Here is a 70,928-nt window from a genome sequence, read left to right as displayed (position 1 = left end):
GAGGACAAAGCAGCTTGGTGCGAGCAAGAAAAGGGGAACACGTTTCCTCCCTATCTAAAAATCTCTCACCCTACCCAAGCGGCTATTGCTTTAAAAATACAGCTGTTGGGGCTTCAGTGTCAGCATTTGTGTGTAATGTGTAGCTAGCCCCTTTCCTTTCCACAGGCAAAACGGCTTCCAAAAATCCAGGCCAAAAATTCTCCCATCACAGTTAACATCAGGTCGGTCTCGTAAAGGGGTGGACGTAATGGTAGCCCCTTTTTCCCTTTGTTTTAGGCTACACAGGATTATGAGTGAGATGATCACAGGAACACATGAAGCTGCCTTACACTGAATCAGACCCTCAGTCCATCAAGGTCAGTATTGTCTACTGACTGGCAGTATTGTCTACTGACTGGCAGCAGCTGTCTAGAGTCTCAAGTGGAGGTCTTTCACACCAGCTACAACCTGATCTTTTCAACAGGAGATGCCAGGGATTGAACCTGGGACCTTCTGCATGCAAAGCAGATGATCTGCCACTGAGCTCTGTGTCCTCCCCAATGATAAAAATGATTATTAAAAAGTCAAGCACATGACCCTTGTTTAAACCCATTTTTCTGCAGAGGTATTAGCGTTGCCAACCTCCTGGTGGTGGCAGGAGATCTCCTGCTATTACAACAGATCTCCAGCTGATAGAGATCAGTTCACCTGGAGAAAAATGGCCGCTTTGGCAATTGAAGTCCCTCCCCTCTCCAAACCCCGCCCTCCTCAGGCCCCACCCCAAAAACCTCCCGTTGGTGGCGAAGAGGGACTTGGCAACCCTAAGAGGTATCCAAGTCCAAAAGGGATCTAAGGTAATTCACTTCAGCCTAAATTAGGTTGAAGACAGATGTACTGTTTCAAGGGTGATGCAAGCATCTGGAATACATATTCGGTACCCTGAAAAGAAATCTTCACCCTAAGAAAGCAATATCAGGTGCTTCATCAAGTTTGTTTGTATACCGAGTAAGAACACAGAGCTGGTTTCTCCGCTCAGGAAGGGTGAGTCCTCTTCAAGAAGGCTACGTGTGGAGATACCCCACTGGTTCCCTGTGGCGGGCCATGCTGCTGGAGCATTCTCATGAGCACACTGTTCGCCCCTTAATCCGGACAACCACAAGTACCCGAGGCATTCATCCTTCCCCACTTTAACTCTTCTCTCCAAGCCAAGCAAGCAAGAGAATTGTGTAATGCAGGGATGTGTCACTGCAAAGAAGCCGCAGGCTGCAAATTCTGGGGCATGGTGAAGGTTAGAGCGTCAGACTAGGACCGTGTTGGCGAACCTATGGCACGGGTGCCACTTCTGGCACGCGTAGCCCTTTCTGCCGGCACGCACGGTTCCTCCAAGCCACTGGTCTTTCCGGCTCTGCCCCACCTCGGATGGGGGAGGCTGTAGCCCAGGGGTGGGGAACCTCCGACATGATTGGCGGTGGCCCCCGGACTCTCCCACAGAAGCTGCCGCCATTGCCGCCGCTGGAGCGTGCGCGGCCAGCCAGGCGGGTGGGAGAGCGGGGAACAGAAGCCGAGCGCTCACACTCGGCATGGCCGGAGGCTTCTCCGGCGCCCTCTGGGCCTGTGCGGGCGAAGGGGCATGGCTGGTCGGTGGGTGCGAAGGAGGCGCCCTCTGCCCCACCCTGCTCGCCCCTCACAAGCCTGCTGCCGCGCCCCACTGAGTGGCAAATCCAAGGCAAAACCTCCCATGCATAAATGGCCTCTTTCTTTTTCTGTCTCCCTCTGTCCTTTTCTTTCTCTCCCTTGCTCCATTTCTTTCTCTCTCTTTTTCTTTCTTTCTCTCCCTCCCTTCCTTCCCTTTTCCCCTCCCTTCCCTTCTTTCCTTCCTTCCTTCCTTCTTTCCCTCCAGCGGCTTCTCCGGCACCCTCTGGGTCTGTGCGGGCGGAGGGGCGTGTAGTCCTATTCCACCTTTGAAGTGCCCACAAGCTATCCTCCAAACACCTTTCCATTTGTCTTGATATGTAGAGAGAAAACACTAAGGAACTAGTTGCCAATCTCCAGGTACTAGCTGGAGATCTGCTATTACAGGTGATCTCCAACCAATAGAGATCAGTTCCCCTGGAAAAAATTGCCACTTTGGCAATTGGACTCTATGGCACTGAAGTCCTTCCCCAAACCCCGCCCTCCTCAGGCGCAAAAACCTCCCACTCATGGCGAAGAGGAACTTGGCAACCCTAGCCTCTCCCTCTGGGCCCCCTCTGGGGGTGGTATTCAGGTTAAATTGCCGCATTGGCACTCGGCGATAAATAAGTGGGTTTTTGGTTGCAGTTTTGGGCACTCGGTCTCTAAAAGGTTCGCCATCACTGGACTAGGATGTGGGAGTCTCCCTCACTCTGCCATGGAAGCTTGCTGGGTGATGGTGGGCCAGTCACCCGCCCTCAGTCTAACGTACCTTGTAGGGTTGTCGTGAAGATTAAATGAAAGAGAGAAGAATGATCTAAGAGCTGCCTCGGGTCTCCACCGGGGAGAAAGGCGAGAGTGCGTGTAAAAATGAAGTCAATAAAAGGAACAAATCAATTAAACTGGAGTAAGCAACCAAAGGCTGTGTGAACACAGATTTCAGGGTCTGGAGCAGAGATTTCCAAACGGAGCTATGACAAATCAGCACCGCAACAAGTCCAGAGGTGATTGAGATGGTGGGGGTGACTGGTTTCGTTAGCAAACAGAACCCAAGCTGAGGACTTGGGTTCCCTGCTTGAATAAGCATCAGACTACCAAGAAGGGAAAGGATCGTGCTGAACGACTAACTGCAAAATACTCTCCTTCCACGGGGTGTGTGTGTGTGTGTGTGTAGATCGGCCCAACCACCTCCCCAGCCCGTTGGCCAGGGTGGCCAGCTCGGAGGTGGAAATTCCTGTAGATTTGGGGGTGAAGCCTGAGGAGGGTAGGGTTTGGGGAGGGGAGTGACTATAATGGGGTCTAATTAGGTTTGCCAGGTCCTCCCTCTCAATCGGCAGGAGGTTTTAGGGGGCAGGGCTGGGGCGGCTGCACACACGTAATGATGGTCACTTCCAGAAGCGCCACATCGCCGGGGCCAATTTATCCCTCAGACCCCCAAATTTGGGGGGTTTGAGTGCTAAAGCAGCTGCGGCGATGCTGCACTTCCGGGGGTAAACCCGGAAGTGATGTCATTGCGCAGCCGCGGCTCCGGAGTGGCTGGGTGGATTGGCGGGCAATTGCCACCCACCCGGCAACCCTAGGTATACCATGGAATCCACCTTCCCAAGCAGCTATTTTCTCCAGGTGAATTAATCTCTGCTGTTTGGAGATCAGTTGCAATTGTGGAAGCCACCATCTGGAGGTTGGCAACCCTAACCTTTGGCTCCCCTTTCCTCAGCATATCTGGGTCCCAAAACGCTCTGTTGCAAAAAGCAACCTCAGGTAGGATTGCCAACCTCCAGGTACTAGCTGGAGATCTCCTGCTATTACAACTGATCTCCAGCTGATAGAGATCAGTTCACCTGGAGAAAATGGCTGCTTTGGCAATTGGACTCTATGGCATTGAAGTCCCTCCCCTCCATAAACCCCACATTCCTCAGGCTCTGCCCCAAAACCTTCCCGCCGGTGGCGAAGATGGACCTGGCAACCCTAACCTCAGGACAGAGGTCAGCTGTGGCCCCCAAAACGGCCAGAGACACTGGCTGCAGTAGGGTTGCCAGGTCCCTCTTTGCCACTGGCGGGAGGTTTTGGGGGAAGAGCCTGAGGAGGGCAGGGTTTGGGGAGGGGAGGGACTTCAATGCCATAGAGTCCAATTGCTAATGCAGCCATTTTCTCCAGGTGAGCTGATCTCTATCGGCACAAGATCTATTGTAATAGTGGGAGACCTCCAGCCACCATCTGGAGGTTGGCAACCCTAGGCTGCTGCCCACCCCCAGGCCTTTGCTGTTTGGCCGCACGTGTCTGTGTCCGCGTGCAACCAAGGTCACCAGGAGGATGGCGGGAAGAGGACTGGCCAACAAGCCGGCGCTTTCTGGAAGGTGGGCGAGATGGCGGCAGACCCTGCGGAGAGGGCAGGAAGGGACAGAACAGTTAATCCAAGCCCTCGGGCCGGTTTCACTCTGCCAAGGCAGGACCCAGGCCGCTGGCTCCGGTGTAAGGCACCGAGGGCCAGGAGAGCGTTATGTCATGCAAAACAGCGCAGCTGCCAGATCATTCCCCTTCGCTGCACCTGGGAACAGACAGGCTCAGAGCGGGGCTATTAATAAGGTCGAGGCTGCAGAGTCAGAGCAAGCCGACCTCTTCGCTCAGGCCCTGGCGGGTTCTGCCCCCGGCTTGAACAGGAGCAAAGCCGGAGGCTGCCCTCTCCTGAAGGGAGTCAGGCATCTCAGGTCAGGCAAGCACCGTCTCTGGTTTGGGGCATCTGAGGGGAGCAGGCACAGTCTGCTCAGAGGTGCACTGCTCTCTGCCCCCGTGCAGACCGAAGTCCCTTGGGCAATAGGAGGATCAGTAGGGTTGCCAGCTCTGGGTTGGGAGATACCTGGAGATTTTTTTTGGTGGGGGGGAGCCTGAAGAGGGCAGGGGTTTGGGGAGGGGACTTCAATGCCATAGAGTCCAATTGCTGAAGCGGCCATTTTCTCCAGGGGAACTGATCTCTGTCGCCAATCGCCTGGAGATCAGTTGTAATAGTGGGAGATCTCCAGCCACCACCTGGAGGTTGGCTACCCTAGGGATCGGAGCCAGCCTTTTTTGCTTCACATCAGGTCTCTGCAGAGGCAGCGTATTTCTCTATACAAAGAATGTCTGTCTGTTGAAGTGAGGCTTTCTCAGGAGAATTTACCAGTGGATTGGGGTCCAGGGTAGGGATGCCATGTCCCCCCTGGCCACTGGCAGGGGATAGGGGTAGGGTTGCCAGATTAGAAAACTCCTGGAGATTTGGGGGTGGAGCCTGCAGGGGGAAGGGACCTCAGTGGGGTGCAATGCCCCATAGAGCCCACCCTCCAGAGCAGCCCTTTTCTCCAGGGGAGCTGATCTCTGTAGTCTGGAGATGAACTGTAATTTCGGGGGATCTCCGGGTCCCACCTGATGGCTGACATCCCTAGTCCGGGGTAATGAGTGGAAGTGAAGTTGTCACTTGAGGTTTTCTCACCTCAGGCACCGAAGCATCTTCCGGTCGCCCTGAGGAGCCGCTGTATTTTTGCTCAGGGCAAAATGCAAAGTGAATCTTGATGTGCGGCAAATGTTATGAGAATCCAGCACTGGAGGGACGGTAGGTTTCTTTAAAACATCCTCAGGAGGAATCACCTACAGATGGTTAACACAGCAGGGATGTTTTCTTTCCAGCTTTGGGAACCAGGGGTTAGTGCCAGCAGTCATCCCTGTGACCCAGGTCCTTTATGCCTGGCTGTTTCACTCGCCGTCACCCCTCCAACGACTTTGGGTCTTTGCTTTGATTATGCATCCCATTTCCGACTGTCAGAGGTTGCCTCGCTCTCCCCCTGCCTTTCCCCGCATTTTGCCCACGTTTGCCTGAGTTTGCCTCTCTCCTTTCTCTGTCAGTGGTAGGGTTACCAGGTCCCCCCTGGCCACCAGTGGGGGTGGGGGGGTTAGGGTTGCCAGATCCAGGTTGGGAAACTCCCAGAGATTTGGGGATGGAGCCTGGGGCGGAGGACAGGGACCTCGGTGGGGTACAATGCCAAAGAGTCCACCCTGTAAAGTCCACCCATTTTCTCCAGAGGAACTGATCTCTGTACTCTGGAGATAAGCTGTAATTCTGGGGGATACCCAGGTCCCACCTGGAGGATGGCAGCCACAGTCAGCGGCTCTTGCTTCAATTAGGGAAATAGCACAGAATTAAGCCCCCTCCCTTGCCGTTGCTGCTGCCCCAATCTGAATCGCTTCCTTACGATCTAGACATTGCAGACTGCAAGCAGGAGCTTTAGATGAGTAAGCGCTCCTCCACCCCAAGTATGCCTTGCACCAAGAAAACTAGCATATCAGGAAGAAGTGTTTTTGCCTAATCTTTTCCCTAACAGATTTTGGTTTGTGCCTAGGAACATTGCATCATACAAGTCTGACATTTGTCACCTGAAGTGGTGCAGCCTAGACCCAAATTTACCAAATAGGTAACACCTAGGGTTGCCAGCTGTGGGTTGGAAAATACCTAGAGATTTTTTTTTTGGGGGGGGGGAGGTTGGAGCCTGAGGAGGAGGGCAAGGATTGGGGAAGGAAGGGACCATAGCAGGGCATAATGCCACAGTCCACCCTCCCGGGCAGCCATTTTCTCCAGGGGAACTGAGGGAGGGGTAGAGCATCTGCTCGGCATGCAGAAGGTCCTAGGTTCAGTCCCCGGCATCTCCAGTGAAAGGAACCAGGCAAGTAGATGATGTGAAGACCATCTGAGACCCTGTAGAGCCTAGGGTTGTCAGGTCCCTCTTGGCCTCTTCGCCACCAGCAGGAGGTTTTGGGGGCGGGAGGAGGGTGGGGTTTGGGGAGGGGAGGGACTTCACTGCCATAGAGTCCAATGGCCAAAGTGGCCATCTTCTTCAGGTGAACTGATCTCTATTGGCTGGAGATCAGTTGTAATAGCAGGATATCTTCAGCTAGTACCTGGAGGTTGGCAACCCTAGTAGAGCCACTGCTGGTCTTAGACAATACTGACTTTGATGGACCAAGGGTATGATCCAGTATAAGGCAGCTTCATGTGTTCATGGGATCTTCGTCGTCTGGAGATCAATTGTAATAGTGGGCGATCTTCAAGTGCTAACAAGGGGCATTTTGCTCATTTCTCGCTTTCAGGTCACCACCTCTCAGATACTCACTGCTGCTTTCTGTTGACAGTGCAAGCTTGCCAGGCCCTCTCCTCCCCCTGCTTCTGAATGCTTATGGCAGATAACTGGAGTGCCTTTCCAAGCACATACTGATACCAGCTTCCCCCTCTGCAAGGCAATAGGATGCTACTGTTTAATCTCTCTTTAAATGGGACTCAGTTTTAAAAATAGAAGGAGAGTTTGGCATAGGCATTTTAAAGTTCAGGAGAGACAAGCGGGGTGTGTTTGTGTTTGGGCATGTGATGGTTTCCAAAGGCCAAGGGATGCTCTATAAAAGGATAATGCAGACAGAGGACACCACACACACATGTACACACACACCCCACTCAAGTTGGCTGGCCCAGTCCTTGATTTATTTGCTGTTATTTTTAAAAGGAGACATCCATTCCCCCCAACGCCCTCACCTCCCCATGGGACCATTTGGAGCATAACACCACGATCCCTCCAACGTGACCAAAGGTCAGAGCTGCCGACAAGTGGGAAAGCTGCGAGAATAGCTGAGGGAGCCGAGCTGGCAGGAGGAGAAGGCAGTGGGGACTGGAGGCTTCTGCTCCAAGCAGTCTTGCTGATCCATAGAGTTGCCAGCCTCCAGGTACTAGCTGGAGATCTCCTGCTATTACAACTGATCTGCAGCCGATAGAGATCAGTTCCCCTGGAGAAAATGGGCGCTTTGGCAATTGGACTCTATGGCATTGATGTCCCTCCCCAAACCCCACCCTCCTCAGGCTCCACTCCAAAAACCTCCTGCTGGTGGCAAAGAGAGACTTAGCAACCCTACTGATCCACAGGGTTGCCAGCCTCCAGGTACTAGCTGGAGATCTTCTGCTATTACAACTGAGCTCCAGCCGATAGAGATCAGTTCCCCTGGAGAAAATGGCCACTTTGGCAATTGGACTCTATGGCATGGAAGTCCCTCTCCTCCCCAAACCCCGCCCTCCTCAGGCTCTGCCCCCAAAACCTCCTGCTGGTGGCGAAGAGGGACTTGACAGCCCTGATCCACCTTGTGGTTGCCAGCTCCAGGTTGGGAAATACCTGGAGATTTTGAGGGTGGACCCTGGGGAGGGCAGGGTTTGGGCAGGGGAGGGAGGGTAAAATGCCATAGAGTCTACCCTCTAAAGCAGCCATTTTCTCCAGGGGAACTGATCTTGGTCGTCTGGAGCTCAATTGTAATAGCCGGGGATCTCCAGGTGCCTCCTGGATGTTGGCAACCCTAATCCAGCTCCTCCTCAAACTCCAAACCCACATCTCTCTCCCCCGCATCCGTCCAAGAGGAAAGAGCAACAATCTGTAGCTGCCTCTGCCTCATGGTGTTGGAGGGCAGGAGGCAGAGTCACATCTACAGCCTCAAGCTGTGGTCCAGGTGGAGATGGATGCGGAGGGTACAGGTCCCTCACATCTGTCAACTCTGGGATGGGAAATACCTGGAGATTTGGGAGGTGGCGCCTGAAAAAGGTGGGGTTTGGTGAGGGGAAGGGCTTCAGCGGGGTATAATGCCATAGAGTCCACCTTCCAAAGCGGCCATTTCCTCCGGGTGAACTGATCTCTGTCTCCTGGAGATCCGTTGCAATAGCGGGAGATCTCCAGCCCCCACCTGGAGGCTGGCAACCCTACTCTCACGTGCCATTTGCAGGCAGCCTGGAGGGTCCTGAGACCAGAATGCTTGAGGAAGTACAATAAATGGGGAAATACTGTTGCCAAGTTATCCAGTCTGCTCAGCAGATGTCCCTTTTATAGAAGGTCCCTGTCCCTCCTGCAAGACCTGAACTCAGAGCTCCATCCCAGGGTAGAGAGAACGGGATTACCGATGCATTGCAAAGCAACGGATGATGGAAATTTGACTCATGGCCGCGCAGGAAGGCAGCTACTTAAAACACTTTTTTACATGGTGGAAAACTGACACATTTAGAATGGTCCTTCAGTTTTTCTTACACACACTCTAAGGGCAGGAGAATAAAAGCAAAAGGGAGGGATCCAGGCCAGGTTTGTTTTGTGTTTTCCTAAAAAAGGAAGACCCAACAAGAGACGGATTGACTCTATAAAGGTGTCAGGCCTTTGCTGGTCAAGGCCTTAGCATGGGTAGGACAGCCTTTGGCTTTGTCCTTGGTTCACATGCCAGCCTTTGGCTTCACGTCAAGTCCTTAGTTCACATGCTTGTAAGATCTGTGTAAAGTTTCGTTTGTCCTGTTTGCTGCAGTTGTAATTGTGTTTAGTCTACATTTCCTGGGAGCCCTTATCTCGGGATTGCTCTGCCCAGTTTTGCCTTCACAGGCTCAAATGCTTTTAAACATGAATCCTACCTCAATATCGCCATGAACGGCCTTCTTCGTTTTGTAGACAGTCAGTTCTTTAATTTACCTTTTTGCTCCTAATAAAGTAATACTGCTTCAAGACTACCTGCCTGGATGAGTTTGCTTTTGGGGATGCTAGGGGTAAACTGATCCTGACAAAAGTTTGCAAGACCTGAGCAAGGCTGTGGATGACAGGACGTTTTGGAGGGTCACCATGAGTCAGAAGTGACTTGACGATACTGAACACACACATACCCAATGATTTGGCAACTATAACATTTTTAGGGTTGCCAACCTCCAGGTAGTAAGAAATCAAAACACGAGCTAGTGCCAAATTTAGGGAATAGCTATAAAGAAGAACCAGCACTTATGACAAAAACTGAAACATATTCAGAAAGTGAACAGCATTGGTGTATTCCACATCAAGTGTGTAAACAACTTGTTACTACATCAAGTGTATGAACAACTTGTTATCTAATACATTGAAATAATTCTAATAGAACAAAGTAAAGTCCACGGATGCCAAGAGTAAAGTCAATAGGTTTCCGGTAGTTGGTCCTATTTCACGCCAGCTTTTTCAATGCCGGCAGTCCCACGAAGTTCTATGCAAGTAGTTCAGAACATTTGTTCAAGGAACATCGCAGGCATATAGCCCCATTGTACAAGCGGATGGCGATGCTGCGTGTCTGGCCACCCTAAACAGTTTCCTGCTGCTCTGCTTTTTGGAGTGGCTTCTTGGGATGCCTTTTAACAAGATTGATAAGCAGAAGCTGCTAAAATTGCCCGTCTTCTATTTTCAGCCAGATTGAACCTCTGGGTGGGGTGTTGATGCTTCCTTACATATGTGTAAATGCACATATGTGAACACTATTTGTTCTGAGGCAAGCACACTGTTGGAAGCCCACCTTTGCCTAACGCAGCAAAAGGGAGGCGTGTGCGAGGAAGAACCGGCAAGCAGGCTGATTCTCCCGCAAAAGCTCTTTGTTGGCGGTTTTTAGCTCATTTTTCCTCCCAGATGATCTCCGAATCTTGAAATAAAGCCACACGGGAAGCAAATAGCCAGGGGGAAGGGAGAATTAGCTGCCCTGGAATAAACACAGAATCCAAATTCTCCCCAGTTGATTCCCCTCCCCCCAGTTTGCATGACATCTGAAAATGCAAGGGTAGGAAAAAAACATTTTGCTAGTTTGAGAAAATATTTGCCAAAGTAAACAAGTTGCCCTTTCTGCAGGGACCCAGCCTGCTGGAGCACATGCCGGGGCTACTGCAGTTCATTTTTGAAGCTGTGTAGGATGATACTATTCTGGAATCATTATTTTTCTAATGCATCTTTCACTGAAAGCAGAGGCGCTGTTTTTAAACCAGTATAGGACAGCCTGCTCTAGAGTACATAAATGCAGCATTGTGCAGACACAGAATTATCTTCAGCAGTGTGAAATGACAGAGCAGCCGCTAGGGTTGCCAGCCTCCAGGTACTAGCTGGAGATCTCCTGCTATTACAAGTCATCTCCAGCTGACAGAGATCAGTTCTAGTGCAAGGGCGGAGGGTACCCCCCCAACATCCTGCGCAAAACTGCTGCGGTGGTTGGCTCTAGCCAGTCTCTGAAGTTTTTCGGCCCCCTGTTGCAACAAGAGCAAAAGTTCCCCGCGGTTAGCGAGCAGCGGCAACGCCTGTTGCGCAAGCTCCACGGGAACGGAGCAGCCGAAATCCTCCTCCAACTTCTGCAGGATGATGGCTTCAGTAGCCGTGTCCGCTGGCACGTCGAGCAGACGCAAGAGCGCTTTGGCGGCGGCATTCTCTGCCTCCTGGCGAAAGCGGTGTCGATCAGGACTCGCCCCCCCCCCCAACTGTTCTGCCACGAGGGAACGGGGTGCGGGATCCTGAACGTGCGGAGCTGCTGAGACAGGACTGTTCCCCTCCAGTAGTTTCTCGCTCCCACCGAACGCACAGTCTCTGGAGACCAGTTGGGTAAGCAGAGTAGCGTCCTGCTGGGCTAGGTGCGCCTCTTCGAGGAGAACGGCGAGCCAATGGGTTTCCTCCCGGGCACAGTGCGCGGCCTCCCGCGACTCCACGGTCGCCGCTTTCTCAAGGGCGACCCATTGCGAGGCAACCAACCCCGCCAGTCGGTGTGACTCTTGATGAGCACGGCGCGCTTCCTCCAGGAGCGACTGCTGGAGGTCCTCCCCTGCGGCCAGGACTCAGGCGTTCGCAGGAGGTACAGCGGATTGTTGAAAAGTTTGGATTAGTATCCTAATGTCAGCTCTGGGCTCACCAGATAAATCCCACAAACAGACTTCCAGGCAGGTCTTCCTACCAAAGCTGGCTTATTAGGAAATATACAGCGAGTTACAGAAATTGACTTGGAACTTAGCAAGGATACTAATGGGAGGAAAACTACAGGTATGGGTGATATAAAGGTGAAAGTAAACTTTCAGGATGACTATTGGTTGCCAGGGCAAACCCCTAGATAACATCCTTTCCCAGTAGCGATCAAAGACTAAGCAGAGTTAGGGCTGAACAACAGTGAGACCTTGAAACGCCACCTGGCCTGACCACTGGGCGCCTTTCCCAGGCCGGTGCCTGACCACTAGCTGGAAATCTCTTGCTACTACAACTGATCTCCAGCTGATAGAAATCAATTCACCTGGAGAAATGGCTGCTTTGGCAATTGGACTCTATGGCATTGAAGTCCTTCCAATCCCCAAACCCTGCCCACCTCAGGCTCCACCCCAAAAACCTCCTGCCGGTGGCGAAGAGGGACCTGGCAACCCTAGCAGCCACCCAGGTAATGAAAGCCAGCGTGGTGTAGTGGTTAAGAGCGGTGGTTTGGAGCAATGGACTCTGATCTGGAGAACCGGGTTTGATTCCCCACTCCTCCACATGAGTGGTGCAGGCCTTTGGAATCGTTTGTTGTGCGTGTGTGTAAAGTGCCATCGAGTCGCAGCCGACTTACAGCAACACCTGGTGGGGTTTTCAAGGCAAGTGATTAAGCAGAGGTGGTCGGCCATTGCCTTCCTCTGCAGAGTCTTCCTTGGAGGCCTCCCTTCCAAGTACCGACCCTGCTTAGCTTCCGAGAGCTGATGAGATCGGGCTATACTCTACCATTCCATATTCCGAAATCACCTGTTACCAGGTTCTTTTTATTGGCGATGCCAGGGATTGAACTGGAGGCTTACCACATACAAAGCAGATTTTGGAGACAAAGTCTTGCACACGGTCAGTCAGGCTATGTGATATAGGTCTTTTATGCATGCCTATTTCCCTTGTGGTCACCCCTCCAATGAGTTTGGACCTTTGTTTCTGACCGTCAGACGTCACCTCGCTCTCCCTTTGAGTTTCCTCGCATTTTGCCTGCATTTTCAAAGACTGTTTTATCTCGAATTTGAAAACACGGGCGCAGGGAAATACAGGGGGAGAGCAAGGCAACCTCTGGCGGTCATAAACAGCATGCATAATCCAAACAAAGACCTGGGGAAGGGCTGTGGCTCAGTGGCAGAGCGTCTGCTTGGCATGCAGAAGGTCCCAGGTTCAATCCCTGGCATCTCCAGTTACAGGGACTAGGCAAGTAGGTGATGTGAAAGAACTCTGCATGAGACCCTGGAGAGCCGCTGCCAGTCTGAGTAGGTAATACTGCCTTTGATGGACCGAAGGTCTGATTCAGTATAAAGAAGCTTCAGGTGTTCATGTGAAGTCATCGGAGGGGTGACCGAGAGGGAAACAGCCATGCATAAAAGGCCATAGGCTCCAGGTAACAAAGGTGACACTGGCCGACATGGCAGAGCTGTGGTAAAGGTTGCAAAGCAAGCACTCCGGATGAACGCTCATGTGGCTCGCTGGCTTTCACAAGAGACAGAGAATTCACCGCGTCTCACTGGCATGCGCAAGCTGCATCGGCTTGTCCCCGCCCACCCATTTTGGGAAAGGATCGCCTTGTGCCAAGGCCATGCAGAGCCACTCACACTGAACAGCTCAACGTGTGCCTGGTAGGTGGAGGCGCCCTGAGATAGGGATAAAAGAACATCAGTCAACCAACGCATGTGTTGCCACCTCTCCGCTGACCGGGGGGGGGGGGGTATCGCTTAGTTTGCTGTCCCACTGAAGGCCGCCAGCCAAGATCAGCAGATTAGCTATTTCTATCCCACCTCGTAAAAGATCACAATATGCTTTCTGTCACATTAAGGAACAGCTGACCTTTGCTCAAGCCCAGAAGAAGGGAACGAGACAGTTGAAAGCATAGCCAGTTGAGAAGCGGTGCCTGACAAAACCAGTCGGAGAAGCTCTTGCTGTGTTTTCTTCCAATTATGTTTGTGCTGGATCAGAAATAAAAGGCTCATCTAGTAAACTTCCATTATTAGGGGCCAGGTTAGAGTTGCCAGCCTCCAGGTGCTGCCTGGAGATCTCCCGCTATTACGACTGATCTCCGGGCGATAGAAATAAGTTCCCCTGGAGAAAGTGGCCGCTTTGGCAATTGGACTCCATGGCATTAAAGTCCCTCCCCTCTCCAAACTCTGCCCTTCTCAGACTCCACCCCCAAAATCTCCAGGTATTTCCCAACCTGGAGTTGGCAACACTAGGCCAGGTAGAGCCATTTGGAAGCTCAAAGTCAGGTCACGAAGATAATAATCCCAATAGCACATAAGGAGAGAGTTGAATTAAACCTCTAAGTCCAGATGCAGTCTATCATAGCCATTCGTTTTAACCCCTCCATGGCCATTGTGATCATATGGGGCAGCAGTGAAGTTCAGAAATTATGTCTTATGTTGAAGTCATACTTTGTTTTGGCAATACTGCAGACCTCATCTTTCCCCCCACCGTTTGAACTCAACTGCCAGTCAATTAAATGCCAGTTACCCTGAATTCAAGAAGGCAAAACTCCCCTCACCATATACAAGTTTATGAACCTTCATCATGTCCCCTCCCCCCAGTCATCTTTCCCCCTAAACTAAGAAGCTCCCAACCCTTTACCCTTTCCTTACAGGGAGAATGCTCCAATACCGTTGATGGTTGGAAGTGCTTCTTTCTAGCTCTATACGCATATTTTCTTGGGAGTAGGGGAACAGAACTGTACACCCAATATTCGAGCAACCCATTGGAGAGGCGTCACAGAACTTTCTACGGATGCCAGCCCCCAGGTGGGACCTGGGGATCCCCTGGAATTACAGCTCATGTCCAGACTATGGAGATCAGCTCCCCTGGAGAAAATGGATGCTTTGGATGGTGGACTCTGTGGCCTTGTACCCCACTGAGGTCCCTGTCCTCCTGCCCAGGCTCCAGCCCCAAATCTCCAGGAGTTTCCCAGCCTGGATCTGGCAAACCAAGAACTTTCCCAAATAAACCTGCCTGTTGCCTAGAGGTATACAAAGCCACGGTCTCGTTTTTAATACTTGTGGAGTTTAATGCCAGGTACAGCACATCGTATCCCTCTCTAGTTAGGCATGCCTGCAGAGCATCCCTCGCAACAGCAACAAGATTCTTCCATTTGTGCAGAACCCGTAGCCGAGGCAGACAAATGTTACCAAGGGGTAAGCTGAAATAACAGGCAAGACCGATTTAAAGGGCCTAGCAGGCCCTAGCAGCCAGGAGGAATGGGAACAGGTGGGGCAACCACAGAAATCTGTGATGTGTCTACGGTTGCCAGCTCTGGGTTGGGAAATACCTGGAGATTTGGGGGATGGAGCCTGAGAAGGGTGGGGTTTGGGGAGGGGAGGGACGTCAATGCTATAGAGTCCAATTGCTAACGTGGCCATTTTCTCCAGGTGAACTGATCTCTATTGGCTGGAGATCAGTTGTAATAGCGGGAGATCTCTAGCCACCACCTGGAGGCTGGCAACCTTAGATGTGTCACACACCAATTTCTGGGGCAATGCTTGAATTCTAGAGTCTTGCTGGATGCATTTCTTTCTTGACTTTGTTTTTCTGGTGTGGGGAAGAGAAAGGAAGAAATTTTCCTCTCCTGGGTCTTTGTTCTGGGCCATGCTATTTAGAAATAGGAGCCAGAGGGATTAGAGAAAGGACAAGGCATCACGGCTCCCCTGATGCATGTGTGTAGCAGAGACAGTTGATACATGGGAGCCAGGGTGGTGACGGGAGAACAGGTGGCAGGAAGCACAAAAAAATGGAGGAGAGGAGAACCCTGAGCCCTTCTTGAATAAGATGCAGGGAAGGCTCTAATAGATATTGTTTCATACCCAAATCTGGTAATTCAGCAGAGCACACAAAGGCTATTGTGTGCAGCGAAAGCCCGTCCAATTTCTGTGTGGGCCAGGAACAAAATTACTCAGAGCCTCTAGTCTATTCAAACTAATAAACTTGATTTATTATAGGAACTCCATTTCTGGATAGGATAGAGTACATATCGTTTCCTAATCTAGTCTAACTAACTAGGAAGGAGGGAGATACAGGACCTACATCCGTCCCTCATGGGGGTGAGATAGAGAAGTAGTTGCGTGCATGGGATTGGAGGTGCAAAGAAGCAGGAAGGAAAGAAGGAAGGGTTTCCCTGGGAGTAACAATCTACACATCAAAGGGATAGAGTCAGAGCAGTAGAGAAAGGATGCCCAGCATCTTGACCCCTCTATCTCTCTGACTCTCTAGTCTAGTCCCTCTCTGAAGTCTGAGGTTAAGAGACAGCACAAAGTCCTTCATTTCCAACAGGCTCTTCCCAGCCAGCTGTGACCACGATATGCAAGGCTCAGGTACACCGCACACTTCTAAAAATGTGGGTGTTGGGGTACAGACATGCCCCATTGTCAGAGACCACTGTGTCCGGAAGGCCGTGGGTCGTGAAGAGCTGGTGCAACACCCAGATGACTACTTGTGAGGTCATAGAGGTGACAGTCGCCACCTCCAGCCACTTCGAGTAGGAGTCCACGACCACCACAAAGGTCTTGCCCTGGAAAGGACCCGCAAAGTCGATGTGGAGGGGAGACCGGGGGGCGTGTGTGGACTCCTAGCATTGTGCCGGGGCACGCAGCATTTCGGGGCGGGATTCCTGGCAGGGTTGGCATTGCCTGACCCATTCTTCTACAGCGGTGTTGATGCCCGGCCACCAGTCGTAGCTTCGTGCTAGCACCTTCATGTGGATGATTCCCTGGTGACAGGCGTGCAGTGCCTCCAGGACCCTCGTGCAGAGTTTGGGTGGGACTACGACACAGCTCCCCCAGAGCAGGCACCCCTTGTGCACGGACAGCTCGTGCTGGTGGTTGGTGAACAGTCTGAATTCTTCCTCCAGCCGGGATGCTGGCCACCCCTTCCCCACCCAGTTGAGGACACCGGCGAGGGTGCGATCCTTCATGGTATGGGCGGCGATGTCCAACGCTTGTAGGGGGGCTCCAGCAGGGATTCCACATTGTATGCCAGGGACGGGTCGGGGTCGGACCCCTCAACAGGCAAAGGGCGTCCGCGTTGCTGATGCTCTTCCCGGGCCGATGCAGGAGGCGGAAGTCGTTTGCATTTAAGAAGATTGACCAGCGGAGCATGTGGGGAGACAGGATCTGTGGCGTCTGGCGATCTGGAATGAACAAGCCCAGGAGCGGCTTGTGGTCTGTCACGATGGCGAACGGCTGGCCATAGACGTAATCGTGGAACTTTTTGACGCCGGCCACGACGGCGAGTGCCTCCCGGTCGATCTGGGCGTAGTTGCGCTCCGCCAGAGAGAGAGTCTGGGAGTAAAATGCGATCGGGGCCTCCCGACCATCCGGCAGCTGGTGATTGAGGACCACGCTGATGCCGTAAGGCGAGGCATCGCAGGTCAGCACAACTGGTAGCCATTCGTCGAAATGCATGAGCAGGCTGGAGGAGGACAACAGGCCTTTGGTGGCCTCGAAAGTGCGCTGCTGCAGCTTGCCCCAAGAACACAGGGTGGCCTTGTTGAGGAGGAGGCGGAGGGGCTCCACAACCGACGCCTTGTTGGGCAGGAAGGCGTGATAGAACTTCAAGAGTCCTAAGAATGCCTGGAGCTCCTGCTTGCACTGGGGTGGGGGTGTGTGACCTTGGCGGGCATCGGGTGGATGCCGTCGGGGTCAATCAAGTAGCCCAGGAATTCCACTTGTGGCAGGCCCAGCTGGCACTTCTCGCGCTTCATCGTGAGGTTGGCGTCCCGGAATCGGCTGAGAACCCGGCGGAAGCGCTCCAGGAGCTCCCTCTCAGAACCACCGGTGACCAGGACGTCATCAAAGTAGGGGACAACGCCCAGCAAGCCCTTGAGAAGGTCTTCCATCAAGTTTTGGAAGATGCCAGGGGCCGTGCTGACCCCGAACTGTAGGCGCGTCACCCGGAAAGCACCCCGGTGTGTGTTACAATCATCTGCGCCTCCGTGGAATCGGTGTCCACCGGCAGCTGCTGGTACGCCTGGGCAAGGTCCAGCTTCTCAAACACCCGGCCCCCGGCGACGACGTTGGTAGTCAGTGATGAGGATGCTCATCAGCTGAAGCTTGGGAAGAGTCGTGTGCGCCCAAGGCATGAAAGGTGTCCACCGACACAATGGAGAGTGCGGACCCGGAATCAACTTCCATCACGCATGGGGCGCCCTCGATCTGGACAGTGATGGAAACCTTCTCTATGCCGTGGACCTTATGCAGCTCCACACTCCGGACGTTGTGGCGGCAGCGGCAGGGCGGGGAGTGATCTCCATCGGACAACTCATGGAAGGGCTGGGAGGTGCCATCTTTATTTCCCGGGCTAGGCGGACGTCCCTTTTTGGCGGAGTGGCAAACCTTGGCAATGTGGCCCACCCAGCCGCAAGCCCGGCAATCGGCGACACTGAAACGGCACGTGTGGTGGTTGTGTAGGTCGCCGCAGCTGGTGCAGGGCTTGCCCACTGGGCCCCACGACCTGGGCGCCCAGGTGGACATTTTGTGTGCCTCGTCCTCGGAGCCTCTGTCGCTGGCATCCTCGTAATGGATGGGGGTCGCGATGTGCGGACTCTCCGGCCTTCTGGTCCCACAGGTGGAAGTCCAGGTGCTGGGCAAGCTGTGTGGGCTGGGGGGGAAGTGATTCCCCAGCGCCGCCATGATTGCATCGAATGGCGTCTCGCTCAGCTTCGCAGGGGCCAACAGCGTTTGGGCCAGCTGGAATGTGCGAGGGCCGCACACGCTGAAGAACAGGGAGCGTTTCTTGCCCGCGTCAGTAACATCGTTCGCATCCAGGAAAAATGCGAGTCGGTTGGCGTAGCTTTCCCACTCGTTAGGGTGGGCAGTATTGAAAGCTTCCATGGATCCCTTGGTGGCCATGGTGCGGTGTGTTGAGTCTCCCACGTGTGTCGAAGTGATTTCGCAAGGCAAGCTGGGCTGCCTACTAGCACCGATGAATCAGTAGAGGCGAGAGTGATTTCAGCAAGGATTCAGCAGGACAGCTGGACTGCCTACCAGCCTTTATCACCACTGTTAAGTCCGCGTGGGGAGGACACACGAGGTCGGAGACGGAGTTCCAACAACAACCGCTTTATTGAGAACGAGAACAGAACTGCTTACAGTGGTCAGACCCCCCGCTTATATGCCCCCCGGCCGCCTGCGGCCACTCCCCCCCAGTCCATGATTGGGGGGGAATACACCTCTAGTGGCCAATGGGCACATGCAGTCTTAGGAGCCCCGGAGAACCCCAAGCTCAGCGAGGTTCCCCCTGCTTACTGTAATATACAAACATACATACATAACAATGACCAGCTTGAAGATTAGGGTTGCCAACCTCCAGGTACTAGCTGGAGATCTCCTGCTATTACAACTGATCTCCAGCTAATAGAGATCAGTTCACCTGGAGCAAAAGACCACTTTGGCAACTGGACTCTATGGCATTGAAGTCCCTCCCCAAACCCCGCCCTCCTCAGGCTCCACCCCAAAAACCTCCCACCAGTGGTGAAGAGAGTCCTGGCAACCCTATTGAAGATGTGTAGTCTTAGAAATCCAGAGACAGGCCCACCTCCTTGTCGGGACAGGCCCTGCCAATCAAGGCTGAGCTAGAGTAGCAAGGTCAAAAGTTTGACGTGCTTCTGGAATTGTCTTTGTGGGACACAGCTGGAGGTTTTGGCCCTAACACCCACAGCTAGCCTTCTTCAACGTAAGTTTGCTTGTTTCTTCTCTTTAGACATCCCTAGGATGCAACTCTTCCATCAACATTTAGCCAGATAGACCCTTTAGCCTTTTATGCTTGGCTGTTTCCATCATGGTCACCCCTCTGATGACTTCGGGTCTTTCTGGTGATGATGCATTCCATTTCTGACCGTCAGAGGTGTACTCACTCTCCCCTTGCATTTCCTTGTGTTTTGCCCGCGTTTTCAAATTCAAGATAAAACAGGTCTCGCAAAACACGGGGAAATGCAGGGGGAGAGCGAGGCGACCTCTGACGGTCAGAAACGGCATGCATAATCAAAACAAAGCCCCAAAGTCATTGGAGGGGTGACCCTCCAAGGGAAACAGCCACGAATAACAGGACTTTTGCAATACAACAGCTTTGTGTGTGTGTGTGTGTGTGTGTGAGTTACTGCAGCCACAAAACCTAAAACAGCAGTCCCCAAACAAGAATTAACTAAAGGTTCCTGTGAGGCCAAAGCTCCTGCCCCCAGAAGAGGCTGCCTGCTGTGCCTCTGAATGATTTACTGCTCTGATACTGCTTCCTACTGATCAGCTTCTGCTGGAGGCAGGTCATTTACAGCAGGTGGGGCTGAAGGCTTCAGTAGTTCTCAATAGACATATAGCAGAATTAGCCACGCCTCTGCATGAGTTCCTGCGCTGGGCTTCCTTCTTTCCAATTAGGAGAACAGTTGCCCACACAGAAACACAGTGGAGTGAGCTCCTGAGGGGGGTGGATAATTAAATACTCTGATACACCAAAATGCTCCTTAAGAATGAAATGTGCCTCCTGGTTTTAATTCAGTAAGAAACATAGCTTAGCATGAAACTAAGACAGTAGGAACTCCACTACTTTTCATAGACTACTTAGTAATCCCTTGTGGCTGCTTTGACGATTGCGGAGGGGGGATTGGGCAAGGGGTGTCGCCCTCCTGTTCCTTTGCCCCCAATGTAAACACCCCTCTGAAGCAGCAAAGAGCTCAGCAGGGTAAAATCAAAACAAAGAATTCATTCTCTTTCCCATTCTCCTGGGGAGAGCTGATGGAGGCTTAGGAAGGGCCCTTAAATCAGGCACAAACTAGGAACATTCCCTTTCCCACGTTTACAAGCCACCACAGAAGGCTGCTCACTAGATTTTATTTTTTTTAAAGCTGCATGGATTTCCCATCTCCCATCTTAGTGACTGGAAGCCTGAGACACGTGGACTTTAGAGAGCCCATTCGGAGCCCACAGAAGACTGTGCAGTGTGAGAAATTTGTGCTGCTTCCTCTTAACCTAATGCATCATTTTATTAAAAGATACAATATGAAAAAGCAGCGCGCAGGAAAAGGAGCGGGGCATGTTTCCATGAGGTCCATAATTTGTTGTGGTGCCGTTAGACCATCCGCCAGTCTTTTGGAGCGCCCAAGACATCAACGTCCGGGGCTGTTCCCTTCAGACTTCAACTCTGTGCGGCTTTTTCTTCAGGCTCCTCCTCCAGCCCATTCCTAATCTGCTTCATCCACCTCATACTCATCATCTTCCTCTTCCTCCTCCTCTTCCTGAGCGTCATTATTCAGTTTGACCAGGACAGGATCTGGGCTAGAAAACCCTTCATTGCCAGATGATCCACCCTCACCTTCCTCTTCCACTGGGTAGAAGTGTCGAGCAGCTGACAGGAAGTCTTCACCCACATCTAGGAGAAGGAGACGGTCCTGGGATGGGAGGAGGGTGGTGGTGAGGGGAATGGAAGTAAATACAGAAGGAGACATTTGGTGGAGACACTTTGGTACCACACATACAGAAGCCAAACAGGATCCTTCCCAATCCCACCGGCAATAAATATGTGATGCCCCAGCCGTTGCGCCTCAGAGGGTCCTGTGGAAGGCTTGTGTGGAAATAATGGAGGAAGCAGGGAGGTCACCTTAAATGGGTTGGATCACGATGGGTAGCTGCGTTAGTCTATCTGTAGCAGTAGAAAAGAGCAAGAGTCCAGTAGCACCTTAAAGACTTAACAACATTTCTGGCAAAATATGAGCTTTTGTGAGCCACAGCTCACTTCTTCAGATATTTCAGATTCTTCAGAAAGCTCATACCCTGCCAGAAATGTTATTAGTCTTTAAGGTGCTACTGGACTCTTGCTATTTTAAATGCTAACTTGTACTGTTCATTTATTTGGTGGTGATGGGATGGTGCAGCAGTGACTCGAACGTTTCCCAACACACGTCTACATTATGACCCACAGCCTTAGGGCCATAGGTTCAAAGATTTCCCAGGGATTAAAGAGTTAATAAGGCCCACTGATAGGCTGATGAGGTCAACTAGCAGAAGACTGACCACACTGGAGATACATGGACCACACATGAAGCTGCCTTATACGGAGTCAGACCCTTGGTCCATCAAGGTCAATATTGTCTAGAGACTTCCGCTAGGGTAGCGGAGTGGAGCAGCCGCCTCCCCCGGAGCTCCAGGAAGAGGAACCAAGAACGTCGTAAATAAGGGAGCTATCGTGCCCCCCCCCCCCCGATTCCTAAACAGTGGAATGGGTAACAGGAAATCTCCTGCAGCCTCATTGTGCGGTAACTCCTGGAATCTCTGAGATTTACGACTTGGAGACCCAGTAGCAGTTCCGCCCGCTAAGGAGTACTACATCGCCGAAGACGCTTCTTTGGAATTTTAATTGGCTTCACTCCCCCCTATCTATCTACATCTGGCAACTATATAAGTAACTATACCTGCTCTTCTGACATCTGAGTAAGTTTGAAAGACCTCTTTTGTTTTACCTGGATCTGGAAGTCCCAGGAAATTCTTATGCTTATCTGTTGAATCTGTCTCTCCCCACTCAACCTTTAAATGACTTTTTAAAACCAAGAAAGCATCAATAACTTGCCAGGAGCCTTATCAACTTGATCAGTGGGAAAACATAACAGCTAAGATTTTTGAAAGACGCTTTAATTGCCAATCAGGAACTATTACGTATTAAGGGGAGGGAGGGGTGGAGATCCCTCCCCCAACTCAAGGGCAGTCTTTTTAATTAAATAAAAACTTCCTGCTACGTCCTTCCTGGCAACAGCTAGCATCGCGAGAAAGTCAGAGAACTTGGAATCGGAAGCCTGATATCAGTGTGTAACCAGTAAATGATTCCTAAACCTCTGACTACAAAGAAGGTTTATGACTTTAATTCCTGTAGTACCTCCCTGTTACTCATCTTGAATCTGCCTGGATTTCACTAACTGAACTTTAACAGGAAGGTTTGGAGGTGCAATCATGGCATTCATGGCAAATATGACTCAACAGATGGAACAATTCATGGATTTGATGAACACTTCATTTCAAGGTCTTATTCAGAAACTGGACATTATTTTAGAAGAAACCAAAGAAATAAAAGCCTCATTCACCTCAATGAGATCAGAGGCAGTACCAAAAGACTTTCTGGCTGACAAGAGTGCAGCAACTCACTGGATAATAATGGACTGGAAAGAGTCTGAGTTTCATTTTCACCATCTGGATTTGTTTGATGATCTTCTTAAAGTGACCTATTTTGACATGTGTTACCTGGATATATCTGATGGATTTTACAACAGCGGCTTGGAGGATTTGAGGAACAGAAAAAACTGGGTCGGTCAGGATTCCCCTCTTTAAATTTGGGATGGAAGACAATGCAACATGGATCTACTATGCTCCATCTGTAGAAAAGAATTTACCAACAATCTCCAAAGATGCCTTGCGTCAACTACTTCAAATGTGGAAAAGACAGAAACGCTGGAAATTCAGGATAAAGAGACTAATTTAAAAGAGTCTGGTTTTTTCCTGCTGGTTAATATTGACAAGTAACTGACTAAATGGATTGGTTATAATGGAAATGGAATTACATAAAATATTAATTTACTAGAAATGTCATGCAATAAATGAGTGTTAGGGAGAAATGAAGGATTTAAAATTAACTAATTTTCACTAGAAATAATTATACGCTTCTTACCATACTAATCCATCTTTTACTAGGAAGATTTAATATTTTTCTTCCTTTTTTAATTTTTTTTTATTCTTTTTTCTCCTTATGTGATGTTATTAATTAAACTCTTTTCTTTCTTCTCTTTTTGGTTTTGTTATAGAAAATATAATAATTAAGTTATTAATGATTAATGATTATTAACAATGGTATTAGGGTTAGAAATTTATGCAAAAGAGATTACAAGTCTATTACAGGATGGAGGAAGAAGCAGGGGAAGTCAATTTTTCTTTTTTATTCAATATATGTTACTGTTAAACCTTTTATTAATAATTTTGGAAAATAATAAAAATATATTTTTTAAAAAGGTCAATATTGTCTAGTCAGACTGGCAGCAGCTCTCCAGGGTCTCAGGTTGAGGTCTTTCACATCACCTACTGCCTGGTCCTTTTAACTGGAGATGCCAGGGATTGAACCTGGGACCTTTTGCATGCTCTACCACTGAGCCCCTCCCTCAAATCCCCATTTACACATTACCTGGAGAAGAAGAGTTGGTTTTTATATGCCAACTTTCTCTACCTTTTAAGGAGAATCAAACCGGTTAACAATCTCCTTCCTTTCCTCTCCCCACAACAGACATTTTGTGAGGTAGGTGGGGCTGAGAGAGTTTGGAGAGAACTGTGACTAGCGAAGGTCACCCAGCTGGCTTCATGTGTAGGAGTGGGGAAACCAACCCAGTTCACCAGATTAGAGTACGCCGCTCATGTGGAGGAGTGGGGAAACCAACCTGGTTCACCAGATTAGAGTCCACCGCTCTTAACCACTCCACCGCTCTTAACCACTACACCACGCTGGCTCTCAGAAACTCAGTTGCTGCTATAAACCTCTACAGCTGCTTCTAAGCCATGGCCATGTCCACAGTGTTATGTATGCACTGGGGACACTACCCCCACCCACAGGAGTGTTTCTCCCACAGCCCATTCCCACTCACCAGGACAAAGAGGTATCTCTCAGGTGGGCCCCCTCGGTGACGATCAAAAATCGTAGTCTGCTCAGCCAAGGCGTTGTGGAGCCTGCGGGCTTCCTGGGGGTTACGAAGGGATTCGTAGGAGGTGCTGGAGGTGATGGCCAGAAGCCCATCTGCTTCAGCTTTGAATCCTGAATGAGGAAGGTCATGTTTCATACCAATGCAAGAATCAATTTATCACATGAGTGGGTAACTGTGTAGCCTGGTGCCCTGGTACTGTTTCAAGGTGCGAACCACCTGCCAATTACAACCTCCATTAGGTCTTGCCCCTTTCCTGAAACCTGGAGTAGGTGTCACATTGGTGAACAGTTCTCAGAGGAGGCATGTGGCTCCCAAGCCACTGAGGGAGTATCACTGCTCTACTGAACCTGTGTTGGACATTCTGGATCCACAACACAAGAACATCATACCTAAAGCTTCCAGGACTTGCTTCCACCGGTCCTTCACCTTCCGACGGATCTGTCGATGGGCACTGATATCAAAACTCAATCGTCGGTAGCCCTGTTGTGAGAATGAGAGATTGTTTTTTAAAAACCCTTGAACCATCCAGATTTGATGACCAGCAAAACATCTTCATCATAATGCAGAGAGTATGGAGAGTGTCTACCATACAAATTAAACACATGATGATTACTCCAGCTGTAGGCCTGACCAAAGGGTTAATGAGAAAATGAACTAAAGAAATGAAAATGCTTTTGCTAGACTGAGCTAAAAGGCAGCCACAAAACCGTGAGCTAATGGATGAAAGACTTTTTGGTATATAGTAGCTGGCTGCAAAGTAACCGCAAAAAGAAACAGGAGATAAGAAAGAATGATGAATACCCATCTCCCACAGAACTCCTCTGGGCATTCATTGTCTCAGTAAATGTAGATTAGGTTGCTAACTTGGCCAAGGCCAAAGTATAGAGACATTGCTTCGTTAGCATTGCCCGCCCAAAAGGCAAAATCACATCCATTTTCTAATCATGGGTCATATGGAAAGATGTGATGTGGGTTTAACATGACTTTGTATGTCTAAGGTGGAGAAAGAATGCTGTAAAGAGGAGGCGAACATGACATTTGTAATGATTGACATCTTGGCAAGTATATAATCTTATGCTGGACTAAAAGTGGTTGCTTCTGCTTTGGACTGAAGCCTGTTATTCAGATGAATAATAAATCATAGAATCATAGAGTTGGAAGGGACCACCAGGGTCATCTAGTCCAACCCCCTGCACAATGCAGGAAATTCACAACTACCTCCCCCCCACACACACCCAGTGACTCCTACTCCATGCCCAGAAGATGGCCAAGATGCCCTCCCTCTCATGATCTCCCTAAGGTCACAGAATCAACATTGCTGACAGAGGAAGCCTGTTCCACTGAGGAACCACTCTAACTGTTAGAAAATTCTTCCTAATGTCTAGGCAGAAACGCTTGTGATTTAATTTCAACCCGTTGGTTCTGGTCCAACCTTCTCGGGCAACAGAAGACGACTCAGCACCCTCCTCTATATGACAGCCCTTCAAGTACTTGAAGATGGTTATCATATCACCTCTCCGTCTTCTCTGTCTTCTCCTCTTCAGGCTAAACATACCCAGCTCCTTCAACCTTTTCTCATAGGACTTATACAGAGTCAGACCCTTGGTCCATCAAGGTCAATATTGTCTAGTCAGACTGGCAGCAGCTCTCCAGGGTCTCAATTTGAGGTCTTTCACATCACCTGCTGCCTGGTCCTTTTAACTGGAGAATATTTAAGGGTGCCACCACTCTTGAGACCCTGCAAAGGGTACTCATGGACACAACCTCTCCCACCCCTTAATTCTCGCTGAGAGGCAATAACTCTGGATGGGTGCATACTCCACCATAAAAACCAATTCCTTGCACGTACAAACTACCATTCCAGGGAAATACTAGGCTAGAACCCTTTCAGGGATCCAGCTAGTTTTCTGCCTGGAATGAACTCTTCATGCGACATAGGCCTACAGCTTTGTGGCCGACAGCAAGCACCAGCCTCAAAATCCGGGATGCTTGGGAGAAGCATGTTCCAAATGAGATCTTGCTAGCATGGAGCAAAAGCGGTTACCAACCTCTGATCCCCGGTGCATTTTGGACCTCTTCTGCAGCAGCGTGTAGAGCTCGTGGTCATCATCCCGTTCCATGTGGGTGCTGTCGGCAGGCTCACTCCACAGGTTGACTGCCTCTGAGCGCCGCCTTTTCTGCAGCTTGTTGATATACTGAAGGGTGTCCCTAGAGCAAAACATCGAAAGGATGTCAAATCAGCTTAGCAGTGATTCCTCTAAACTGGGGGACTCCAGACTCAGGCCTAGTTCTAATTTATTTATTTATTTATTTACTTCATTAATACACCGTCTTTCTCCCCAGTAGCAACCTGAAGCAGCTTATGTACTTGCCCTCTCATCCATGTTATTCTCTCAACAACCCTGTGAGGAAGGTTAGACTGAGTGTGTGTGAATGGCCCAGGGTCACCCAGCCAGCCTCCATGGCAGGGTGGGGATTCCAACCTGGCTCTCCCAGATCCTAGTCTGACACATAAATCACTATACCATGCTGGCTCTCATGGAGGTGTAGGATTGCCAGGTTCCTCTTTGCCACTGGCGGGAGGTTTTTGGGGCGGAGTCTGAGGAGGGAGGGGTTTGGGGAGGGTTAGGGACTTCAATGCCATAGAGTCCAATTGCCAAAGTGGCCATGTTTCTCCAGATGAACTGATCTCTGTCGCCTGGAGATCAGTTGTAATAGCAGGAGATCTTCAGCTAGTACCTGGAGGTTGACCTGAAAACAAGAAGTGGACTAAGTGGTTTACACAGAGGTCGGTGTATGGGTCTATTATGTCCTTAAAAAATTCTTATGCATCATTATATAGGTAAGTAAATTTAACTATAGATATGGTGGCTAGTATTCTGACATGTTTTTAAATCTAATCTAATGTAACTAAATTGTTATCTTGCATGTTTTTTGTATACTAATTGTATATTGATTTAATATGCACTATTGATTATTTGTATTTGCACACCACAATTTTTAGGCTGATGAAGCCAGAACGCGAAACGTGTTGATATAAATCTAGAGAACACGTTCCTTCCTGGATTCCCCTGATCCTCCATCTACCCCATGGACTTTTTGTCATGTTGTCTCGGCTGAGAAACACGATAGGCAATACGTCTTCCCTGCCTGATTGATTCCATCAGTGCCTTACTTGTCCGTTGGTTTACATCTGTGCCATTGCGCAACGCTTCTGCGCAGGACTGCGGCGTTCACCCTGACTGCCCCAAGTTGGTGCTTCCATCCGCGCAGGTCTGCCTTGCGCTACGCCTTTGTGCAGGACTGCAGCGTTTTTCCTGACTGCCCCAAGTTGGAGACTTCGTCTGCGCAAGACTGCCGAAAGACTACGTTGGCGGTTTTTTTGGACACTGCTGTTTACAGTATTATTTTGAGTCCTCGACAATCTAGGGGTTAGATGGTTTATTGTTATTGCATTTTCTTTCTTTCTTAGGGTGTCCTTTGATGTGCGTCGGTTATATGCACAGTGATTTGATAACTTCCAATAAAATTTGCTTGAGCCCTTTGCTGTTGTTATTTTGGGTTGCCCAGTACCTGGAGGTTGGCCACCCTATGGAGGTGGTAAACCTGTATCAGGGTTATACCCATTCAGACTGCAGAAGGCTCACGTGCTCTCTATGCGCACGGGGAGGAAAATAGCCTGCCACGGAGAAGCCTGTTCTAACCTAGCCTTCTCCCTGACATGCAAGTTTTCTCTGTGCGGGGAACTGATTTTTTTAAAATGAAAGAGCCTTTAGTTTCGTAAGCCCCTACCCACAGACTCAGATAGCTCAAATATCGTTTAGCTTGTCTGTAACAACTCAGCTTTTAGATGGTCCCGCAGATAATGAGTTGGGGCTGGAAGATAGTGGGGTTTTTTAATCCTGCTCCACCCCTGCCAGTATTTTAATCACCCCTGTGATATTTAACTCACCATGACAATAGAGATGGCTCAGGAAGCAGCAATCCTTCCAGGAGTACCCCAGCCTCAAGTGAGAACCGTTGGCTTGTCCGACACAGTATTTTCTATTCTGACTCCCAGGTTTCAATCAGAGATTCATCCCTATCTTTTCACTCAAGATGCCCAACATTTATCCTGGAGCCTTGGGCATGCAAGCCATGTTCCACCTCTGAAGTATTACTCTACACGTTCAGAGGAAAGTCTGCTTTTAATATTTCTTTTTTCAATTCCTGTTGTGGGAACATACCACAACCCAAACTGCCTCAGCAATCTTCCAAGAGTGGTGGGATTCACTTGAAAATGAAGAGCTGGTTTTTATATGCCGACTTTCTGTTCCTTTTAAGGAGAATCAAACCAACTTACAATCTCCTTCCTTTCCTCTCCCCACAACAGGCACCTTGTGAGGTAGTTGGGGTTGAGAGAGTTCAGAGAGAACTGTGACTAGCCCCAGGCCACCCAGCAGGCTTCATGTGGAGGAGTGGGGAATCAAACCCAGTTCTCCAGATTAAAGTCCACTGCTCCTAGCCACTACACCACATTGGCTCTCTACCACACTGGCTCTCACCATGTTGACTTGCAACTCAACCGGCTCCCAGACCAATGAGCTGCAATTTCTGTTGACTGATCTATCAATCAAACCAACTAAAAGTTAAAGAAAGCTCTACAACAGGGGCAGCCCTGCTTTCAACAGGACTCTGAAGGCAAGCAGAAAGGGCGTGAAGCAATTTTGAAAGTGCTGCGCAAGGAAACAGGATTTTACAAAGCCAAAATCTCTTGCAAATCTCATCCAAAATCTCTTGAAAAATCTCCCCACCCCAGTTCTCTCCACCTCCCAAGTCTCAAACGTACGTCCTCCACCTTCCCCACACTTTCAAGGAGGGGGAAATGACATCTTGTTACAGGTCCCACATATTCCATTAGCAGGTTTTAACATTTTCAAATCCAGACGGTTGCTAGTTTGTAATAAATACCCAATGATCAATGGATTCTTCTCCAGTTCTTCTTCTCTATGGCAACAGCAACAGCAAACTTTGTACCAGAAATCCATCTTGCTCGCTTCCTCTCTTGCAAGAGTTAAGACAGAATTAAGGCCAACATGTTTTTTTTTTAAAGTAATCAAAATAAAAGCAACAGAAGAGGAGGGCACACAATGGGGCAGATGTTATCCTGTGTGGCAGACTGAGTACTCTTGAAGAAAGTCCCAGGAGGTTAACATTCTTTGCAAATATATCAACAAGTCATAAGCAGCAGTCATGTGAGGTCCTGCCTTGCCGTCATAGCTCAAGGCCTTGACCAAGAACCAAGAGGATGACTTTTGGCGTTCCTATGGAATGAAAACCGGGTTTGTTTCCCATCTCTTCCACAAGAAATAGGCCTCAAAATGAAGCAGTCATGAATTACTGCCAGGGTCAACTGGGGGAACAAAACGATTAAGGACAGAATGATTATGCATACTGAGAACTGAGCCCTACTGGGGAAGCATTAGCATGGCTTAGTCAAAGGGACTTCACAAGCGCCCAAGCCGGGGCAATCCTGTATTCTTGGACTTTCAAAAAGCTTTTGGCAAACTGCCCCACCAAAGACTCCAGAGGAAACGTAGCAGCCACGGGGTGGATTCTGATGTGGATTAGAGCCAGTTGCTGGCAGGAAGGCGAGAGTAGGTGCAGGTGGGCAGTTTTTGCAACTGAGAGGAATAAGCAGCAGGGATCTGAAGTGTGCCTGTGTTATTGTGTCCATCCCCAATGCCAAGAACCCAGCAGGAGGTTGATAGTTTAAAGCAGTTTGTTTATTAGGCCCAATGTACATACCGGGTGAGAGTTGCCCCAATGCGCAGGACAACTCACACGCCGAACAAAGGATTGCAACAATGTTTACAACCTCTGGTTAGGGGTGTTACATCGTGCGTAGAGACACAAGGATCCAGTAACGGATACATTTGGATTAGCATATCCAATTAGAGAACCAACCGTAGGCGTTACAACCTGAGCCTCCAGTAGGATTGAAACTACGCCCTTGGTAGCTTCAATCACTAGTGGGTCCCTTCCTGGGGGCAATCTGTACCAGGCACGACTAGAATCTGCTGTTCTGGCAGCTCATCATGGTGTCTGCCAGACTCATGCTAACTTAGTGATCACACAGGAATGAATAGGAACCAAAGAACAATACTTGACCCCTTATACATGGGGTATTGCCATTATGTATGTGTGCAGAATAGGGTATTGTGCTAGATGCTAACCCTTATACCCTGGGCTTAGCATCTTTATAAGTGTGAGTATGCGGACTAAATATAAAAGCATACATTTCCAATAATAATGACGATTATAGGCATTACTGATCCCACAGGGATCACACAGGGATTAAATTTTGGAAGAAGTGCTGTTTAATTTTTCCACAGTGACTTGGAATTGGAGCTGATCAGTGAAATGGGCAAGCTTGTAAATTATTAGTATTCAAGAGAATTCAAGATGGATTACAAGATGGCGTAAACCAAAGCAGACTGCAAGGGGAACTTTTTAAACTGGCGAGTGGGTGGCAATATGACAAATGAAATTCAGTTTAAATGTAAGGGGATGCACACGGAGGCAAAAATCTTAACTTTACAATATGCTGATGGGGTCAGCGTTGGCAGTCACATTCAGAATAGTGTACAGTTCTGGTTGTGTTAAACGTCATGTGTAGGAGTGGGGTAACCAACGCAGTTCACCAGATTAGCCTCCGCCGCTCATGTGGAGTGGGGAATCAAACCCGGTTCTCCAGATCAGAATCCACCACTCCAAACCACCGCTCTTAACCACTACACCACATCATGAGAAAAGAACATGAAGAATTTACTGCCACAGAATGTAGTGATGGCCACAAATTTAGACATCTTTGAAAGGGCATTAGACAAATTCATGGAGGATCATCAATGACTGCAGAGGATCTTCACATTCACAAGCAGTTATTATCCCCAGCAAGATTTGAAGGTTTGGCATGTCAAACTTACTCCATTTATTTATTTAATTTCCTTCATTTATAGCCCCCCCTCCAGCAGCCCAGAATGGCACAAATGTACCCATTTAATTTATCCTTTTACCCCCCCCCATGAAGATAGTTCCACTCAGGGACATGACCCCACGCCACCTAGTGAGCAGCACCACTGCTAGGGTTGCCAGCCTCTAGGTAGTGGCTGGAGATCTCCTGGGAGTACAACTGAGCTCCAGGTGACAGATCAGTTCATCTGGTGAAAATGGCCATTTTAGAAGGTGGACTCTGTGGCATTACATCTCATTGAAGTCCATCCACTTCCCAAATCCTGCCTTCCTTGGGCTCCCCCCTCCCCCAAAAAATCTCCCAGTATTTCCTAACCTGGAGCTGGCAACCCTAACCACTGCTGAACAGTTGGTTTGATCTAGGCACCAGCATACTCAAACCTAGGGCTGCTGACTTTTACTGGGGTCATCTGCTCCATGGGTTACACAGACATCTTCTTTGGAAGGCTGGATAGGATTCTCCTCCCTTCCAGGATCAGAGGAACATGCCTATTATATTAGGTGCTGTAAAACACAGGCAGGTTAATGCTGCTGCAGTCGTCATGCTTGTGGGCTTCCTAGAAGCACCTGGTTGGTCACCATGTGAACAGACTGCTGGACTTGATGGGCCTTGGTCTCATCCATCATGGCTTTTCTTATGTTCTTAATCTAGTGGCAAGACAACATGCCTAGTAAAAAGATGCCTAGCTTCAGCAGAAGGGGAGCATTAATAGAACAGTATCATAATCTCCACTTGTTTTGTTTCAGCCTGTACCTCTGCTGTGTAACTAGTGTGATGCTAGGCAATTCTCTCTCTCCGCGAAAACAGGTCACTGTCCTACTTGTGCTTATGGGAACAATCAAGCCACAGGAGGCGAGAGGTGCTGAATTTGCAGCAACAACCAAGCTCCGGAAAAACTCTGTTCATGCAAGTAAACCACTCCTGCAAGCAGTTGGCAGCTGGCTATTAGAGAGGAGATGGTTTTTTATATGCTGACTTTCTCTACCACTTAAGGCAGAATCAAGCCGGCTTACAATCACCTTCCCTTCCCCTCCCCACACAGACACCTTGTGAGATAGGTGGGGCTAAGAGAGCTAATAGAATAGCGAATAGCCCAAGGTCACCCAGCTGTCTTCATGCATCGGCGTGGGAAACCAACCCAGTTCACCAGATTAACATCCGCTGCTCATGTGGAGGAGTGGGAAATTGAACTCAGTTCTCCGAATCAATCCACCTCGTTGGAAAGTTCAATCTGTAAGATGGGAACAGCGGCCTACCTTGCAGGGCTGCTATATGGGGAGGCGGTACAATAGAGAGAATGAAGCACTTTGAAAACCTCTAAAGAGCTGGAAGTCTGATGGACTGAATGTGAGGGGGAGAAAAGGCACTCCAAATTGTGCTGTGAAGAGCGCCATCAAACTGTATAAACAGTAGCAGAACTGGAACTCTTCTGGAAAGACCGTGTCTGGAGTGAGGGTCAACCAGCATTCCTCAGCATGGAGCCTCCGGTTGGAGTCGGTATGATGGATCTTTCCTTGCTGGGGGGCAACTCAACAACCCTGAAAGAAAAGGAGCAACTGCAGCACCAGATTCATACAGAGACCAGAGTGTTGGGTTTGTTTCTGATTAGTTTTTATTGGTTCATGTTACAAAGATTCAAGGCAGAAGGCAAATGTGTTATTCAAGTGGATTGATTTTGCTGCTGTTGTTAAAGAAGAGGGTGCAAGTCCACCCCCTACTTCACAGGTCAACAAAATAGTTCTTAGAATCACCAAGTTTGCAAGCCCCTTTTCATAGTCCATGGGGGGAAGCTTACAAAATCTCCAAGGCGCTTTAAATGAGAGCAACAGCAGGTTTTTTAAAAAACGCTACTTTCTCACAGAAAAGGGGTGACTTCCTGTCAATCTCCCCAGCCAAAAGTACAAACATCACCAGGCAGCTTCTCAAGAAGGTGAGCCCATTTCCCCTCATCCTCAACTCTGGAGGTCCACCATCATGTCTGAATGCACTGTAGCCCTGCCCTCTGCACCAAAAATATGGGGGGGAGGGGCTTGTTTAACACTCCACCCCAATGCACAAGATGCAATAAATAAGATTCATTCAAAGGGAAACTAGCGGGCAGAGCCCAAGACGAGAGCCCTTGAAAACGAGGCTGGGTCTTGACATTTGGCAGACGCGCAACAAGCCCAGCTCTGGAGGAAGTCATGCATCCAAAGTGGCTCAAACCCATGGCTGAATATTTGTTCCATCTGCCCCCCCCCCCCAAACTGGTGTTGAAATGCCTCCAGTAAACAATAGTTGCAGGTCCCTGGTCCACTGTGAGACTCCAAATCCAATTCAACCCAACACAACTCCCTACCACTTCTTCTAAAACATTCTCACTTACCCACTGGAGGATCACAGGAGCGATCTGAATTTAAAGAGGAATGCTTTGGGAGCCTAGGTCAACAAGAATCAGAGACAGTTTTCTATGAAGCTCCATTCCCAAAGGCCAAGCTAAATAAAATGGCTCCTGCCCAGGTGCCGGCGGGGGGGGCTCGCATACCTCTTGGCAGATTAAAAGGAAGAATGCCCTTGTTGTGGTTTCCCCCATCCACGTCATGGGAAAAGCCCTGCACCTGGTAAGGGTCTCCATAGCAAGCAGCTCCAGTGCTAGAGGAGCTCTCTCCAGCTGGGAGCCCAAGTCAGCCTTCGGCACTCACCTTTCCTGCCACCCGAATACTGCCTTTGCCCACACGTCGATCTAGGAAATCAGGTCTTTAGGTCACGTCTCCAGAATATTGCACTTACCTTAAAGTACTCATGTTTCATGTCGGTCTTCATTTCTCTAGCCCCCCCACCCAATACCTAGCCTTATACACCAAACAGGATCCCTTGACAGTATTTGAAATGTTAATTCCATTCCAACCAACAGCAAGCAAGTGGGTTGCAACCATTTGTTCTACTATCTTTACATTAAACTCAGCTCCCTGGGTTTGCAAAGTCATTATGTTCACAGCTTGAGGGGGGATTATCATTTTAAAAAAATCAGCAGATGCATTAACACAGAAAGGCAACTTTAGTTTTTTGGTGGGGGCTCCTTTTCCTGAACTCCTGGCAATAGGCCTCGGCAATCTCCGTCCACTGCTCCAGTAAATGCATCTTGTGCTAGATGGAACAAAGGACAGAACTAAGATATGAGACAGGACAGCAGCAACTGGACGATAGCAGTCCAAGGCCACACGCACACATGGAGACCCTGCTGGGACACTGCAGAGAAAGGTGTCAGGTTCCTCTACCACGACCCAAAGCTTTTTTGGGGGGATGTAAACAGACTGTGGGACTCCAGGATCAGAAAAGAACAGAAGAACAAATCCAAGAATACAAGCTTGTGGAACGGATCCGTTTCGACTGGGAGAGGCGGGCTTTGCCACGGGCAGCTAAAGGGAGAAGCTGGAAGCCAGGCAAGAGGGAACCAGGACAGAGACATGATCAGTAGACCTCTGAAGGTACGTGTACTCCAGAGACGGCAGGATAACCAGCTCCTTCTCATCACAAGGATGAGATGCTTGTTCGACAGTCGTCTCTCCAGATGCACACAGCATTCAAGGAGGGAAGGCAATGCTAGGCTCCTGACTTAGGAGTAGGCTAGAAAAGTGTCTGGCTTTAACCACTACCTCTCTCCCCCCGCCCCCCTACACTGGACCTGCCAGGATGCCCAACTCCCCTATGGAAGGCATCTCGATAAGTTTCTGGGCACACCACCGCCAGAAACAAAATGATTATGACCAGAGAATGGAAAACAGAGTTATACAGGTAAAGCACTTAGACTTTGGAAGCATGATAGTGAAGGAATTTGGCACGACGTAAATCCAGAAGCAGCTCAGGTTCCGGCGGCAACATTAACTATGATCATTTGAGGAAGACACTGCGGCGCTTGTCTCTGATTTGCTCTCGTCGGGACTGTCTTGTGGTCTCATTGCAGCTCTGTCATTTGATCCTCTTCTCTGGCCTGTGTTTCAAAAAACGCCGCTGGAGGCTCTTGGCCCTTCGCTGAAATGCAGCAGTTAAGACAAGATCACTCCACTCCGGCAGGAAGAAAAGGGACGCCAGTTCTTCAGCCCTTGCTGGTCTCTGAGCACTCTCCAGGCAACATCAGAGCAAAGAATCCCCAGACGTTAAGACCTGGCTGTGACCTCCAAAACCCGTTTGCGCAAGTGGAACATAAACTCCGTCATGGTGGCGCCCAAGCTTTGGTTGATGAGGTATCGGGGAAGCCGACCCTGGAAGAAAAATTTGCAAGAGTGAAATCGGAGAATTTGCTTTACGTGTATATTAGGAAGCTGTCTGTTTGAGTGTCGGGCTAGACCTGGGGAGAGCCGGGATCAGCCACAAAACCCACTCACAAACTTAGCCTAACATACTCTGCAGGACTGTTGTGAGGAGGAGGAGGAGGAGGAGGAGGAGAAGGAAGAGGAGGAGGAGTTGGTTTTCATATGCCGACTTTCTCTATCACTTAAGGGAGACTCAAACCGGCTTACAATCAGCTTCCCTTCCCCTCCCCACAACAGACACCCTGTGAGGTAGGTGGGGCTGAGAGAGCTCTAAGAGAGCTGTGACTAGCCCAAAGTCACACAGCAGGCTTCGTGCATAGGAGTGGGGAAACAAATCCAGTTCACCAGATTAGCCTCTGCCGCTCATGTGGAGGAATGGAGAATCAAATGCTGTTCTCCAGATCAGGATGCCAACCTGAGCATAAAACTTGAAGTTTATAGGCAGCACTTACAATTTAGGACAAATTAACACAGGGAGTTCCAGAAGCACCTCCCTTTTCAGCTTGAGTTATTGTCTCTGCTCTCTCTATTTCATTGAGTTGGACCCAAGGGCCAGCATTATAGTTTGACCACAGTTTACATCTCGTTGCCGGACATCACACTGACAGATTATCAGGCCTTCTGAAGACAGAATTGTGACAGAAATCCTAAAACTTGCTAAGGCTCAGGCATGCCACCTAGAGCATCTGGGACCCTAGATTACATTACAATCAAGATATTCAGGTCCATCCCAGCAGACTTAATCCCTTTTGGACAAAGGATAATCCCAGTTTAGACCAGACCATCTATTTGTCATGGAAGTTCAGAGCCATTTCCGGGTGCTTGATGGAGGTGGGACTATATTATAGATGGCTCTGATTGGTAAATGTAGCCTCTGACATCAGAGATGGGGATTTGCATGTGACTGGACAAATCCGCTTGTCATTCTTAGAAAGGAAGTTGGTTTTGGTCCAGCTCCATTAGGCATAAATATCTGGACATTTGGGATTCGCCATTGTCTTCAGTTTTCAGCCTACAGTGGAAACTGAGTCCACAGGAAGTTGGGTAGGGGTTAAGAACTCCTTCATCTTGTGTTACTACGAGGAACTCTGCACAGGCTCTGAGGAACCAGCTGTAGCATAGGTAACGTGTTCAGCTTAGTTAGTTCAATGGTATTGATTTTCATTTGAATATCTGTGTTGTTGTTGCTGTGTGTTTTCCCTTTTTCCACTCCTTTTTGAATCTTTTTGAACCCATTCCCTTTAAGTTTTCTCTTTTTTACAATAAACCTTTTTTTAAAATACTTTTTTGGCTTCACTTAGAACAATCTATTCCTCTAAGGCATTTCGTTTAATCTCTTCCCCATGGCTAGATCAGGGCTTCTTAATCGTTTTCCACTCGCAACCCCTTTTTACTCGAGAAATTTTTACGCAACCCTGGGTATACAGGTATATAAAATAGGTATATAAATCAAACATTTACTAATAATAAATCTTAAAGAAATTTATTTTAAACAATTCTTTGGTATATATATAATTTTACCATTTACTGTTGCCAAATTTTTCGCAACCCCCACATTTAGTTACACGACCCCATTTGGGGTCATGACCCACAGTTTAAGAAGCTTTGTGCTAGACTGCATGTGTGCTACCAAGTTGAGTAGGAGGGTTAAATTTTTCAGTTGCAGCCTTAAAAGACACAGCTAAACCTTGATTAGGACAAGTCCGCTGTCAGTAGTCCCCTTTAAAATCTTCCCGACTGACTTCTCCTACCCCGCTGTGGGGTGTACAGTCTCCCCTCAGCCGCCTTCTTTCCAAGCTAAACAGCCCTAAGCTGTTATTGCACTGGTTGTGTTTTTGAGCACACATGAAGCTGCCTTATGTTGAATCCAATCACTGGTCTATCAAGGTCAACATTGCCTACTCAGACTGGCAGCAGCTCTCCAGGGTCTCTCCTAACACCAAACAACCAGATATTTTTAACAAGATTTGCCGGGGACTGAACCTGTGACCTTCCGCACACCAAGCAGATGCTCTGTCACTGAGCCACAGCCCCTCCCAATATTGTTTCTGATTTTATATTATTGTTGTTTAACTTGCGTTACCATCTGCTTTAGGACTCACTTTGGTGAGAGAAAAAGGTCTGACCTAAGTGTTTTTATATACATACATAAAAAAACTTGTAAAATAAATAAAATAGTTTTAAGTTGCTCTGGAAACATTTTACAGAAAACACAGCTGAGAAATAACTGAAAACCAGTAAGAGATGTTGCAAGCAGCCACCTTTCAGAGGCATTAGCCACCAGGATCCTGGTCATTTCCCCAAGCCTTAAGGTAAGGCTGGTTGGCCCATGTTCTGACAGATGAAAGAAAAAGCAGAACAGACCAGTTCAGTTTAAGGGGAGGGGGCTGTGGCTCAGTGGCAGAGCATCTGCTTGGCATGCAGAAGGTCTCAGGTCCAATTCCTGGTGCCTCCCGTTAAAATAGGATCAGGTAAGAGGTGATGTGAAAGACCTCTGCCTCAGACCGGGGAGAGCTTCTGCCTGTCTGATGGACAAATGGTCAGATTCAGTGTAAAGTGGCTCATTTCTTTCTGTGTATTCAGGGCCACAAGCCCTCTCTGGTGCCTCCCTAAAACGCCAGCTGAGTTTTTACCTTGAGGTCTGCATTGAGTACCCAGATCAAGGTGCAGAGGTTCGGATTCGTGGGGCATTTCAAGGCAACGAAGCCCCCTGGCCCGTTCTCTGCCCTGGGAAAAGAAAAGAAAGAAAAGTTGGTTGTCTGAGCAGAAGCAGGAAAGGAGAAGAGTGCGGGGGAGGTGATCACTCCCACCTTCTCCCTATTCCTACCACAGAGATTGCTCAGCAAGAGCAGAAAAGGAGAACAGGGAATCCTCCTGAAGACAAGCATTGCCTCCCCTTAAAGTTTCCGAGTCTTAGACACCAAGACCCAATTTTAGAATTTTTTTCGCAAGAACTACAAATGCCAGGGATACAATCTACTTGAAAAGAGCTCCGTTCTTCACACACCACGCTGAAGTCCACGCTACTCCGACATGTGGAATGGATACTGCCCGGCTCACAGATTTCCCCAACAGTCAAGCAGATGAGGAGCTAAAAGCCAATGACTTTTTAATGTGATTACTTGAGGAAACAAGAGTTGGTGAGCCAAGCCACTCTGGCCAGTCACCCGAGGCTCTGATAACAAAAAGAGGGCCTGTTGGGAGACGCTCGGTCGGGAGGTTTGCTCATCACAAGACAGCAGCCAGGAGCGGCAGAAGGGCCGGACTCTCAGGCACCGCGGTGGAAGAGAGGCTTCACTGAGAAGGGATTCCTGGTGGACACACCCATGAATCCAAAGCTTATTAATCATGTGTCACATGCAAGACACAGGGTGAGGCATGCGCATGGGAGCTCCTACAGAAAGTGATCTAGAGAAGCTACGCTGACATGCCAACGCTGGGAGCAATTAATTTGCAGTGCAACGCACAGCTCCAAGGAAAGGACACATCATGGACACACATGGAGTCAGGCACATAGTTTCTCCAACTGGAATACCTCCAGTTGTGCCCCGCGCATCCATTCTGCTCACAGTTCATCCCTGCAGTATAAAGAGCCTTCCACAGAGCCCAGAGGTTCTTGTGTTGGCGGAAGGCTCCTCTGAACCAGGGGAAAGCACTGCTGTCAATGGAACGGATCTGTGGGAAGCAACCCCTGCAACGTTTCATAAACCCCACATGGAAGAGGCCAGAGAGAAACTGAACCAAAATTACAGGGGTTAATACCAACATGGGTTAAAATACCAGGGGTTAAAATACCAACCTGCCCAAGATATCACCTCTCCCTCAGCCTCCCCCCGCACCAAAAATACCCACTTCACAGTGCTAACTTGGGAGGCTCAGAAGAAACACGGTGCCCAACTGAAAAGAATTCGAGGCAGCTGCTCTGCCAGGCCAGCTAAACACAAGCCGGACCAATCTTTTCAGCCTTTTAGCAGGCCAGGGCAAAGCTGTCTGCAGTGGAGAGTTCCACATTGGTGGTTATCCTTTCAGTCTTTTCAGCCACAGAGGATCAAAATTGTTCCCAACATAGGAAACGGGGTCTGAACTTGTCACGCTTTTAGAGAGAAGTGTAGGATTACCAGCCAATGTTTGTTTGGCCTCATGAGCTTGATCAAAGAACCTGACCCAGCTAGGACCGAAAGAGCTAGGGCAGGAACGGTCATGGATGCAGTTCATGTGCCCCTTGCGCCTTCATGTATCATACCCACCATTTTTTTTAAGATCAAAAGGGTCATGTGGCTACGGATGAGAAGTGGCTGGGGCAAGGTAGGGCTTTTGCCCAGCAAGGCTTCCTGTTGACTACTGGAGATTTGATTGACCGTACAATTTTTTTAAAATATTGCTTTGCCAGCAGCTGCCACCACAGCACAAGGATCCCCACTGTGTTACTGTTCAGCTGTGGCGATCATTTTGTAGCTGGCTCCGCCTCCTGCAGCAGCCATTTTGTTGCTGAGCCTACCATGCCGTGTCAGAATTCAAAATGTGCCCACAGGCACAAAAAGGTGGGGGACCCCTGCTTCATAATATACCAGAGAATCTAGCCCTCAAGGTGCCAATGCCTCCAGGGCAATTGATCTCTGAAGTTTGGAGATTAGCTGTAATTCCTAGAGAACTGCAGGTCCCATCTTGAGGTTGGTAAGAAGACTTAGTTTTTATATGCTGACTTTCTCTACCACAAGGGAGAATCAAACCTTCCCTTCCCCTCTACACAACAGACACCCTGTGAGGTGAGGCTGAGAAAGCTCTAAGGGAGCTGTGACTAGCCCACGGTCACCCAGCTGGCTCCATGTATAGGAGTGGGGAAACCAACCTGGTTCACCAGATTATCGTTCGCCGTTCATGTGGAGGAGTGGGGAATCGAACCCGGTTGTCCAGATTAGAGTCCACTGCTCATAACCGCTACATTACGCTGGTAACCCCAAGTAGGGGAAAGTGCCACTGTATCTGCAGGATCCAAGCCAGTGGATATATTTTTTTAAGTGGCTGCCTTATGTTATTCGTATGCACTTACATCTTCTCGAGATGGACTGCAACTGAAAAATTTAACCCTCCTACTCAACCAACCAGAAGTTTCAGAAGAAATGGAATGTTTTCGAAACTGTTACTTACTGGAAACCTTTCTGATGGCTGAAGCCTAAAGATAATAAATGGAGACCCCCCACCCCCCAACAGCCAAATGCTTCTACCTGACGTATTTGGAAGTTGGAGGGCGCGAGCTGTGAACAGTTGCCATCCCTGCTGAAATGTAGCGGTCTCTCCTTCTCTCAATCCGACGCACATTGACAAAGTCCCTGGAAAGACAAAGAAGAAAACTGTCAGTATCGAGAGCTCTTTGAGGGCATTGTTGGCATCCTTGGTGCTATTTACTGCTTGCAGTGAGTTATCAGTGTTCGCGGCAATGTCGTTCTGTAGATTAGATGTATCAGCCAAGCGTGTATACTGGTTTGTTGTAGAAACATTGAAAACGGTATCATTTTCTGGTGCAAAATAATCTTCAGTTTTCTTCTGTTTGCAAGCAGGAGGTGTAGTTAAATCCTCTGGGTCACGGGCATGCTTGTTTATAACCCATTATTTAACTTGCAGCATTTACATCATTTAGGGTGAGAACAGTAAATCACCCAGATAGTTAGCAGCAAAGCTAATGCAGTTTTAACGTCAGCTAATTAAGAACTGTAATGGGTCAAGCAGCTTGTTGTTTGCAGCTAAGGCTTGAAAAGGCCTTTGTGACTCGCCACGCCCTTCTGATTTATCACCACAGGGGAAGCTCAAGAAGCCATAACCAGAGTCTATATTGAGTTAAAAACAATCTCTAGCCTCCTATTAAGAAGATAGCTGCAAGTTGCAAGCATAAGCCTATTTAAAGGATCAAAGTAAGTTAAACTTGCAGAGTTGTAGCCAGCACATCTTATCTTGATGCCATCTTGGGACCTGCTCCCAAAGAGGAAAGGAAGAGGTTACCAACTCAGTAGAAAGGACAGCCAAGGTTGTAACCTAAGCCTGGACCCACCTGGGTGATACTACACCGCCAGCGGCGCCTGCAGCCACATCGTAAGATATTGTCGTGTTATCGTCCACTCGTTGCAAGATCTGCAGACAGAGAAAGAAAAGCGGGTTTTCACCCATCTCAGCAGACAAGCCAGTAAAAATATAATTTGGTGTGGGGGCTTCTCCTTCAAGGAATCCTGTTTCAAGAGAAGGCTAAAGACAGAATTTCCAGTACCTCTGTTGCAGTTGCAATGATATCACTTCTTTTTTCTTGCTGAGTTTGCAAGCTGACTGAGAGATTACACACCTGTTGCTTAGATCGGCCTTTATTGTGAATAGTTAGTTGGAATAGTTACAGAAAAAGGCTAGATTAATTGCTTTTTAAGAGTTGTGATTGGCCTTCTTATCTTGCTATATCAGATAATCTCATATGCACCTGCTGATTGGCTATTTGCACTTACGTTGCTTTTCTTATTTAGTGGTAACTAATCAGATATCTAGAAATAACCACATGATTATGACAAATCAAACTTAAAGATATGATTGTTATTTTTCTATAAATAAGCATTCTTGTGACACGGAAATCAGATTTCTCTGGCTGGAAGTCTTCAGAAGAAGAGGGAGAATCTCTCGCTACACCTTCACAGGGATGACTTCTCCCAAAATTCTAAGCCAGCAAAACTGGCTCCATTTAGTATGTAGATATGGAAGACTCTCCATCAAAGGCTTGGTTGTTAACAAAGACAAACAGGAGAAGACTGTTTTGCAAAAATTTACAGATACAAAATGGAATTTACCTGCTCCAACAAAATAATCTTGACAATGGCAAACCACCTCTGTGCACCTCTTGTCTTGAAAACCCTATGGGGGCGCCATAAGTCATGTGTGATTTGATGGCAAAAAAAGTTAAAGAAAAACCCAACAGGCGTCTAGTGGCACCTGTGAGACCAACAAAGTTGTATTCTAGCATAGGTTTCTGTGGCCTTCAGAGCCCACTTATTCAATGTGTGCATCTTAAGAAGTGGTCCGTAGGCCACAAAAGTCTATGCTGGAATACAACTGTGTTAGCCCCTACGGGATCTTGGAGAGAATAGGTATACATCATGACTAGTATCCGCTAGTAAAAATGGATACTAGTCATGAAGCATACCCATTCTCTCCAGGATCAGAGGAGCATGCCTATTATCTTAGGTGCTGTGGAACGCAGGCACGATAATGCTGCTGCAGTTGTCTTGTTTGTGGGCTTCCTAGAAGCACCTGGTTGGCCACTGTGTGAACAGGCTGCTGGACTTGATGGGCCTGGGTCTGATCCAGCATGGCTTTTCTTATGCTCTTATGTTCTTAAGGTGCCGCCAGAACCAGAGTTACCACTGCCCAGTGGCTACTTTAAAGGACATAGTCTTTGGTAGCCCACAAGCCAATTCAAGTGACCAGTTTAGAACTGTTTACCTGGCACGTTAGCAAGGTTTTATTCCACAGGACCATCTTCTCAGGCTGGAGAATCATCTCCTGGTAGACTATCTCAGCAGGACACTGCAGGACAGCCTGCAAGGGAGGGAAGGCTGTTATTATTCTTACGGCTAGAAGCCCAGCACAAACCTTTCCACGGGTTTCATTTGCAGCCCCTCTTAGACAGCACCCACCCCCATTTTTTTCTTGAAAGGAAAAGGCCAAAATTAAGCAAAGCAACAGAATTGAGCAATGGAACTCAAGCCCTGAAGCTTGCTAGAGCTCCATCTAACCACCCCCCCACACCGGCAGTCAGTGACTCACTTGGTGTCGGGCCATCCTGCTCCCAGCAATCCATAACAGAAGAAGAGTTGGTTTTTATATGCTGACTTTCTCTATCTTTTAAGGAGAATCAAATCAGCTTACAATCTCCTTCCCTTCCCCGCCCCCCCCCCAGACACCTTGTGAGGTAGGTGAGGCTGGGGGAGTTCGGAGAGAACTGTGACTGGCCCAAGGTCACCCAGCTGACTTCATGTGGATGAGTGGGGAAATAAAACTCGGTTCAAATCCTGTGTAAAGCCCCTCAAACAGCAGGCTGCCTATCCAGTCTGAAGGGCAGCTGGAGCGCTACCAGGATGGGCATACTTTCAGGCCATGCTGCTTCTTCTGGGCAACATATAGATGTCATATTAACACTCCCCCCTCCCCCGGAGAACACTGAGAGTGTAGCTGGAGAAGCAACATCAGGACACCATCCTCCCCTTGAAATCTTTAAGAGAATACTTCTTTCAGAAGTTAGTTCTGGACAGTTAGTCCTGTCCAAGTTAAACTGGGAGTGCTGGAGAGAAAGCTCTGCTTTGGGCCCCAGCTTAGGTAGAAAGAAGAAGATGAAGAGTTGGTTTTTATATGCCGACTTTCTCTACCCCTTAAGGGAGACTCAAACAGTCTTATAGTCACCTTCCCTTCCCCACAACAGACCCCCTGTGAGGCAGGTGGGGCTGAGACAGTGTGACTAGCCCAAGGTCACCCAACTGGCTTCATGTGTAGGAGCGGGGAAACAAATCCAGTTCACCAGAGTCGCCTCCGCCGCTCATGTGGAGGAGTGGGGAATCAAACCCGGTTCTCCAGATCAGAGTCCACTGCTCCAAACCACCGCTCTTAACCACTACACCATGCTGGCTGAAATGGTTACAGGTAAGCACACAATGGCTGCTCGATGGGCAGGACATCACTTCTCAATGCAGCGGTAGCCACATCCCTTGGGTCATCCCAGAGTCTTACCTTGAGGATGAAAACCTTGCCGTAAAATGGCATTTCAAGGCAGTGAACCGTGTCGCCAAAGTCCTGCAAGAGAGGTGGGGAAGGCGCGTGAGGTCCACAGCCAAGGACAGGGCACTCTTTTCTGCAGCTGCTCGCTGGCTTACGGGCCCTTTTGCAGTCAATTCAGTGTCACTTACGGTCCGTTAATCGGACAGGCAGCCCACCCCTTTCAAAGAACAGAGGATGGGGAAGAGTGTGTGAAATAGGCTACCTTACCTGTGGTCTCCAGAGGGCCAGACTGCACCGAGTCAATCCCAGAAAATGTACCAGCTCAGACTTTGGTAAGTATCCAGGGAAAAGGTCCCAAAGAAGGGGAAGCAACCAAGAACGCCTGTCTGCACTTCCCTGAGCGCACCTAATTTGGTGCGCAGAGATGCACATTCCCAGGCAAGAAGAGAGAGCCGGTGCGGTATAACACTGCTGGACTGGGAGCTAAGGAGGTTCACGTTCAAATCCTTACTTTGCCTAGCCAATTGTTGTGAGTTGTTGTGAGGATGAATTGGGGGACAAAGAACCACATACGTTACCCTGAGCCCCTTAGAGCGGAAGAAGGATAAACACACACTAGACAGGACAATGACTCAGCTCAAACCCAACCCCTTTCTGACTATATCTTCCTACACACTTGACACTGAGAGACACTGTCCTTCAGTGTTACTACTCTGAAGATGCCTGCTACAGTTGCTGACGAAACGTCAGGAAAGAAAATTCCAAAACCACGGTTACACAGCCCGGATAACCTACAAGAACCAACACACTAGACAGACAGGCAGATGTTGATGACGGGACACAGTGCAAGAAGCAGCCTTGCTGGACATGGTCTGCTTTTGCTATTCTAAGCAGGGATGTACATATTCCATACATGACATTCAGCACCACGTGAACAAATTATGCAAATAGAGTTAACATTATGCAAAACTGCCTACACATATTTGTTAGAATAATAGAATCATAGAGTTGGAAGGGACCACCAGGGCCATCAAGTCCAACCCCCTGCACAATGCAGGAAATTCACAACTACCTCCCCCCTCCACACACCCAATGACCAGAAGATGGCCAAGATGCCCTCCCTCTCATCGTCTGCCTAAGGTCACAGAATCAGCATTGCTGACAGATGGCCATCTAACCTCTTCTTAAAAACCTCCAGGGACAGAGAGCTTACCACCTCCCGAGGAAGCCTGTTCCACTGAGGAACCGCTCTCACTGTTAGAAAATTCTTCCTAATGTCTAATGTCTAGACGGAAACTCTTTTGATTTAATTTCAACCCGTTGGTTCTGGTCTGACCTTCTTGAGCAACAGAAAACAACTCGGCACCCTCCTCTATATGACAGCCCTTCAAGTACTTGAACATGGTTATCATATCCCCTCTCAATCTTCTCCTCTTCAGGCTAAACATACCCAGCTCCTTCAACCTTTCCTCATCGGACTTGGTCTCCAGACCCCTCACCATCTTTGTTGCCCTTCTCTGGACACATTCCAGCTTGTCTACATCTTTCTTAAATTGTGGTGCCCAAAACGGAACACAGTACTCTAGTTGAGGTCTAACCAGAGCAGAGTAAAGCGATACCATCACTTCGCGTGATCTGGACACTATACTTCTGTTGATGCAGCCCAAGACTGCATTTGCCTTTTTAGTTACAGCATCACACTGCTGACTCATGTTCAGTGTTTGGTCTACTAAGAGACCCCAAGATCCTTTTCACACACACTACTGCTCAAACAAGTCTCCCCCATCCTAAAATTATGCATTTGATTTTTCCTACCTAAATGCAGACTTTACATTTGACTTCGTTGAAGTGCATTTTATTAGTTCTAGCCCACTTCTCCAGCCTGTCAAGATCATCCTGCATCTTGGCTCTGTCTACTACCGTATTTGCTACCCCTCCCAATTTAGTATCATCTGCAAATTTAATAAGCATCCCCTCTATTCCTTCATCCAAATCATTTATAAAGATGTTGATCAACACAGGGCCCAGCACAGCTCCCTGAGGAACTCCACTAGTCACTTCTCTCCAAGTGGACGAGGAACCATTAACCAGCACTCTTTGGGTACGATCTGTCAACCAGTTGCAGATCCATCTAACAATAATAGGATCTAACCCACATTTTCTCAATTTGTCAACTAGAATACTATGTGGAACCTTATCAAAAGCCTTACTGAAATCTAGATAAACTATGTCTACAGCATTCCCTGATCCAGCAAGGTAGTAACTTTCTCAAAAAAGGAGATAAGATTAGTCTGACATGACTTATTCTTGAGAAACCCATGCTGGCTCTTAGTGATCAAATCCATCCTTTCTAAATGCTCAAGGACGGACTGTTTGATGATTTGTTCGAACACTTTTCCTGGTATAGAAGTCAAGCTGATGGGTCAGTAGTTACCCGGATCCTCCTTTTTCCCCTTCTTGAAGATGGGGACAACATTTGCCCGCCTCCAATCTTCTGGCACCTCACCTGTTTGCCAAGACTTTTCTAAAATAATGGACAGAGGTTCCGAAATTACATCTGCAAGTTCTTTGAGTACCCTTGGGTGCAATTCATCTGGCCCGGAGGATTTTGTTTTATTTAAAGAAACCAGGTGTTTCATTTAAAGAAACCAGGTGTTGTTGTATATTTTGTTCTGCAAGCCAATGGAAGGGGACAGGGAAGAAGAAGACGAGGAAGAAGAAGAGTTGGTTTTCATATGTTGACTTTCTCTACCTTTTAAGGAGAATCAAACCAGTTTACAATCTCCTTCCCTTCCTCTCCCCACAACAAACACCTTGTGAGGTCGGTGGGGCTGAGAGAGTTTGGAGACCTGTGACAAGCCCAAGGTCACCCAGCTGGCTTCATAGGGAGGAGTGGGGAATCAAACCCGGTTCTCCATGTTAGAGTCCACCGCTCCTAACCACTACACCACACTGGCTCCATCCCTGATCAGCAGAAATTTGCCCAGTACTTAAAACTTCTGCAGCCACGGATTACCCCTGACATTCTGGACAGGCACTCTTGATTCTCTGGGATTGCTTTTGGGCATCTATGGTTCTGCTCATTCCTCCATTTCCTCCTCTTGCATTTTAGGGCTGTAAAAATGAGCAATTTGCAGCAGACACTGCTAACTGGATACAGCTAGCACCAAATAATGAGCAACCTCCAGCTACCAAGCTACACACACACACCCTTTCAGAAGGGCAGGGGCACAGGCTGTAGACTTCTGGGCTAACATGTACGGAAAGACTGAGGGCAGGAAACAGAATGAGCAATTGGGCACCACACCAAAACTCCACCGTGGCAGGTCCCCCATACTAGGTGTTTAATGTGACTTCACAGTGAAGAATTTCCCCACCCCAACACTTACAGAGCCACTTGGGGTTATATAAACAGGATATGAGTTTTAATTTTTTTTTAAATAAAAGCTGTGCACAGCCTGTTTATCTTTCACTGTGTTTAGAGGATTTTATTTTAAAAAGCAGAAAGAATGGCATCAGTTGGGAACTCTGGTTGGTAAACACAGTCACCCCTCTGGAAAAGACTGCCTAATTGTTTTGGAAAACTGAATATTGCCTTTTCCAGCACATCTAAAAGAATTACAAGGATGAATGAATTCAAGTCTCCTGGGCCGGATGAACTGCATCCAAGGGTGTTAAAAGAACTGGCTGAAGTGATCTCAGAACCATTGGCAATAATCTTTGAAAATTCCTGGAGAACAGGAGAAGTTCCAGTAGACTGGAGGAGGGTAAATGTGGTCCCCATCTTTAAAAAGGGGGGAAAAGAAATCCCAAACAATTATTGCCCAGTCACCCTGACATCAATACCAGGAAAGATACTAGAGCAGATAATTAAACAGATGGCACTTAGAAAGAAATGCGGTGATCACCGACTGTCAACACAGGTTTCTCAAAAACAGGTCATGCCAAGCTAATCTCCTATCTTTTTTTGAAAGAGTGACAGGTATGGTAGATGAAGGGAATGCTGTAGATGTTGTGTACCTTGACTTCAGTAAATCCTTTGATAAAAGTCCCCCATGATCTTCTTGAAACAAAGCTAGTAAAATGTACGCTGGACACTGCTACTAATAGGTGGATTGGTAATTGGTTGACCAACCGAACCCTAAGGGTGTTCATTAACGGCACAACTTCATCCTGGAGAGGAGTGACCAGTGGAGTGCCACAGGGGTCTGTCCTGGGACCGGTACTATTTAATATTTTTATAAATGACTTGGATAATGGAATAGAGGATATGCTAATCAAATTTGCAGATTACACCAAGTTGGAAGGGGTAGTTAATACCCCAGAGGACAGGGTCAGAGTTCAGAATGACCTTGATAGACTGGAGAGCTGGGCCATAGGCAATAAAATGGATTTCAATACAGAGAAGTGTAAGGTACTTCACCTAGGCAGAAACAACATAAGGCACAGGTACAGGATGGGAGAGAGTTGGCTTGACAACAGTACATGTGAAAGAGATCTGGGAATCTTAGTGGACCACAAACTGAACATGAGTCAACAGTGTGATATGGCAGCTAAGAAGGCCAATGCAATTCTGGGCTGCATCAATAGGAGTATTGTGACTAGATCAAAGGAAGTAAGACTACCACTGTATTCTGCATTGTTCAGACCTCACTTGGAATACTGTGTCCAGTTTTGGGCTCCACAATTTAAGAAGGATGTTGACAAGTTGGAGCGCGTCCAGAGGAGGGTGACCAGAATGGTCAAAGGTCTGGAATCCATGCCCTATGAGGAGAGACTGAAGGAGCTGGGTTTGTTAATCTGGAGAAGAGAAGGTTAAGGGGTGACATGATAGCCATGTTTAAATATTTGAAGGGATGTCATGTTGATGAGGGAAGTAGCTTGTTCTCTGTTGCTCCAGAGACTGGGCCACGGAGTAATGGATTTAAACTAAGAGAAAAGCAATTCCACCTAAACATTAGGAAGAACTTTCTGACGGTGAGGGCTGCTTGATAGTGGAATGCGCTGTCTCGGAGGGTGGTGAAGTCCCCATCTTTGGAGGTCTTTAAGCAGAGGCTGGATGGCCATCTGTCAGGAGTGCTTTGATTGTGGGATCCTGCATGGCAGGGGGTTGTACTGGATGGCACTTGTGGTCTCTTCCAACCTTGTCAACTTGTGAAGGATTTTTCATCTCATGGTAATGTCTTCCACTTTTTTTAAAAAAAAGACATGCTAAGTTACTGGGGCGCTTGGAAACCCCTTCCCCCACACACTCACACTATAAGCTAGGGAAAATTGTATTCTTTGAGAACAGGCTGTTACATCTGTTTAAAACTGACCCACTAGGATGACCTGAACAGGCCTTACGTCACCAGTCACGAGGGCACGGTCTGCTTACACTGCATTTCTCGAAGGTCCAGTTCTCCTCTTGAGCTAAGATCTGGTCCATCGCTTCCAAGGCCATCTTGCCTTGCCGGACATATTCCCTCTCCTAGGATGAAGCTTCGATTAATTCCAAACAGCAAACAACTTAGCAACACACACACACGTATGGAGACCTGCTTCTAATGCATTCAGCTTCCTCATCTGCTTTGATCAAACCTTCTGGTTAAGCTACTATGGCAGGGAAGTAGAAATTCTGGGTAATGTGCCGACAATCATTTTTTAAAAACCTCACCAGGGCCTGTCTTCAAGCCCATGGGGCGTCACCTTGATTCTCCCCTGGTTGGGCCAGGCATTAATAAGGAACGCAAAGGTATTTCCCTTTTTGCTTCTTTTTAAAAAAAATTAATGCATGGTTACCCACCCAAGAGCTTCTGCAATAAGGCAGGATCCAAGCCCAGCCTAGCTAACCCTTCTGGAAAGCCCTACACACCTACCTAACACTCCCGTGGGCCTTTCCTGCTTATCTCCTCCTTCCTATCACTTCAGTAATGCCCGCGGCCTCTGCTCGCAACTGCTACTTACCGCAAGACAAGCAGGTTGGCTACATTTGTGGCCTTTACTTTTTAAGTTGCTCTGCCTTTCAGAAAATCAGGCTGTTGGTATAGTATACCACCTGCCATATTTTAAATTATTTTATATAGCAGCCATGTCATGCTTTTTAAGGCAACAGATCTTCCCCTTTTCAGAAGCAACTCATACCAATCAATAAACTAGCTGAGCTGGCATACTTAAATTTTACCTGAATTCTGACTTACTTCTTCAATGGGGTGGGATTTGTTCAAATCACTGATTTCTAGTTCAGCTTGTTATTTATTAGGGTATTATCCTTAGTCTCCAGGTCCCCACAAGATCAAATATCATGTCATATTTTAACTTTGAACAAATGTTATTCGTAGTCCATGAATTCCAAATACTGGATTTTCTTTTTAACGGGCATGTGACAACAGCATTTGCTTATTTTTTTCAATAAATAAAAAAGACCAAAAAAAAAGACAAGAAGGTCGGCCTGCCAACGCACAGTTCTTGCACTCCTGCTGCTTGTCTGCAGTGAGTACCAACTGCTGCCAGGCAGGCGGTGATCCTTCAAGAACACAGGGAAGCGCCCCAAAGTTCTACAAAAGCCATGTCCGAATTTAAGTGGCAGCCCTTATGAATGACCACCGTAGGAGGAGTCTGATGCTGCCCTCCAGTGGCTGACAGGAAATGACAACTATTCCCAGCTAAAGGGTTTCCTCCATCCGGCTCAAGGGGGTTTCGCTTTTGGAACTGTTCTGCTGGTCAACACGGTTTTCTATAAACTCTATCCTACATTTGAACTAGCCAAAGACCCTGAGCTTTTGGAAAAACCAAAGGTCAAGAGCCTTGAACTCTGCAACTTTCACTTCCTATCATGTTATGACTTGGTTTCCAGAAGTGATTGTGCTAATAACCAGAAAGCCCCCACAGGGCTGGACTGGACTGATGGGCTGGACTGATGGCTAAATAATAACGGAAGCCACAATATTGTTCTGCGATATTGTTCTGCAAATGACAAAGCAGAACGGTAAGCGAGTGGATCCCTGCCAAGGCTGCACAGCACATCCGATCGCCACAACAGCAGGACTAACAAGGACTCTGTAGTTTGCTCAGCAGATTTCCTGTTACAAATGCAAGGATGACCCAGAGAAAAGGTCCCGCCTCTTTTTGGGACACTCATTCTGGTTGCATACAAGGGGAAGACCCTGGTTCAGTGACAGAACATCTGCTTTCCATGCAGAGGGCCCCAGGTTCAATCCCCAGCATCTCTGGGTTTTAAAAAAAATAATGTAGCAGGTGATGCAAATGACCTCTGCCTGAGACCCTACCGGTCAGTGGAGGCAATACAGACCTTGACAGGGTGAGAGCCTGACAGATCCAGGCCGCTTCAAGAGTTTATTCCCTCCTTTTACAAGAGCCCCATGAAACCAAATTAAGGCCAAGAGAACATTTCCGAAGGACATCCAGTAAATGACACTGCTTTGGACAGCCAGTGTAGTGTAGTGGTTAAGAGCAGTGGACTCAGATCTGGAGAACTGGGTTTGATTCCCCACTCCTCCACATGAGTGGCGGACTCTAATCTGGTGAACCGGGTTGGTTTCCCCACTCCTCCACACATGAAGCCAGCTGAGTGACCTTGGGCTAGTCCCAGTTCTCTCCAAACTCTCTCAGCTCCACCTATCTCACAAGGTGTCTGTTGTGGGGAGAGGAAGGGAAGGAGATTGTAAGCCGGTTTTATTATCCTTTTTAAAAGGTAGAGAAAGTCAGCATATAAACACCAACCCCCCTTCTTCTTCAAACCCCTGCCTGCCATGTTAAGTCCAACACTTTGGCTACTGACTTTCTGGATGTCTTGGTGTGTGCGTCTGTGCATTCATCGTAGGGAGCCTTTGTGTGCACACAAGATGTCATCCGCGCCACACTGGTCAGGGAAGTGTTGGAGGTGAGGGGCTTTAACCCCCAATCAGAAGCGCACAAAAGAAGGCAGCCACTACAAGGGCACATCTACCCCAGGCTTACCTCATCCGTTAACTCCCTCTTTCCCAACAGCTCGTCGTCTGAGTCATCTGATCCTAAGGGTAGAAAGAGAAAAGGAAAAGGTTTGGAAAAGTGAGAACAAATCAAATGTATTAATATGGTCGACTGACCAACCATGTGCCAACACATCAAAATTTCCAGACTCAATAGTTTTGCACCACAGAATCACAGACGGCCCGTACAAATAAAGGTGTAAGATCAATAAAAACAACCCGATTAAAATTATCACCTTAAAATTGATAAAATTGTAAAATATTCTAATGATCATTCCCTAATAAAGTTCTGCGTATTTTAATAGCGACAGCGCAGAACTTGGCAGTTTGGAGCGTAAGCTGAGGGTCTTCTCCTAATAGGAGCTTTTTTGCCAAAAGCTCAACTGACTCTTCAGGGAATTTACCAAGCAGGGAGGAAATAAGCTTTGATCTAACTTCGTGGTAGAATGGGCAGCATATCAGTGCATGTTCGATGGTTTCAATGTCCCCTCTCCCACCCGGACAAAACCTCTCTGATCTAGAGATCTTCTTATATTTCCCTTCTAGGAAAAGTGAGATTTGCATTGTGCAGGGGTTGAACTAGATGACCCTGGTGGTCCCTTCCAACTCTATGATTCTATGCCACCGTTCGTTTGCCCATTCTGGAACAGAAACAAAAAAGGCTACCAGTGGGCCCCCAAAATGGAAGAACCATTCATTACCTGCAGCAGATTCTGGAGGGGAATAGAACTGGCCATCGGAAAGAGCCCCTGAATAGAGAAGGGGTCCACGGGCCACAGCAGCCTGAGCTGCCAAGTACCCTGAAAAGTAAAGAAAAAAAGAGTACTTAATGCTCACTCGTAGTTGTCATCTTTTCGTTCCAGTTTTGTCCCATAATTCCTCCAAGGACTTCAGGACAACATAAAAGCCCCTCTCCCCCTCCACTTCATCTTGAAAAAGAAGAGTTGGTTTTTATATGCCGACTTTCTCTACCACTTAAGGAAGAAACAAACCGGCTTACAATCACCTTCCCCTCCCCACAAGACACCCTGTGAGGTAGGTGGGGTTGAAAGTTTGGAGAGAACTGTGACTGGCCCAAGGTCACCCAACTGGCTTCATGTGTAGGAGTGGGGAAACCAACCCTGTTCTCCAGATCAGAGTCCACTGCTCCACACCACTGCTCTTAACCACTACACCACACTGGCTCTCTAGAAAGTTTGACAAAAACCCTGTGAGGCAAGTTGGAATGACAGAGAGTAACTAGCCCAAGGTTACTCAATAAGCATTCTGGCTGAGCAGGGATTTGAACCAGCATCTTCCCAGTTTGAGTGGGGCACTCTTCACTACACTAGTTCTAGCATTATATCCAGGGCTCAAAGCTGCCCCTCATTTCTTTTGGGAAAAATACAAGAATGTGTGTGAAGAAAATGAGTGAACCTCGAAGAAATCCTGGCTTCCCTGGGAGCAACGGCTTCTTCACTGGAGCCAAGTGGGGCAGCCATTATAATAAGCAACTCCCACAGAAAGGTCAGCAAAGTTTTATCAGCAGCGCCAGCATTAGCGAAAACTGCAAAAAGCCTGCTCCCTAATCTCTTGAAGGGGAGGGGGGCACACAAGGGCTGGCCTCTTTGTTCCATGGTCTGAACCCAAAGTCTCTCAGTAGGAGGGAGAGGAGCGTAACTCAGTGGGGACAGACATTCTGAATGTGTGCTGTCGTCTGCTCCCAGGAAACGGGTTAGCCGACTCTCCCAAAAAAGGAGTTTGGAAAAACACTTGCCTGACATCTGGAGGACTTTGTGATGGACCCTTTGGTACAATGCCACATAAGATGAATTGCGTATATTTCTGCACATCTGTCAAGTTGCTGTGACCAAAGCAGAATCCACTACCCAGGGCAGAATTTGACATCTGAGAATCTTTGGTGACGACGGCAGGTATGAGACATGTGCAAAATGAACTAGCTGGCCACATTCTCCCCTTTCAGCTTCATCAGTCTACAGCAGGAGTCCCCAAGTGTTTTTAGGAAGTGGGCGGGGCCATGTAAGGCTTTTGCCCAGCAAGGCTTCTGATTGGCTGTGCAGATTTTTAAAATGTTGCTTTGGCAGTGGCTGCCGCAACAGCACAGAAATCTGTGCTGCATTATTGAAGTTAAGCCATGGCAAACATTTTGTGGCTGGCTCCACCTCCTGCGGCAGCCATTTTGTTGTTGTCCCCTATGCCATGTCGGAATTCCAAATGTGCCCAAAGGCTCAAAAAGGTTGGGGACCCCTGGTCTACAGTCTTCTAAAGCACATCTTTCTAGCCTTCACAATGACAAAGAAGGACATGGAAATATCTTCAGGCCCTTCCCTTGCTCCCTGTCAACCTGTTCTGAGTATCGCGTTCCTGCAGCTGTGAATCACAGAATCCAACAGGACTAGCTAACGTGTGTGCGACTGCAGTCTCCATTCTGCTGCACACGATGGCCATAAGGCAGTTCCACACACGCACCCAACACTTATGCACAAAGGAAGGGCTCTCTCCACACTGCCAGGGGTTGGCCAAACCGCTTCACTCAACCTTTCAGCCGGAGCTCAATTTTTTTAAATCTCTGCAGAGAACGACGGCCTCTTTGCCATCATATCTACAAAGCAATCGGGCGCCTAATGCAATAGAGCGCTTATCTCCCCCAAGTGACCCTGAGTGTGTTCCTAACCCAACAGTGGCATTAAAGTGTTTGTTTGCTTCTATCATCTTAACTTAAAAAAAATGGTAGTCCTCCTCTGGGTATTTCTGCTTTTCGGCTCATTTATTTATTCAGATCGTTTATGTGCGGCCTTATCAGTGACTTGCTCTTTTCCCTGCACAGGAAAAGAAATGCGCACTAAGCAGCATCCGGGCATCACAACCCGGGTCCTCAAATGCCCACTGCAAATCCAGCTACTTGCTATGGCCGCTTCTGGAACAGCTCCTGCCCGCCCTGCCCTTCAGCCCCACTAGCAGTACAATCCACGCTGAACTTCGGTGCGCAGGCACCAAGACTGGTCCCCCTCCCTCGACACACAGACTCACACTGCTCTTCCTCGGCCTCCTGAGGTAGAACTTTGAAATCCAGAAACCATGTTTCCAGCCAGGCAAGGACAAAGGAGACGATGGGCAGGAGGTAACCGAAGGCACCTTTGGCCAGGAGCTGTTCGGGGTGGGGAACAAAGGAAGACATGTTTCAAGTTAAACAACGGCAATCATTTGCAGCACAAACCTCAGCAGAGTTCCATCTTTCTAAGTCATGAGAACATAAGAAAAGCCCTGCTGGATCAGACCAAGATCCATCAAGTCCAGCAGTCTGTTCACACAGAGGCCAACCAGGTTCCTCTAGGAAGCCCATGAACAAGACAACTGCAGCACCATCCTGCTGGTGTCCCACAGCACCTGATATTATAGTCCTGCTCCTTTGATCCTGGAGAGAATAGGTATGCATCATAACTAGTATCCATGAATAGCCTGATACTCCACGAACATGTCCACTCCCCTCTTAAAGCCTTCCAAGTTGGCAGCCATCACCACATCCTGGGACAGGGAGTTTTACAATTTAACTTCTTCCTTTTGGTTAATTTACAAGTTCATATCTTTCTTCTTTCTGGGGAATCATCCAAGTATGTAAAGACCCATGCCTTGTCTGTGGGCAAACCCCACTGCTTTCATGATTGGCATTTAACCATAAAGTTTACTATTAGATTTATCAATAATTTAAATAATCTTCAAAGATACTTTCTCAGATTTGTTGGAAAGACTAAGAAAAGTCAAAAGATCTAGCAGAACAGATGTCACAGCAAAACTGTTTCCTTATTTATTAATGTATTTGAAAAAATGGATGTCCCACAGTCCATAGAATCTACATAAGAATATCAGAAGAGCTCTGCTGGATCAGACCAAGGCTCATCAAGTCCAGAAATCTTTTCACACAGAGGCCAACCAGGTGCCTCTAGGAAGCCCACAAGCAAGACCACTGCAGCACCACCATCCTGCCTGTGTTCCACAGCACCTAATATAATAGGCCTGCTCCTCTGATCCTGGAGAGAATAGGTATGCATCATGACTAGTATCCATTTTGAAGCCAAGGGACTCGGAAGAGGGGGGGTCACTCTGCTTAGGGATTGGAAGTCTGATTACAGTCTAGACGCCCCTTCCAACACTCAACCACCCCCTTTTTCTTTCTTTCCCTTTTTGCACAACCAGACTGGATGGAGATTTGATGACGTCTAAAGTCAGGTTGTAATCAGCTGCCTTCAAGCATCCTTTTCTATGGGCCACCCCTCACCCCAAGCTTTTGAAAAGCGACCGCAGAGAGGGGAACCCGTTGCTGCCGCTGGCGGAGACTCACGTCTGAGAGGATAACTTTCACTATCAGGAAGGCACTCGACACCAAGGTTGATATCTTGGGGAGAAAAAAAGGGGGAGGGGGAAGAGAGAAGGCGGAAAGCCATTAGGAGTCACACTTCTCTCTCTCTCGCCGCTACAATGAAATAGACACGCTACCTTACGAGCAACATTTTTAAACAACAGCCTCTTACCGCGATAATCCACCAGTGGCGGAGCCTCAGAATGGCGTATCCCAGAAGCAGCAACGAGAACCGGAAAAAAGCCAAGAGCTTTTTTTAAAACCGAGGAACAAAGAAGACATTCATGAAGTGGCAATAGTGAAATACTCAAACAAAAGAGAAATACTTTTTTCATCCTAAATCGACAAAACCTGCATGCTTTCAGTTTGCAGAACTGTATCAGAAGAGGAAAAGTTCTGTGAAATGCAAAAGCTTGCACGCTTTTACAGCCACCTGTTTTGGAACCTGTCTGACAAATCCCTTTTGCTGACTTCAGACATCTTTCCCCGGAGTCATGGATCCCTGATCATAAAGCTCCCCCTTAGCTGGACATGCACATTACATCTTCATCAGAATACTTACAAATATGTCAAAAAAAGATGTTTTAAAGTTGTAGTTGATAATTTCTTCTTTCAAATTATACTGGATGCCTTTGGAGGTCTGTGGATAAGCAAGATTCAAGGCAAAGAAATTAAGTAAAGTCAGGAGCTTGGTAAGGAAACAATAGCTGCATTGCTACTTTCTATTGCAGTCACTCAAGTTATAACCCACTAGGGAATGAACTTGACTCCCCTCTCCCTGCATTCTTAGTTTTCTCCTTTCTTGAATATAGTGAGTACTTCCTAAACCCTGAGCTTGGACAGATCAGCACTGTAAGAAATATAAACATATTAATCTCATGTACTGAGAGCCCCAGGACATAGAGTGGTAAGCTGCAGTACTGTAGTCAAAAGCTCTGCTCAGTTCGATCCCGATGGAAGTCGGTTTCAGGTAGCCAGCTCAAGGTTGACTCATCCTTCTGAGGTCGGTAAAATGAGCACCCAATTTGCTGGGGGTAAAGTGTAGATGACTGGGGAAGGCAATGGCAAACCACCCCATTATCATAGTCTGCCTAGTAAACGTCGGGATGTGACGTCCTCATGGGCCAGTAATGACCCGGTGCTTGCACAGGGGACTACCTTTACCTTTAATCTCCTGTAAACCCAGATACTGTCAGAGAGGGTTGCTTAGTGCATCTCTTTATGAGCTACTGGTCTGAGTTTGCCTGCGTACAATTAGAAGATGGAATCGTGGAAAAAACCAGGGGGCAGGGTTAGGCTTATCTGAAGGTAGCTAATCCTTACTCTTACCACCCACCCACCCGCCCCAGCTCCCCCATGAACCTTTTTGAAGAAGAAGAGTTGGTTTTTATACCCCACTTTTCTCTATCTTTTAAGGAGTCTCAAACCAACTTACAATCACCTTCCCTTCCTCTCCCCAAAACAGACACCTTGTGAGGTAGGTGGGGCTGAGAGAGTTCTGAGAGAATTGTGACTAGGTCAAGGTCACTGAGCAAGCTTGATGTGTAGGAGTGGGGAATCGAACCCAGTTCCCCAGATTAGAGTACACTGCCCTTAACCACCACACTGGCTCTCCACACCACACTGTCTCTCTGGATAATAGGAGTGAAATATGCCTCTAATTTTATTTAAGAAAAGACAAGTTGTGTCTCTGCTCTCAGTAGTTTAGCAAAGACATTTTTAAAACCTCCTTTGTTCCATGACGCTTCTCTCCCACAAAAGCATCCCTTTGGGAAGCCTCAGGGGAGACAGATTTTGCTGGCCTGGGGAACTGATTGTCTGACCTGTCCGAGGCAGGTAGGAGTCTCCCCCTCCAATATCGGACTGGCTCTTGTCCCTGCCGCGTGCCCCAGTCAGTAGTTCTCCTGCCACCAGCTTGAGCAAACCCTGGCTGCAAACACTCCAAAGAAGGAGGATCAGCCCATGGGGTTATCCTCCCTTCAGGCCAAGTTATCAGAATCAGAAATGTGTCACTGTCAGTCTAGGGCTTATTTCTGTTATCTTTCGACCCGGAATCAAGAACTCCCATGGTCAGCCCAGCTGGTTTACAAGTTCAAGGCAGAAGCAAGTTCACATAAGGGACACCTCCCGGCTGGTAAACACGGAGATGCTCATTACTTTCCCAGCCTAGGAGTAGCAACCTTGTAAAAACAATGTTCTCAATAAAAGAATCACAGGCAAGTAGGAGGGCCGCATGATGATTTCTGGTAACCTCTGGGGACGAGCAGGCAGAGATGCCCGTGTGCAGAGCGTCCCTCGACTCCAAGCAGCTCCACTTCCTCAGCATCATCCAACGACCAGCAAGATCCAGGCCAAAAGACGGACGTATAGACCGCTTCTGAAATGACGACTGAAGCGGCACATCACAGCGAAATCCACTGCACAAGGAGTGACATGGGAGAGTCTGGCACACTGGCCTAGGTGGCTTTCCAAGGATGCCTCACTGGGAGTGGACTTGCAAGGCATTCCCGTACCACAGCGTGGTGTAGTGGTTAAGAGCGGTGGTTTGGAGCAGTGGAGTCTTATCTGGAGAACCGGGTTTGATTCCCCACTCCTCCACGTGAGCGGTGGAGGCTAATCTGGTGAACTGGATTTGTTTGGGCAAGTCACAGCTCTGTTAGAGCTCTCTCAGCCCCACCTACCTCACAGGGTGTCTGTTGTGGGGAGGGGAAGGGAAGGTGATTGTACGCCAGTTTGAGTCTCCCTTAAGTGGTAGAGAAAGTCGGCATATAGAAACCAACTCTTCTTCTTCTTGCTCACTGCTGCAGCTATACAAATGGTAACACCAGGAGAACCCCACTTCCACCATTCCTGATTGTTTGGGAGAATCCCAGAAGAGGCTGGAGACCCCATTTCCCAAAGCTGGCCTCCCACAACTCACGTTCAGCTCAATTATCCAAAGGAGTGAGATGAAAAGGAGGTCAAAAGTCACGAAGAGGCAAAAGGTCCGCCGAACATCTGAAATGATCCTTCGCCTTTCTGGAGAGAAGTAGTGGTGCGGGGAGAACCCCTGGCTGTGCGAGAGGGAGGAAGCAATGGCAGGAAGGCTCTGCTCCAGGTCACCGTTCGGCAAGCCCCACAGCTTGCTCATCCTCAGATGGGTTGGGGGAGTCCTCAGGGGCTCATGCGCCGACGCGTCATCCGGGACCTCACCCACGGCTCATATGCTGGCGGGAGACAAAAGGGAGAGAGACCCCTTAGCAGTTTGACAGCTCCCTTCCTTACAAGCAGGTCAGGGAAGCCCCTATGGAGGATACACTCTTTTTATCCTCACAACAGCCCTGTGAGGTTGGTCAGGCTGAGAAAGTGTGACTGGCTCACAGTCACCCGTAAGCTTCACAGCCGAATGAGGAACTGAACCCTCCACTAAACCAAACCAACACAGAAACACAGAGCTGGAAGGTACCTCACGGGTAATTTATTCCAGGCTGGTCCATCTTATTTCCCTCAGTGGTCAAAAAGATGCCCTGGGAGACCCACAATCAGAGTACAGAGCACAGACCCACTCCTTCAAAACTGGGATCTGGAGATACAGTGCCTCCGAGCATGGATGGACCTATCCCCTAAGACTCAGTAGAATAATAGAATCATAGAGTTGGAAGGGACCACCAGGGTCATCTAGTCTAACCTCCTGCACAATGCAGGAAATTCACAACTACCTCCACCCCACACCCCCAGTGACCCCCTACTCCATGCCCAGAAGATGGCCAAGATGCCCTCCCTCTCATCATCTGCCAAAGGTCATAGCATTGCTGACAGATGGCTATTTAACCTTTAAAACCTCCAGGGAAGGAGCACTCACCACCTCCCGAGGAAGCCTGTTCTACTGAGGAACCGCTCTGTTAGAAAATTCTTCCTAATGTCTAGACAGAAACTCTTTTAATTTCAACCCGTTGGTTCTGGTCCGACCTTCTGGGGCAACAGAAAACAACTCGGCACCATCCTCTATATGACAGCCCTTCAAGTAATTGAAGATGGTTATCATATCACCTCTCAGTCTTCTCCTCTTCAGGCTAAACTGTGTGTAATCTCTGTGTGTAAACTGTGTAATCTCTTTTTAAATTAGTCTAAACTTGCAGCTACCGCTACATCCTAAGGCAGCAGGTTCCATGTTTGACAACGCACTGCTTCATCCCAGCACCCTCGGTATGGCTTGCTGTCCTCTGCCTCGGCAGTCATCGTCTGATACTCTTCCAGCTGGACGTTCTTGCTTCTCTTTGGCTGCCCCACTCCCTGGCCCCTCGAATGCATGAAGAGTTAAAGAAAGGAGCATCCTACTCCACTTCCACTCGGGTTAGCTCAGCTGCACGACACAGTCCTCTCTTTTGTCTTTCGGTGCCCATCAATTCTAGTATAATGAGAGATTTGGGGAATCTCTTATATGTGCATTATCCAATCAACCTTTACTGACATATACCCAGAAACATAACATTAGCAGTGCACAAAATTCTCTGTCCATTCATTTTCAGTTTAAATACAGTTTAATCTTTGGTCCTAGTTTTGACAACTTCCATCAGAAATTCCGCCACCTTTAAAGTGACTTCAGGAATAGAATCATTCAATAAAAACCAGCATACAGAGGATTCTTGGCTAGATTTCATTTTATCAAGGGTAGAATTATTTTCTTATGGGGGCCGTCGTGAAGATGACAATTTATGATTATATGATGTAGCATGTCGTATTGACTCAAGCCACATACACATAATCTTTTCTCGAAGGGAATATTTTTAAATCTACCATTTAGTACCTCCAAAGGAAGGGCATTAGGCCTGGCGAGCATAAATGCTCTCTGTTGAAGGGGTTCTTCGAGTGTAACAAAGTACTGCTGTAATTTCCCATATTTAACATGTGCATCATTGCAGAACAAAATATCACAGGATTCCCATCCTTTTTGAACCTGTGGGCACATTTGGGATTCTGACATGGCGTTGTGGGTGCAGGAACAAAATGGCTACCACAGGAGGCGGAGCCAGCCACAAAATGATTGCCACAGCTTAACTTCAGTAACACAGTGTAGATCTTTGTGCTGTGGTGGCAGCTGCTGCCAAAGCAACATTTAAAAAAAAAAAAAATCTGTGCAGCCGATCAAATCTCTAGTAGTCAATCAGAAGCCATACTGAGCAAAAGTCCTACCTGGTTCCACCCACTTCCTAAAGACACTTGGTGGGCTCCAGAAAAGGTGTTGGTGGGCACTACAGCGCCCACGGGCACCACACTGGCGACCCCTGCATTATCATCCCCCCCATCATCCTCTTTATCTTAAATTGAAGTATTTCCAGCTTTTCATCACAAGAAAGGTGCTCCTGTGTTCATTCAGATTCACCTTTTTTGTGCTTTTCCCAACTCTATGGTCCTCTTTTTGAGATGGGATGACCAGATAAACAGACCATGTTTGACTTTTGCTCCACAGCTACACTGGCTGGAATGAGAAGTCCGGAAAACGCTGGTCCACCCTCACTCCCCTTTCTATTTGCCGAAGCCCATATGGGCGTCAGGGGAAATGCACCCCCACCACACAGCAAGAGCTGCAACTGTTCTATCAGATGGTGGTTTTGAGATTTGGAAAGAAGCAAAGGTCAGCTAATCCAATTCCTTCCCCAAAGGCAGAAGCAGGCCTGAAAGAGGTTTCTGCAGAAATGAGGCAGCAGATTTTTAAAGCAGTCAAGTACCTAAGGCCCTCTGCCTGCTTCAAGCAGCCCTGTCCAAGAGCAGCTACCTGCCAAACACCTCCCATGAGCCAAACCATGAAATCTAAATCACCACATTTTAGGCTCCCCACTCACACACACATATTAGAAAAATCTTGTTTCCTGCTGCTTCCTAGAGGTGGGATACAGAAAAAGGATTCCAGATCTATGAAGAGTGAAATGTCTGAATGGTTCATTCTAGAACTGGGGGGGAGGAAAAGAAAGAAAGAAAGAAAGAAAGAAAGAAAGAAAGAAAGAAAGAAAGAAAGAAAGAAAGAAAGAAAGAAAGAAAGAAAGAAAGAAAGAAAGAAAGAAAGAAAGAAGGAAGGAAGGAAGGAAAGAAGGAAGGAAAGAAGGAAGGAAGGAAAGAAGGAAGGAAGGAAGGAAGGAAAGAAGGAAGGAAGGAAGGAAAGAAGGAAAGAAGGAAGGAAGGAAAGAAGGAAAGAAGGAAAGAAGGAAAGAAGGAAAGAAGGAAAGAAGGAAAGAAGGAAAGAAGGAAAGAAAGAAAGAAAGAAAGAAAGAAAGAAAGAAAGAAAGAAAGAAAGAAAGAAAGAAAGAAAGAAAGAAAGAAAGCTTTTGCTTGTGAAGGAACATTCCATGATGTGAACCCTTGCCTACAATCTGAAGCGGCACAGCTCAGTCAGAGGTTTGTCTCAGTGATGACTAGGGCCTTGTGTGGTGCAGTGGTGAGAGCAGCGGTCCCCAACATGGTGACCGTGGAAACATGGCGCCCACCGAGTTTTTTTAGAAAACAGTAGATATCGGCCATTGGCGGTTTGACTGGGTGTGCAGTTTTTAAAACAACCACAACATTGCTTTGTCAGCAGCTGCCACCGCAGCGCAAGGATCTGCACAGTATGACTGAAAGGAAGCTGCAGCAGCAATTTTGTGGCTATGCCCACCATGCTGCTGTGTTCCAAAGGTGCCCACAGGCTCAAAAAGGCTGGGGACCCCTGAGCTAGTGTCAGACTAACATCTGGGAGACCCAGGTTCAAATCCCTACTCTGCTATCGCAAGATGTCATAGTTCTGCTGTACACTGCACTGGTCAGGCCGCACCTGGAGTATTGTGTGCGGTTCTGGAGGCCTAACTTTAAAAAGGATGTGGACAGAATCGAGCAGGTGCAGAGGAGAGCGACGAAGATGATTAGGGGCCTGGAGACCAAGTCCTACGAGGAAAGACTGAGGGAGTTGGGTATGTTCAGTCTGGAGAAGAGGAGGTGGAGGGGGGACATGATTGCTCTCTTGAAGTATTTGAAGGGCTGTCACTTAGGGGAGGGCAGGGAGCTGTTCCTGTTGGCAACAGAGGATAGGACTTGCAATAATGGGTTTAAATTGCAGGAGGAAAGGTACCAGCTGGATATTAGGAAAAAACCTTTTACAGTAAGAGTTGTTCCAACAGTGGAATCAGCTACCTAGGGAGGTGGTGAGCTCCCCCTCACTGGCAGTCTTTAAACAGAGGCTGGACAAACACTTGTCAGGGATGTTCTAGCTGATCCTGCACTGAGAAGGGGGTTGGACTAGATGGCCTGTATGGCCCCATCCAACTCTATGATTCTATGGAAGTTTGTTGGGTGGGCTTGGACCAGTCACACACACACTGCCTAACTTACCTTACAGGGCTGTTGTGAGTATAAAATAAAGACAGGGAGAATGTTCTAAGCCACTCTGGGTCCCTACTGAGAAAAATGGGGTACACACCCGCACACACAGAGTACCTGATTATGTAACCTGCTATCCCATGTTAACTACCCATAAGCATTTCAAGGTGAATGAGAGGTTGAAATGAGCCTGTTCTAGAAGGCTGACTGGCCGTCATCACCACACCCAAGAGCACACTGGGAGGCCAATGCCAGCCATGAAACAAACAAAACCACGTAACAAGGTAGGGGGGTCTCTGGATACTGAAGAACTCTCCAATTATGCAAAAAAAAATGTACTTAAGAAAAAAATGGACCAAAAGAACTGAGTATACTCTAGGAGGTATGTGATGATGCTAAAATACAATTAAATGGGGAGGGGAATTAGAGGTGAAAGAAGGAGGAGGAGAAGAAGGAGGAGGAGGAGAAAGAGGAGGAGAAGGGGGAGAAGAGGGAAGGGGAGAAGGAGGAGGAGGAGAAGGAGGAGGAGGAGGGGGAGAAGAAGGAGGAGGAGAAGGAGAAAGTGGAGAAGGAGGAGGAGGAGGAGAAAGGAGGAGGAGAAATAGGAGAAGGAGGAGGAGGAGAAGGGGAAGAAGAAGAAAGAGGAGGAGAAGAAGATGAAAAAGACGACGATGATGAAGAGTTGGTTTTTACATACCGACTTTTTCTGTCATTTAAGGGAGAATCAAACCAGCTTATAATCACCTTTCCTTCCCCTCCCCACAACAGACACCCTGTGAGGTAGGTGGGGCTGAGAGAGAGTGACTAGCCCAAGGTCACCCATCTGCTTCGTGTGTAGGAATGGGGAAACAAATCCAGTTCAGCAGATTAGCCTCCGCCACTCATGTGGAGGAGTGGAGAATCAAACCCGGTTCTCCAGATTTGAGTCCACCGCTCCAAACCACCATTCTCATCCAATACACCTCGCTGGAAAAAATTAGTTTGTCCAAGCCCCCAAGAGCTTAAAGAATCTCAGACAGGGCATCAGAGATGGAAATTTTAAAACAGTAACCCTTCCTCTCTGTAATTCCTCACAACCCTCACTTGTAACAGCTACACTGGACCTCCACATACAAAAGGACAACACCTTGGAGCATCAAATGCTAGGGGCAAACAACGAGAAAAAGGTCAACTTTTCTGTGCTCTGCTTGAGCATCCCAGAGGCATCTGGCTGGATCACAGGACTGGACTGACCTTTACTCTGATCCAGCAAGGCAGGAGTTCTTAACATCTGAGGCTCTTAAGTCACCCTCTTTGTCCTCGGGATCGTGTTCACCTCAGAAATGTTCAACACACTTATCGCTTAATCAATTAGTCGGAATTTATCATTTTGTCCCTTTTCGGCCTGGGTGCGATTCATTTCAATTTTGATATTTAGAAGAAGAGGAGTTGGTTTTTATACCCTGCTTTTCTCTACCAAAAGGAGTCTCAAAGTGGCTTACAATTTCCTTCCCTTCCCACAATAGACAACTTATGAGGTAGGTGGGGCTGAGAGAGTTCAGAGAGAACTGTGACTAGCCCAAGGTCACATATAGATTGAAGAGATAGGGAGATAATACATCCCTGTCTGACACCTTTGCCAACTGGAAACCGTTCTGTTTCTCCATATTCTGTCCAGGTTGTGCATCAAAACAATCCGATGCTGAACAAACCAGTTTCTTTTAAAACCAGCCACAGCTTTTCATGATACACAGTTAAAAGTTGATTTTCTTCTGAAATTCTCTCAAATGCCCAGTAACCAATGTTAATTTGCAATCTGATCTCTAGTGTACCTTCCTCTTCTGAATCCAGCTTGAACACCAGTCATCTCTCATTCCATATATGGTAATATTCTTTGTTGTAAGTAGGGCTGTTGAAAAAAAAAATTCAGAAAAGTTCGGCTTCGGCAAAATTCGGCCCGTTTAAATTCCCCTGAAGGCGCGCAGGGGGGGGGAACAGATCTGCGCCTTCCAGCTGAAAGGCGCAGATCTGTTTAAAGAGCCCCCTGAAGGCGCGCGGGGGGCTCTTTAAACAGATCTGCGCCTCCCAGCTGGGAGGCGCAGATCTCTTTAAAGAGCCTCCCGCACGCCTTCAGGGAAGCCCCCTGAAGGCGTGTGCGCGGGGGAGAACGAACCCCGAATTTGCCGAATTTATTCGCCAAACACCCCGAAGTCAGAGAATTCGGCTTCCCCGTTTCACGCCTTTTTTTGAGTTCGGTTCGTCCTGAACTAAAAACCACCGAAACGGGGGAAATTCGGCTGTTTTTCGGTTCGGGATGAACCGAATTGACAGCCCTAGTTGTAAGATTTTGAGCATCACTTTACTCACTTGACAAATTAATGTGAGGTCCAATAGTTACTGTAGTCTTTGACATCTTTTTTGTTATTGGAATGTAGACTGAGCGTTTCCAGTCTGTGGGACAGCATTTTGTTTTCCATGTCTATTGGCACATTCTTGTTAAGATTTTGATGGACTCCATTTCTGTGGCTTGGAATAGCTCTATTGATACTCCATCTACTCCAGGTAATTTGCTTCTCCCAGTTGCTCTCAGTGCAGCTTTCACTTCACTTTCTAAAACCATAGGTTCATCTTCAAAAGATTCTTCTTTGAAGGAATCATCATTTCATCGCTTCTGTATAGTTCTTCAATGTATTGTTCCCATCTTTCCTTTATTTTGTCCTGTTCAGTTAATGTTTTTCTGTGTAAAATGATTGTCTCTTGTGGTGGATAATGAAGCACACACTCTGAATGTCATGCCAGCCCGGGTCCAGAAGGAAATATTTTAACTACATTCATTGGATGTGTGCTTATTCATTTCTAAATATAGTTTAGCAATACTCACTTGGATTATACTTTATAATACATACCCGGGCTGACACTAAATGACTATTTTTTATGAAATTTTATGTGTGCAAAATATGTTGTGTTAGACCACTGAAGAAAGCCTGAGGGCCGAAACGTGTTTGGCACACGGTTTTATATTATCAACCCTGTATCTGTTGCCGTATGGGCTTGTTTTTAATATGTGCACCACTTTATAATAAATATATTTCATTGTTCATTTATTTAGGTCTTGTTTCACCCATCCTTTTGGGTACCCAACAGGGATGCTAGAATAACCAGGATGTGAAGGGAATGGGTATGCAAATGAGCTTACCCACACTGGCTCTCTGTTGAACTCCTGTGCTGAATTTTGCTGCAGCTTAGCTCTTTAATTATAAAAAAGTTGCTGACCCCTGCTCCAAGCCTTGATCATATAACTGAGCCCCCAGAGGTCATTTCATACCACCACCACAGCTGCCCTCCTATCAAATCTGCTTGCAGACAAGCATTAAACCCCCCCAGGTGCAGACTACAGAAAATGCCAAAGCCTGAGCCAACTCAGTCAAATTGTGGGAGGCGAGTGAGCATTTATGAGATGGCAGGAAGCATTTCTCTTGTAAGAGCTGCCAACACTTTGCGTGATCAAATAGATCAGAACAGAGATGGGGGGGGGACGGGACGTTTTCCTAAAGAGATAGGGGGGATTAAAAATCCTTTGTCTGGTGAAATCTAAAAAAAAGACAGTATTTCTTCTGAAGTCTCCACTTTCTAAAATATTTTTTTGGATGATGCAATGCCCCGTTAGCTTGCTCTGTCAGTATCTCGGCATGTTTGTCTAAAGGAGAGATGTAGAATTAGAGTACCTCTGAATTGCCTTCAAGGCATCTGAGAAACCTGTCCCAAGTATTTCAGACTGGGTGGCTCAGTAAGAGACGAGCTAGTGTTGCATGGGTAGCAGTGAACTAGATCAGGGGGTCCCCCACCTTTGTGAGCCTGTGGGGCACTTTTGGAATTTTGAGAGGGGGTGTTGAGCGCCATCCTAAGATGGCTCCCTCTTCTGGGGCAGCCAACCCCAAAATGGCTATCACAGGAGGTAGAGCCAAATGCAGTACCTCCCTACTCATACTTCCTGAGAAGAAGGAAAGTCTGATTGGGGAATGGAACCACACAGTGACAAAGGAAAGGCTAGATCAGGGGTGTCAAACTCAATTGTTGCAAGGGCTGGAGATGACATAAATGTCACTTTGGTCAGGCCGGGCTCTGCCTTGCCAGCCTAGATCAGGAGTGGGGGGTGGCAGCCCCGCGGGATAAGAGCTCTCAAGGGGCTGGATTCAGCCCATGGGCCTTTAGGAGCCTCAAAGCAGCTTACAATTCACCTTCCCTCCCCCCGCCCCAAACAGGCACTTGTGAGGTAGGTGGGGCTGAGAGAATTCGTAGAGAACTGTACCTGGCCCAAGGTCACCCAGCAGGCTTCATGTGGCGGAGTGGGGACTCAAACCCAGATCTCCAGATTAGAGTTCGCCACTCATGTGGAGGAGCGGGGAATCAAACCCAGTTGTCCAGATTAGAGTCCACTGCTCCTCACCACTGCGCCACGCTGGCACCTTAGGAGGAAGTTCAGGGTCTGCAAAGTCAAAGCCCGTTTTGAGCGAATGGCACCTGGTGGGCACATCCCCAGTTCCGTAAACTTGCTTCCCTCTGACTTTCCCATTTTCTCATTGAGAATCTTTTGGTGGACTGAACCACTCCACTTCTTCCTAGCAATCTGACTTCCCTTGTTGAACCCCTGTAAGGGTGCCCTCTGGTTATCAGGATTCCTGATAACTGGACATCCTGCTGAAATGTCTTCGCCATTGAAAACACACCCACACGGCAGAGGAGTGAAATCAGCCTCCTTAACCTTCCCCCCTTATCTTTCAGTCCCTGTAACGGAGCTTTCACACCCACAGTAACAAGCACAGAATTCCTCCTGTAATTCATTCTGTTATCTGGCACTGCACAATGCCCACTAATGACTCCATGTTCCCAGGCCTGCAATTCTTCAGCCTCCTACAGGTCCATCCGTACCTCTTTCCTCACTCAACCACCGGATTTATCTCTATTATGTTTATTTTTATTTTACTGCATTGATACTCCACTAGGGACCTAAAGCGGCTTACATTGTTCTCCTCGCCTCCGTTTTGTCCTCCCAACAACCTTGTGAGGTAGGTGAGGCTGAGAACGTGTGACTGGCCCAGCAAGCTGCCCGCAGCAGAGTGGGCAATCGAAGCGGGGACACTCAGATCCTAGCCTGACACTCTAACCACTACTAGCTGGGTACCCAAAGTTGGGTGGGATAAATAAAATATATAGATAATGAAAATATAATTTATTTAAGGCGCTATGTCAAGATAAAAATTATTTAAAAACGATAAAACAGCACAATGGCATTTCCTAAGGTTGATATACTATAACTAAATGCCAGATGTGTTTCAGCCTATTTGGCCTTCTTCAGTGGTCAACTGAAACACATGTAAAACATACATACATATTTACAGATACACACACACACATATACAGACGATATATATCAGACCAGGCATGTATATAGATTGTATATTTCCAATTATACATGAACACACAAACACATGAAGCTGCCTTCTACTGAATCAGACCCTTTGTCCATCAAAGTCAGTATTGTCTACTCAGACCGGCAGCAGCTCTCCAGGGTCTCAGGCAGAGGTCTTTCACATCATCTACCTGCCTAGTCCCTTTAACTCACTGGTTCCCAACCGGGGGTCCGTGGACCCCCAGGGGTCCGCGAGAACTAAATTAAGGTCCGCGAAACAAAGTTATAAAGCCATAATAAATTAATATTTTCAATTAAAAGTTCTCAATTATAAAAATATATATTCAAATATTATTCTAAGTTTAATGTTTAACTAACAGTTATGATTAAAGTTTATTTTCAAATTCTCTGAATTTTTATTTGGAACCTTGGGGTCCCTGCACCGAACAAAAAAGTCCTAGTGATCCCTGGTCAAAAAAAGGTTGGGAACCACTGCTTTAACTGGAGATGCCGGGGATTGAACCTGGGACATTCTGCACACCAAACAGAGGCTCTACCACTGAGCCACAGCCCCTCCCCATTACAAACATCTGGTAAGATTGTCTCAAGTTGCTATACCGGGCTGAATATGTCTCCCATAAAATGTGTGCATTTATCAACCTGATAAAACTACACCATGCTGGCTACAAACTGAAAATCTTCCCAGGATTTCAAACTGAAAATCTTCCCAGGATTTTTCTTGCCGTTTACATAACCCAGTTAAAAGCAACGCTTCCCTTATGCTCCCGGGGGGGGGGGGGGGGACGAAATTTGATCAACAACTGGTTTTTATATCTTCAAGTGGATGCTTCTGTTATTGCTTTTCCCCAGAATGCCAACAATGTAACCTGACGCCATTTTATCTGTGCAGCCGTGCTCAGCATTTGGCACAGGATGCTTACAGGAGGCCTTAACATCACCTGAAACGTCTTATCTCCAGCACCCATTCTGATGAAGGACCTGGAAGCTTGCAGATTCTTTTATGTTAGCTTGGACAGCCCCACATCCAGCAATCTCAACGCAGAACGAGGCCGGTGAATAGAGTCAATTTAGTAGGCAAGATAGGGCAACTCAGCTGGTGAAGCCTGCGCCCCCCCCCCAATTTATGTTGCTTACTCCAATTTCTAATGCTTTACGGGGGCTTTATAAAGAATGAATATGAAGAATAAATAGGTCAAAGGCCAAGCCTATTTCCTGCAACTCCTACTCTTCTACCCGAGCCACCATTTTAGTCCAAGGGCGAAAACGGATGGTCGCTTTAGCCTCCTTTATTCCCTGTTTCAGCCAGGATACAGCCAGGATCGAACGTTAAAGTGACCATGCGTTTTCGCCCCAAGTCTACCTAAGCCATTTCCATTGGTGGGAGCCAGCATGGTGTAGTGGTTAAGAGCAGTGGTTTGGAGCGGTGGACTCTGATATGGAGAACCGGGTTTAATTCCCCACTCCTCCACATGAGTGGCGGAGGCTAATCTGGTGGACTGGACTTGTTTCCCCACTCCTACACATGAAACCAGCTGGGTGACCTTGGGCTAGTCACAGCTCTCTCAGCCTCACCTACCTCACAGAGTGTCTGTTGTAAGGAGGGGAAGGGAAGGTGATTGTAAGCTGGTTTGATTCTCCCTTAAGAGGCAGAGAAAGTCAGCATATAAAAACCAATAATTATTATTCTTTTTGC

The 70,928-nt window shown here is 47.9% G+C and overlaps 2 protein-coding genes across 2 annotated transcripts; both read right to left on the bottom strand.

The window, feature by feature from the left end:
* Window positions 1-20,637: 20,637 nt before the first annotated feature.
* On the bottom strand, window positions 20,638-29,153 carry MREG (melanoregulin). The gene is made up of 5 exons (XM_056864689.1): window positions 29,077-29,153; window positions 26,175-26,334; window positions 24,516-24,606; window positions 24,070-24,236; window positions 20,638-20,844 (listed from the first exon to the last, which is right to left on the bottom strand). The coding sequence occupies exons 1-5, from the start codon at window positions 29,151-29,153 to the stop codon at window positions 20,638-20,640; spliced, it is 702 nt and encodes a 233-aa protein (XP_056720667.1).
* Window positions 29,154-35,257: 6,104 nt separating this feature from the next.
* Window positions 35,258-59,696, bottom strand: STARD3 (StAR related lipid transfer domain containing 3). The gene is made up of 14 exons (XM_056863368.1): window positions 59,420-59,696; window positions 57,062-57,139; window positions 56,672-56,749; window positions 56,482-56,535; window positions 55,173-55,290; window positions 52,844-52,942; window positions 52,132-52,184; window positions 49,550-49,642; window positions 44,185-44,247; window positions 42,904-42,999; window positions 41,477-41,556; window positions 40,656-40,760; window positions 38,064-38,157; window positions 35,258-35,379 (listed from the first exon to the last, which is right to left on the bottom strand). The coding sequence occupies exons 1-14, from the start codon at window positions 59,627-59,629 to the stop codon at window positions 35,275-35,277; spliced, it is 1,326 nt and encodes a 441-aa protein (XP_056719346.1). The 5' UTR covers window positions 59,630-59,696; the 3' UTR covers window positions 35,258-35,274.
* Window positions 59,697-70,928: the final 11,232 nt, after the last annotated feature.

The sequence above is a fragment of the Euleptes europaea genome, chromosome 18 (assembly GCF_029931775.1).
Source record: "Euleptes europaea isolate rEulEur1 chromosome 18, rEulEur1.hap1, whole genome shotgun sequence".
Classification (NCBI taxonomy): Eukaryota; Metazoa; Chordata; class Lepidosauria; order Squamata; family Sphaerodactylidae; genus Euleptes; species Euleptes europaea.
This window is presented reverse-complemented; position numbering and strand designations above follow the sequence as displayed.

What these genes read in the sequence shown, in the direction of transcription:
- STARD3 (XM_056863368.1), bottom strand. Translation starts at nt 59,629, where the DNA reads ATGAGCAAGCTGTGGGGCTTGCCGAACGGTGACCTGGAGCAGAGCCTT. An exon ending in GCCACTGGTGGATTATCGCG is followed by an intron (nt 56,536 to 56,671) that starts GTAAGAGGCTGT and finishes TTTCTCCCCAAG; the next exon opens with ATATCAACCTTGGTGTCGAG. An exon ending in GGCGGTGTAGTATCACCCAG is followed by an intron (nt 40,761 to 41,476) that starts GTGGGTCCAGGC and finishes TTGTCTTTCCAG; the next exon opens with GGACTTTGTCAATGTGCGTC.
- MREG (XM_056864689.1), bottom strand. Translation starts at nt 29,153, where the DNA reads ATGGATTTCTGGTACAAAGTTTGCTGTTGCTGTTGCCATAGAGAAGAA. An exon ending in AAGAATCCATTGATCATTGG is followed by an intron (nt 26,335 to 29,076) that starts GTATTTATTACA and finishes GTTTTGCTCTAG; the next exon opens with GGACACCCTTCAGTATATCA. An exon ending in GCAAGTCCTGGAAGCTTTAG is followed by an intron (nt 24,237 to 24,515) that starts GTATGATGTTCT and finishes TTCCTCATTCAG; the next exon opens with GATTCAAAGCTGAAGCAGAT.